This window comes from Pseudonaja textilis, chromosome 5 (assembly GCF_049901715.1).
Source record: "Pseudonaja textilis isolate UNSWEBS1 chromosome 5, rPseTex1.2, whole genome shotgun sequence".
Classification (NCBI taxonomy): domain Eukaryota; kingdom Metazoa; phylum Chordata; class Lepidosauria; order Squamata; family Elapidae; genus Pseudonaja; species Pseudonaja textilis.
In genome coordinates this window covers 25463286-25535374 of record NC_141994.1, presented here as the reverse complement: position 1 = coordinate 25535374, position 72089 = coordinate 25463286, and the positions used below count along the sequence as shown (strand labels likewise).

At 39.8% G+C, this 72089-nt stretch overlaps 2 protein-coding genes across 2 annotated transcripts in view; one reads left to right on the top strand and one right to left on the bottom strand.

Moving 5' to 3' along the window:
* The window catches only part of SEMA3C (semaphorin 3C), a 148283-nt gene extending 133696 nt beyond the window's left edge, over nt 1-14587 (top strand). The window contains exons 14-18 of the mRNA XM_087934377.1: nt 321-362; nt 1782-1939; nt 5030-5097; nt 9455-9585; nt 11553-14587. Coding sequence (XP_087790503.1) covers nt 321-362; nt 1782-1939; nt 5030-5097; nt 9455-9585; nt 11553-11966 — 813 coding nt within the window. The 3' untranslated portion in view covers nt 11967-14587. The remainder of the gene's footprint in view (nt 1-320; nt 363-1781; nt 1940-5029; nt 5098-9454; nt 9586-11552) is intronic.
* Nucleotides 14588-35219: 20632 nt separating this feature from the next.
* Nucleotides 35220-60363, bottom strand: LOC113436617 (platelet glycoprotein 4-like). Its single transcript, XM_026701108.2, has 12 exons — nt 60244-60363; nt 51689-51849; nt 50912-51056; nt 48413-48589; nt 48067-48158; nt 47413-47459; nt 45523-45592; nt 42019-42206; nt 40291-40409; nt 39122-39195; nt 38207-38261; nt 35220-35420 (listed from the first exon to the last, which is right to left on the bottom strand). The coding sequence occupies exons 1-12, from the start codon at nt 60361-60363 to the stop codon at nt 35256-35258; spliced, it is 1413 nt and encodes a 470-aa protein (XP_026556893.2). The 3' UTR covers nt 35220-35255.
* Between the last annotated feature and the right edge of the window lie 11726 nt (nt 60364-72089).

Sequence of the window (72089 nt, the reverse complement as noted above, 5' to 3'; positions counted from 1 at the left end):
CACGTTAAATAGCAATAACAACATCACTTAGACTTATATATCACTTCATAGTGCTTTTACAGCCCTCTCTAAGCAGTTTACAGAATCAGCCTATTGCCCCCAACATTCTGCATTCTCATTTCACCAACCTTGGAAGGGATGGAAGGCTGAGTCAATCTTGAGCTGGTCAGGATTGAACTGCTGGCAGTCAGTAGAGCTAGCCTGAAATACTGCATTCTAACCACTGTACCACCCCGGCTCAGTTTATGGATTGGGAACTATTATGACTTGATTTAACCAAAGTTTTAGAATCTACACTATTCTTTCTTTTTGTTTTGCAGAACAACGCCCCGATAACAACAATGGCCATTTCATCTAAAAAGGTACTGAGAAAAAGAACCATTATAAAGCAGTTGCAATTTCGGGTTTATCCTTCCTTAAACGTATTTGATACAAATATTTCAATTTCAGACCATGAGTTGAATCCAGAAGCAAGAATCACCGTTAAGCAGTTACTGTTTGGGGTTTAAAATTCCTTAAATGTATTTGGTGCAAATATATCAATTAAAGCCTATGAGTTGAATCCTGAATGAGGGCACTGAACTTAAACCAAGTTATCAATATATGTCAACACTAACTTCTCTTGTTGATACAATATTGATTTAATTAACTCAGGCAGGGTGGTGACTTATTTTAGAAACACTATTTTGTTATCCCCCGCCCTCCCAAAAATCATAATTATCAAGCTATGAAGTAGATTGGAGTGGAAAGTAAAGAATATGTTTTATGCCAAATGATAAGATCTGTACAGAGACGGGTTTTGAAAAAGTATCGCTCATGTCTAATGCCACCCAACATTTTTTCTGCATCTGCTATGTTCCAATGGGGAGCGAGAGGGAGGGAGGGAGAGAGAGATGATGGATAGATGAATGGATGGAAGGATGGATGGAGAGAGAGAGATGATTAGATAGATAGATAGATAGATAGATAGATAGATAGATAGATAGATAGATAGATAGATAGATAGATAGATAGATAGATAGATAGATAGATAGATAGATAGATAGATAGATAGGGTGAGAGAGAGAGGAAGAGAGATGATAGACAGTCACATAGATGATGGATGGATGGATATATATAGAGAGAAAGAGATGATAGATAGATAGATAGATAGATAGATAGATAGATAGATAGATAGATAGATAGATAGAATGAAGGGAGGGAGGGAGGGAGGGAGGGAGAAGAGAGATGATAGATAGTCACATAGATAATGAATGAATGGATGGATAGAGAGAGATGATAGATAGATAGATAGATAGATAGATAGATAGATAGATAGGATGAAGGGAGGGAGGGTGAGAGAGAGAGGAAGAGAGATGATAGACAGTCACATAGATGATGGATGGATGGATATATATAGAAAGAGATGATAGATAGATAGATAGATAGATAGATAGATAGATAGATAGATAGATAGATAGACAGACGCCAGCAGGCAGGGAGGCAGGCAGATCAACATGATATTCTCTTGAAGGACTCTCCTGACAGATGAACCGCTAATCTCGAAGTTTTGAAAATTTTAAGATCATTCTCAAATATTTCCTAGAAGAGACGTGTCATACAATAATAACCAGAGAGTTCCCTGCAGTCATTTGGGCATGAGCGATCCAGTTCTTGGTTTTGTGATCCTTTGAAGGGGTCAAAGAGGAGGGGGGCTGTTCTCCATTTGCTGCGTTCAGGCTTGACATCTTCCTTCAGTTCCAGAAGCTGGAATCCTAACTTCTCCCTTGTTTTTCCAACAGCAACAGTTGTACGTCAGCTCCGATGAAGGCGTTACCCAGGTGTCCTTACACCGTTGCCACATCTACGGGACGGCTTGTGCTGACTGCTGCCTGGCCAGAGACCCTTATTGTGCCTGGGATGGCAACTCCTGTTCCAGGTTCTATCCAACAGGCAAAAGGTAAAGGAGGATCAGCCAACAGATTAGATTGGCAGAAAGAAATACCGTTGAATTAGATCAGTGGCAAAAACTCTGGGAAATACACTATAAATTGGCAATGGCAACTACATATATGGAAAACTTACACAAAACATTTTATAGATGGCACTTGCCACCTGCTAGATTAGCCAGAATGTTTTAAAACATGTTTACTAAATGTTGGGAATGTAATCAAACTCCAGGTACATATTATCACATGTGGTAGACGTGTACAAAAGCAAAAAAGAAAAAGAAAGTTTTGGATGAAAATGCATACATGGTTAGAAAAAAAATGTTAAAGCAGCATATATAGATTATAAACCAGAATTATTTATTGTTAGGCATGTTACCAGAGAAATATGAAAAAGTGAATGTGCATTTAATGTTACATGTTTTGACAAGCAGCAAGAATTGTGTTTGTGCAACACTGGAAAAATGAGGAAACACCCACAGAAGAAAAAATAATAATTTAAAAAAATATTAGACTGTCCAAAAATAGACAGATGAACATTGAAGACAAGAGAAAAAGAAGACACCAAATAGTTTTGAACTTGGGACTTGTTTTATCAATGATTGGATAATAGAGGTAGAAATTAGGAGTTTAATATTGTCAGGGAAGCAAATTCATTCAGACAGTACGCTGTTTACTAAACACTTATTGTATACAAAGAGACAGTCTATATATATAAAAGCGAAATACCACTCATGCATCATCACAATATGTGCAGAACCATAAAGCCTACAAACTTGAAATTTGGCCTGTATGTTCCTCTTGGCTTCTAGGTGCTCACTAAGAAAGGATTTTTCAAAATGTCCATCAGAGCATTAGTATTTCCTATATTATTATTATTATTATTATTATTATTATTATTATTATTATTATTATTATTATTATTATTATTATTCACGTGCTCTGATGCTAAGGAGTTCTACTTCCCCTCCCCACCTGAAAAGAAATCTCCTCCAAATGCAAAACACAAGCAGAGGAATTTCAGTTTCAGTTTCACAGCACCAGGCAGCTTTAGTACAGAACTGTTGAGCTAAGCCATGCCCAGGCTCCTTGCTGTGTCCTTCTTGCTCACGCAGCAAATACTGCTTCAGTTTCCAAACACACTGACAGGACGCTAGCCAGATGAATACCAATGGATGCTGGTAGGCAGAGGCAGAATTTTTTCCCCTTATTTTCATCCCCAAAAACTAAGCCCAACCACATAGTTTTGTGGAGAAGCACAGGTATCGAGCTAGTATATAAATAAAATTTAAAAAAAGATTGGCAGTAAGGAAATGCAGTTGGGGTGTTAACATTTTGCTCACGTGGTTGCAATGTAATAGGAACAACTTTCACTGCTTCTACATTTTTTGGAAAGAGTCAGATTGTTCATCTAAATGTTTTCCAGCAAGTCTTGAGAGATTTATTTTTTATTTTTTGAGAAAACAAGAGTTTGTTTCACTGTGTTCTTATTGTGAGTGTAATGCCGGGGATGCTTGCTGTTCTGAAATATGATACTTGCCTGCTGCAAGTTTCAGAATTTTGCCAAAATGTGATCTGAACATTGAAAAATGTCTGCAAATTTCTGAATATCTTCCCGGTCTTCACAATAGAGCCCACCATCTCCTTTCGAGTAATATTTGGGCTTGCTCTGGTGGGAAAAAAGGAAACGCATAGATAATGAAGTCTGGGTTTTACATGTTTAGGAAATTAATTCCTTTATCTCATTTATTTATATATATATATATCCTTTATCTCATTTATTTATTTATTTATATATATATATATATATATTTATTTGAGAAAAATTATCAGTAACCAGCCAAATCTCAGAGTCTAGACACCAGTAGTAACTCCTTTGTGCAGGCAATATTTTGTTGTCTCTTTTCTATGCCTACAAAGTTGGGTTCCCAAAACATGACTGCAAGACGTTTGATCATTGTGGTGAAAAACCCATCTGCATGTTTGCCAAATATTTTTCATGTCATGGTAATGATGTACCGAATTTCCAAGCTCTTTCCTTCTGAAATGGATCTTTTCATTGTTTTTCTTCGATTTCTGAATGACACCCAATAAAGCACTTGTTCTTCTCTGTGATCTCTTTCAACATTAGTGTTAAAAGAGTTTAAAAGAAATTGCTCCAGAGAAATGTGCTTAGTTTAGTTTATTGTCATTGCACCTCTACAGTGAAATCAAACACCATCTTCAGTGCACATCATGACCATGAAAATAAACACAAACACACACCCTTCACACTCCATACATTGAACTGACAGCCCGCGACACCGCACCAACACAGCACTATACAGTAGAATGTTTTTGATGTCACAATACAAGCTCCACTCTTTCTAAATCTCTGACGTGACTTCACGTTCAAATTTGCAAAGACTGGAGTTGCATCACAATCTGGGCCCTCATCTGAGCGACCTCAGCAGGATGGAAGGCTGAGTCAACCTTGAGCCGGTCAGGATCGAACTCCTGACAGTGGGCAGTGAGTTAGCCTTCAATACTGCATTCAGCAGGGATGTAGTACTAAGGATGCAGTGGCTCAGTGGCTAAGACGCTGAGCTTGTCGATCAGAAAGGAATCCCTAGCGCCACATAATGGAGTGAGCTCCCGTTACTTGTCCCAGCTTCTGCCAACCTAGCAGTTTCGAAAGCACATAAAAATGCAAGTAGAAAAATAGGGACCCCTTTGGTGGGAAGGTAATAGCATTCTGTGCACCTTTGAAGGTGTTTAGTCATGCTGGCCACATGACCACGGAGATGTTTTCAGACAGCGCTGGTTCTTCGGCTTTGTAATAGAGATGAGCACTGCCCCCTAGAGTCAGGAATGACTAGCATGTATGTGTGAGGGGAAACTTTACCTTTTACTTTTACTACATTCTAACCACTATGTACTATGGCTCTGATGATGTTACCTAGTTGGGTCATGAAACATCTGCAAGAAAACCACCAAGCTCAGAGAGCATCAGTGACCCCCACAGTTCAACCTTGAGTTACAAATACTCCCTACTATCCGTACTTGGCTATTTGGTGAAAATTTTGCAGCTACCTAACTTTCCTTTCCCTTAAATGTTATAGGCGGAGTCGAAGGCAAGACGTGAGACATGGAAACCCCATGACTCAATGCCGAGGATTTAACCTCAAAGGTAGGTCAAACTAAAAGATGGCTGGGTTATGGAAAGAAATGGCCGTTGTTTTTTTCTGAGTGAATCATAGTGGCCATTTCATATGCTAGTATTGTGGTCCGCTGGCAGCAGAGTCAAACAGCGAGGAGGTTGGGAGGAACCTGGGCCAGTCTTGGAGGCTGAGGAAGCTCGGACAAGGGCTCTGCATCAGAGGCAGAGATGGGGCCAGGGCAGGCTGGCAGTCATCAGCTGTGTTCAGGCTTGGACAGCAGTGAGGCAGGGGAGCTTCTGGAACCGGTTCCCACCCTCCGCATGCATAGAGCTGCCAAAAGGAAGGCACAATTAAGAACTCAGGGTTGACATGGGAGTAAGGCCACAGGTGGACAATGAATGGCCCCTCCCATCAGGATTAAAAGAGGAGCAAAAGGAAAGGGGGCTTTTGCAGGAAACAATTTGTTCATTCGTTCATTCATTCCAGCCTCGTGAAGATTTGTCTGTGTAACCTAGAGACTTTGTGCCCAGCCCTTCCACTGTATGTGGAAATAGTTACCGGGCAGCATTCCAAGATAGATAAGGTTTGAGCTAATAATATAATAATAATGCAAGACTGTTTGTCAGGCTGTTGGCTGAATGTGAATGTAATAAATTCACATTCATTTAATGAAAGAGGTTTTGCTGGGACGCAGAGTTTTTGGGGAAGCTTAGGACAGAACAGCTAGTAAAAACAGTTGAGTATTCATAAATGTATCCCATTTTAACCTTCCCTCCATTTTAATTATGATCTCGGGAAGCCTTGGTCAGAACACACCATTGTTATGTGAATGTGGCTTCCCCTTTTGACTTTGCATGTCAGAAGGTCACAAAAGAGGATCACGTGACCCAGGGATATGGCAACCGTCATAAATACATGCCAGTTGCCAAGTGTCTGAATTTGGATCATACGATAATGAGGATGCAATGGTCATAAGTTGTGAAAATTGGTCATAAGTCACTTTTTTCAGTGCCAGTGTAGCTTCGAGAAGTCAAACAAATGGTTGGAAGTCAAGGATTGCCTGTATTTTGGTTTTAATGTCCTATTTCTTACAAGGAAGGAAGGTTGACACAGCTTAAGCTTTTCCAAAATTCTGAAAAAGGTAGGATTTTTTTTTTTTGAAAATCAAAGCTCTAACATAGCCAAAACAAATACATTCAACAAATAAGAAGTTACTCACTTTTCCATTCTTTTATTTTTTTAAGGCTTAGACCTTTCCTTTCTTCTGCCTCCCCTTAACTGGAAAACAATAATCTGTCTCAAATTCCAGCACTTAAGATTATATATGGCTGTTCCATTTTAAATAGAATGAGCAGTCTTTCCAAAAATAGATAGACCGTACCAGGTTTCCCACAAACAGCTTTTCTCATGGTTAATTCGTTAAATTGCTTTTCGCTTTCCAGAATACCTTTCTATGAAAAGAAGATGAATTTATTTATGAATGTTTCATGGCTCATGCTGAGGACAGAATTTCATCTCTTGCCCTGAAACTTCAGATTGCTTTGGTGTTATTTCCTTCTTCTTTTTTCAAAAAGCAGCATGACAAATTCATGATCTGAAAATCTGCCTTATTTTGAGTATTTTCAACTCATTTTGGGCAGTCAGCTGGATGGAAAGCAACAGAGTAGAGTAGTGTAGTATAGCATAGAGTAGAGTACCGTGGAATAGAATAGAATAGAATAGAATAGAATAGAATAGAATAGAATAGAATAGAATGGGAGAGAGTAGAGTAGAGTAGAGCAGAGCAGAGCAGAACAGAACAGAACAGAACAGAACAGAACAGAACAGAACAGAACAGAATAGAATAGAATAGAATAGAATTCTTTAATAGCCAAGTGTGATTGGACACACAGGGAATTTGTCTTGGTGCAGATGCTCTCAGTGTACATAAAAGAAAAGATACATTTTTCAAGAGTCAAGAATCATAAGATACAACACTTAATAATAGTCATACGGTAGAAATAAGCAATCAAATCATACCAGGAAACAAATAATAAATTGTAAGGATACAAGGGACAAAGTTACAGTCTTACAGTAATAAATGGGAGGAGATGGATGAGAGGAACGATTGGAGGATTAATAGTAATAATAATAGTAATGCAGACTTAGTAAATAGTTTGACAGTGTTGAGGGAATTACATGTGCAGTGCTCTATAGCATCGTTTTGAGGGTAGGAGTTGAAACAGTTTATGTCCAGGATGTGAGGGGCCTGTAGGTATTTTCACAGCCCTCTTTTTGACTCCTGCAGTGTACAGGTCCTCAGCGAAAGGCAGGTTGGTAGTAATTGTTTTTTCTGCAGTCCTAATTATCCTCTGAAGTCTGTGTCTGTCCTGTTGGGTTACAGAACCAAACCAGAGAGTTATAGAGGTGCAGATGACAGATTCAATAGTTCCTCTGTAGAACTGAATCAGCAGCTCTTTGGGCAGTTTGAGCTTCCTGAGTTGGTACAGAAAAGACATTCTTTATTGTGCTTTTTTGATGATGTTTTTGATGTTAGGTATCCATTTTAGGAGTTGAGATATAAAATTTGAAAGTCTCCACTGTTGATACTGTGTTGTCTAGTATTGTAAGAGGTGGTAGTATGAGAGGGTTTCTCCTAAAGTCTACCACAATTTTTATGGTTTTGAGTGTGTTCAGTTCCAAATTGTTCTGATCACGCCACTGCACTGAATACTGTAGAGTAGGGTAGAGTAGAGTAGAGTAGAGTAGAGTAGCGTAGCGTAGCACAGCACAGCACAGCACAGCACAGCACAGAACAGAACAGAACAGAACAGAATAAGTTGGAAGGGACATCTAGTCCAACTCTTTGCTCAGGCAGGAAACCTGATATGAACCTCTATAAAAATACATATTTTTTTTTCCTTTGGTACCCTGGAAGATTCTTTGTGCATGTAATTGTGAATGTGTTCTTTTTTTCCAGCTACAAAATAATTAAATATGGAATTATTATTATTTTTAATCCTGCTGCATTTGAAGATTTTACAAAAAAACCACACCTTCCTCTTTAAAAAGAAAAACACTCTGGGATATATATATATATTGGCCAGTCATTCATTCTCTCAGACACACCCTGTGTCTCACAGGGCGGTTGCCATGAAGAAACAATAAAGATTAATCCCATGAAAGCTGCTTTGAACTTCTGGAAAAGAAAGACAGGATGACAATAGCAAATTGATATAAGCAATGTTAGAATTGTAAAAATCCAGCATTGGCATTTTAATTTTATATGGGACTGGAGGATAAAACATATGAAGCACAGTTGCAAGAATTGTGGGTATGTCTAGTTTAATGAAAAGAATGACCAGGAATGACATGACACCAGTCTTCCAATATCTCAGAGGCTGCCTCAAAGAAGAGGGAGTCAAGCTATTCTCCAAAGCACCAGAAGACAAAAGACGAAACAATGGGTGGAAATTTAAACAAGGAGTAAAGCAGACTAGAATTAAGGAGACACTTCCTGTCAGTGAGAACAATTAATCAGTGGAACAACTTGCCTTTAGAAGTTGTGGGTGCTCCATCACTGGAGGTTTTCAAGAAGAGATTGGACAACCAATCTTTGTCTGAAATAGCATGGGGTTTCCTACTTGAGCAAGGGATTCAATTAGAAGACCTCCAAGCTTCCATCCAACTCTATTATCCTGATATTTTTTTTTTAAAAAAAAAGACTTTCCTGTTCATTAGAACCTTGTAAAATCCACACCCTGAAAGATTACACACTTGGAAAAATCTTAGAAAAGGCAAAAGATCACAATCTTGGTGGGCTTAAAAGTAGACATTGACACAATGCACCAAACACTGCTATTATTGAAAAGGGAGGGAGTGAAAATCATTACATTGCTGAAAAAAATGGAGGCAGTCATAATATTGGCATTCCAAGACTTTGGAATCTAAAATAATGAATAGAATAGAAAAGAAAAGAAAAGAATAGAATAGAATAGGATAGGATAGAACGGAACAGAACAGAACAGAACAGAACAGAACAGAACAGAACAGAACAGAATAACAGAGTTGTAAGGAACCTTGTAGAGATCTTTCTTTATCCTCTTCCTCCTCCTCCTCCTCCTCCTCCATTATCTATTCATGGCACAAACGTCACCATCTGGGTATATTCTTATGATTACAGTACTATCAGATAACTCTAAGTGCATCTTGGATAGTTAAATGTAGCATCATAGAGTATGCCCTGCCCCAAGTAATACAACTTTTTCTAACTGGTGAGTTAAAATTTTCTTCATTTTTATTACGACCAAGTGCTATTCCAATCTTATGGGGTGGCATCTATTGTACCAAACATCAGTGGCCCAACTGTGGCTCTCAAAGTGTTCGTGATGTTGGTTTACCTTCCAGCTTATCGAAACGCCGCTGAAGTCATTCAGTATGGAGTCAAGAACAACACCACTTTCCTTGAGTGTACACCTAAATCTCCCCAAGCTTCTATTAAATGGCTTTTCCAAAAGGACAATGATCGAAGGAAAGAGGTGAGTGATCTTATTGAAAAGCAAGGAGAGGCAATGTATTATCACCAGGACTGGGTCAACAGATCATAAAGCTATTGTTATTTTTAGAAGGTACGTAATATAACAGAGCTAGCAGTGGGATTGGAATAACTTAACAAGTGCTCTTCCAGCTAGGTAGGCTGTCAAGCCTGAAATTGACATATTTGTAGCCATTTTAGTTAGGCTTAGTATATATTATTTTTCTTACTTTCTCTGGCAGTTATGGGGGAAGGGTTTCAGGTTCCTAAGAGGAAAGGAGTGGAGATAGAGAGACTTGTTTAGGCTAGGTGATTCTTCTTCCCGTGGGAAAATGAGCTGTCCATGCTCAGGCCCCTTGAGATGGAGATTTATGACATCAAGCAATGTTGAATTACTTCTATTGGAGAATGTGACTTTTGGCAGTTGTTTCTAACTTCTAATATTGTAGGGTAATTCTGGGTTATGTCAGATCCGGAATTACCACGGACTTTGCCAATTTGATGCTTTCCTAAATAAAAGAAATTGTCTTGGAAGATGGACTTTGTTCTTTTCTTTTTAAATGGATTTCATCACTTGGAAACCTGACAAGGCGTGATCATGTGACTGGGTGAATGACGTCACTCATCACACACAACCCCACCTCCCAGCCACTCACCTCAAAGGCAGAGGTAGGATTCAGCCGGTTGAGGATAATCCCACCACTGGATGGCCCCAACCCCACCCATTGTTCAGCTTGTTTTCAGGTCATTTTGGGGCTTTTTTCAGGCCATCTTTTGGGCCAAAAAAAAACCCCAAATGGCCCCAAACAGCCCAGAAAACTGCCCAGAAAACAGGCCAAAAAACAAGCAGGCACGGGGCCAGCCAGTGGTGGGATTTGCTGGTTCGCTGAACTGCACAGAATCCTAACTATCGGTTCATTCGAACCGGTGCGAACTGGCAGCAGCCCACTTCTGAACAGAGTGTTCCTTAACTCACCTAGAATGCTCACAATTGTGATACCAAAATTAAAATTCCTAACTGCTTCAAAGTGTATGAGTGAAATAAGAATATAATCCAATGGAATGAAGGATCGGTCATAATCCAGCCATTTCTTTATGGACAGTGTCTGTAGGAGATGACCAGGCTGAGTCTGAGGGAAAAGTTCATGTAGTGAAACAGAACGAATCATTTTTTAAAAAAAAAATTGTTTCTATGTAAGCAAAGATATACTTTTATACTACTGATTATCAGCATCTGAATAACATCCAGATCACACATGTGAAAGGGAGCACTGCTTTCATTAATTTAAAGTTCTTTTGTTTGTTTGTATCTTAGGCTAATAATTTATGGTAACAGTTGAATGACAAATTAAATACTTTTTCAAACTGTATCAGAGAAGGGCCATCAGTGCAGGAACTGTAAAGCCTACAAACTTGAAATTGGGCATGTATCTTCCTCTTGGCTTCTAGGTGCTCGCTAAGAAAGGATTTTTTGAAATCACCATCAGAGCATTAGTATTTCTTATATTATTATTAACACTCTTTGATTCTAAAGAGTTCTACTCCCCCTCCCCACCTGAAAAAAAGAAATATCTTCCAAATGCAAAACACAAGCAGAGGAGAGGAGTTTCAGTTTCACAGCACCAAGCAGCTTTAGTACAGAATAGTTGAGCTAAGCCACTCCCAGGCTCCTTACTGTCTCCTTGCTCATACAGCAAATACTGTTTCAGTTTCTAAACAGCCCTCAACTCTCTCTCACACACTGACAGGATGCTAGCCAGATGAATACCAATGGATGCTGGTAGGCAGAGGCAGAATTTTCCACCCTTGTTTTCCTCCCCCAAAACTAAGCCCAACCACATAGTTTCGTAGCAAAGCACGGCTATCCAGCTAGTAATAAGATATATTAACCAAATGACGTATGAATTAAAAAAAACATTAACATTAAAAGTCTCTTAAACTTTTTAAACTTATATTTTGGACGGTCCCTAGGTGAAACTCAGTGAAAGAATCCTAGCCACTCAACAAGGGCTTCTAATCCGTTCGGTGCAGGAAGCCGACTGTGGGACGTACCACTGTATTGCCACGGAAAATGGCTTCAAGCAAACCATAGCCAAGGTGAGCTTCAAGGTTTTGGATTCAGACACCGTGGCCTTCATGATGGACAAGTGGTCTCCGTGGACTTGGGCCAGTTCGCTCCACGCTTTGCAGTTCCACCCCAAGGACCTGGCTGGAACTTTCAGCCACTCTGAACTCCAGATGATCAATCAATATTGCAAAGACACGCGGCAATTGGGCCAACAGGCGGATGGTTCCTCCAAGATGAGAGGGGACTATGGCAAATTAAAGGCTCTTCTCAACAGCCGGAAAAGCAGGAACCGTAGGAACCAGTGGCCCGGATCCTAAAGGGCCCAGCTCTGTCCACAAACTTCTTCTTCATCACCACGGCCATCTTGTACACTCCCACAAGGAATTCATTTTTTTTCATCAGGTGGTTTTTTTTCCCTGCTGAGATTTGAGGGAAACAGCGACCAAGCCCACGCAGCAAAAGTTCAGGACACTCCAAACTCTCTAAGCTGGAATCAGACAACTTAAAGACCAAGTCCAAAGAGATGTCCATCGTGAAGTCACCTGTTGATCCCTCTTTGATCTATAAGCCTTCAGAGAGAGGGGTGTTGTGCCATGTTTCATGGCCATCTTTGTTGTTTCTAAAGGACGAAGCCCTTGAACGTCCAGCTTGGAATCATGGAAGGTTGGAAGGGAAGAGTGGGTTAGGACAAAGAGTGACTTGGAGTGGTCTCCATCTACATATACGGTTGTGTGTGTGTCTATGTGTGATTCTCTGTTTACGGTACGTTGCGTTGACGAAGGAGCACGGATTCCAAAGTCAATTTCCCATATTAATGTCCCAGAAAGGATCAGGCTGATTAGGAATTATGGGGTTGGGAGTACATCACAATTAAAGGAGCCTCAGATTGGGGAAGGCTAATCTCACCATTGTTCAGGCATTTACCGTGTTTGGTTAGCGGAGATCAAAATTAATTCCATTTCCATTGCATATTTGTATAAAATGGAAATTAAAAAATGATGCCTACACCTAGTCCAAAACTACAGGTAGCCCTCAACTTACAACAATTTATTTAGTGACCGTTCAAAGTTACAACAGCACTGAAAAAAGTGGCTTATGGCGGTTTTTCACTGTTATGACCTTTGCAGCTTTCTTGTAGCCATCTGATCAAAATTCAGATACTTGGCAACTGACCCATATCCCCTTTTGTGATCTTCTGACAAGCAAATCAACGGGGAAGCCCGATTCACTTAACAACCGGGTTGCTAAATTATGCACTGCAGTGATTCACTTAACAATGGCAGCAAGAAAAGCCGTAAAAGGGGGCAAAGCTCACTGAACAAACGTCTCATTTAACAGCATCAGTAGTGGGCTTCCTTTGCGGTCATAAGTCGAGGCCTCCCTGTATTAAATCTGGGGATCAAGTGAAGTAGAAAAATAGGATGAGGATAAATATTTTCTGGAAGTTACAATCATTTATTTTATGAAACATCTCACCTGTAAATACCACAGTACACCCAGAACCCACAAGACATAGACATTATATCATTATATCAACAATTATATGTTGATAGATTTACAGTAGTAATTGGATCTAATTAGGAATTTGGAAATGTCCTAAACTGAACCTTAAAAAAAGTTAATGAAAGTCCCACTTGCAACCCTCATGAGATATACAGTGTAGCCTACATAATGGTGGGAAATCTATCAGTACAGTACAGATACATATCCAAACAAATACAGATGGCTGCATGCCATCGTATCGACATCCTGTGTACTCATATAATCCATTCATGACATATGTTCATAAAGCGTGAATAAAACATAGACCTGTATCTTCAGTGGTACCAACAGTGAAGTCTTCTCCCTTCACTTTGTTTTCTACTTTTTGCACTGAGAAGGTAGGTGAGAAAGGGCATTTATCTCAATTAGTTTTGGAATCTTTTGCTTGTTTGGGAACATCATGGTAGATCCCAAGCAGATTATCCAATTTTCCATGCTCCATGGGAAGAGTGAAGTTCAAGGGGAAAAACACATTGAAGCACAATTGGGACGTCTATCACCAGTTCCCTCCAGTGTTGGTAGCAACGAAAACTCTGTACTTTTCAACTCTTATCATGTTCTGATTTAGCTCATGTTCAGTTTAATTCAATTCAGCTTGTGACTTCTTTTGAAGACCACTCAACAATAGGGCTATTTCTAAGAATACATGCCTTTGATCAGCTTTTTTTTTAACCTAATTTATGTGTACAAACATTCCTTATTCATGGGTTTTTGACTTTTTAATAGGAGAATTGCATTGTAGGATTCAAAGGAGTACAAATAATGATGCTGGCCACATAAGGCAGAATATTCACTGGAGAAGCGTGAGTCAAACAGGAATGCAAATAATAATAATAATTAAATTAAGCCACTTGATTCCTTGTCTCTACTCTGGCCTGAAAAGTTCAGAATCAACCAGTTTTCTCCCCCTGAGGCTGACTCAAGAAGCAGCTATGCCAAGCAGCCTCTGATATCCCTTTGGTCATGTGTGAATTGTACCTAAGCCATGTGGCTTTTTCAAGAACGTTTCATGTAAACTGAGAAGCAGCTAGCCAATCTGTGGTTGATCCCACCCTGGGTCAGTGTATGCTTTCTCCAGGACAGATGTTCCACTTCCCACACAAATAACTCCCAGTTCTCATATGTACTGCATCACAAATTTTGCAATTTGCATTCACAAGCATACTTCAAGATGAACGCTTGTGTGACTCTTCCTTAAAACACCCCACCTCATTTCTCCTAACATTCACAGTGTTTTCAACCTCTGCTCGAGTAAAACCAGCCTGTGTAAGCATAAGTCAACTTTGCCTCCATTTTTAAATCTTTCTTGCAATGACTTCTAGTTATGGGAGGCAGTGTTTCTACTCTTCTAACCCTTCCCCTGGTCCTAAAGAAATGAATAAAGCTGCCAACTCTTCATCTGTTTTCTGTCGTGCTTCTCCAGTGATGTTTAATGAAGTGTCCACACAATTGCTCAACACTCAGCCCAGTGTAGAGATATTTCTGTAAGCAAAATCTGTAGGGAGAGCGGACTGCATCGTAGCACGACGTATTTAATTTCAAGGCACAGCAGTTGCCCCTCTTCAAAGGTACTCCTGGTAAATTTTATTCAAGTCTGACCTTCAAAAAAAGAAGATTGATCACCAACTGGAATCCATAATTGCTGTCCTCCAGCTCTTCTTGACTGATCCTACAATTGGAAGTCATGCTGGAAATGGATTAAAGATCCTGATAAGGGTGTTTATTACAAAATCTAGGGGAGATGTTTGAGGTGGGGGAGGAAATTCCAGCAACTGTAAGCTCTACTAAAACCCAACTCAAGATTAATTCTTGGTGGCCTCTTGCTCTGGATGGTTTAACAAACTTAACACGTTCTGCATTTGGTTGGGAAGAAGCATTCACCACCTGTCTCTTGTTAGTATAATATATCAGTCTGGTATCAAGCTGTTTCTTTCTGATCTTGCCAGAGCTAGCTTTCACAGTTACTTAACAGAAAATTGCTTTCCATATACCATAAATTCTTTCTCCAAAGCAGGTACAAGTAAAGAAGCCAATAATTAGGTATAATGAGAGAAAGAGAGAATGAATTATGTTTCGTCCAGTCATGAAATTAGAACAGCCTTCCCCAGATGTTCTGGCTTTCAACTCCATGGAATTCTTCAACAGTCATTGGGATGCAAGAACTCAAATCCAACATGCCTTGTGGCTACTTTTGACTAATTTCAAATTGGCATTGGCAAGGAAGGTTATAGAATAGCTGTCCAAATGGGGCTTCTATGGTATTATGGGACCACCATTAAGAAATTATAATACTAATCTAGTCTTCATAGACTAAAGCTACCTCTTGGGTTCTTATTTGATCTTCTCCTATAAATTATTTCTGAGCATGGCAATTTCAGCTCTGTCATTCATTCTCTCTCTCTCTCTCTCTCTCTCCTGTCTATCTATCTATCTAATCTATCTAATCTATCATCTATTATTATTTATCTATATATTATCTATCATCTATCGTGTGTCTGTGTGTTTGTCTGTCTTCTATCTATATCTACCTATCTTCCATCTAGCTACTATCTAGCTACCATGTATCTATTATCTATATATCTACTGTCTTCTATCTATCTATCTATCTATCTATCTATCTATCTATCATCTATCTATCTATCTACCATCTATATAGCTATATAGCTATCTAGATAGCTATCTATCTACCATCTACTATCTTTTATCTATCTATTATCCACTGTATCATCTAGCTAGCTATCATATATCTAGTTATCATCATCTATCACTTTCTGTTCACTCACCTTTCTCTAAATCACAAAAATGTATCAATCCCAGCCTCAGTGTCGAGTTTTCTAAGAGTGGGTACCCACAGTTCGGAGGGGAAAATATCTCTATGACTAGAATCTGACCACTTCCCCAGTTAAACATTAAGAGAAAGAAATGCACTGATGTCAGACTTTAATATTTAAAAATGAAAGCTGGAATTGTTTTATTTAAAAAAAACTTCTGAAATTCTGAAATTGGAAATGATGAGAGTGATTTATAGAAGATGGACTAGACAAGTATTCTTGAATTTGGATCCAACCTCTAAGTTCATTGGGAAATCCTTCCATAGCCTTCATACATCAGCCCAGGTTTCTAGGTGTGATGTTCTCCATATATATTGGTCTTCAGCTCCATTAACTCCAACCAGCAGATTCTCCAATTAGAATGATGAGCAACATCTGGAGAACCTCATTTTGTCAAAACCCAGAATTTGTTAAAAATTCTGCCCATTTAAAAACCATCCTCATCTTGATACCCCAAAGATTTATGTTTATAATATCAGTTGTTGGGTTGGTTTGTATTTAATATCTTCCTATTTTGAGGATACCGAATAATGTACATAATTCTTTAAAAAAAAAATAGGAAGAAACATCTTTTAGACCTGCATTTGACAAATGTAAAGAAGGTCAACTCTCTCTATTTTTCCATCCGTGTGTACTAAATCTATTTTGTGACCGTGTTTGTCATTTGTAAAGTTGGATTAATTTTTCGTCAACAATGCTTTATTTGGGATTGTCAGTCCTGTAGATACATGTATTTCATCTTTTTTTGTTTAATCATCTCTCTTATGCCAGATATGAATGTGTAAGGATATAGCATGATGAAGCCATGAAGGTGAATATGTGGTAGATTTTGAATTAAAAATAAAATAACAACACAGTAGTATTTAATTGGATACCCCAAACTATTATTTGCCTGAAAAAAAATAATAAAGAGTATTGAAACCATTTTTTCATTTCGGTTGATTGGATAATTTTGTATGCGTTATCTACTGCAGTCAATCTGTAAAGATGTGAACCCAAGGGTGATTTTTCAAAAGGAAACTGGACTCTGTTTTTCCATGAAGACATTTTGCTTCTCATCCATGAAGCTTCTTCAATCAGAATAGAGCTAGAAGGGACCTTGGAGGTCTTCTAGTCTAGCCGTCTGCTCAAAAAGGAGGTCCTATACCAGACAAATGGCTGTCCAGTCCCTTCTTAAAAATCTCCAGTGATGAAGCACCTACAACTTCTAAAGGCAACTTCTGTTCCACTGGTTAATAATTCTTCCTATTAGGAAGTTTCTCCTTAATTCCAGGTTGCTTCTCTCCTTGCTTAGTTTCCATCCATTGCTTCTAGTCCTGCCTTCAGGGGCTTTGGAAAATAAGTTGACCTGTGGCTGTTTGTGGCAGTTCTGAAGAAGCTTCCTGGATGAAAAGTGAAACGACTTCAAGGACAAAACAAGTCTGGTTGTCTTTTGAAAAAAAAAACACCCTTGGGACAACCATGACTGAGAATCTCCATAGACATAAAGATGCAAACATTTTTCATCTTCAATTACTTAGAATAAACCCAGCCCCATCCCAGTCCAGAAGAATGGCATGTAAGTCAAGCTAAAATAGCAATCTGAAACACATACTGCAGAAAACAGAACCTCCTTTCATGAAACATTGTCTTGAAGGATGATAAATATTTAAAAAGGGGAAGAAATTGTAGAGCCAAACTCTTTGGCCTCTTCATACGCCATCTGTGTTCTGTGTAAAATCCATCAAATTCCAAAGGGAATTCTCAGCCAGATCAAGATCTATGGGATAAATAATAGTCAGACTTACCTAAGATACAAAAGATGGCAAGACTTTGGAAAAAGTGCAGAGAATAGCAGCAAAGAGGATTAGGGGCCTGGAGACCAAAACATACAATGAACGGTTGCAGGAATTGGGTATGTCTAGTCTAGTGAAAAGAAGGACTAGGGGTGACATGATAGCAGTCTTCCAATATTTGAGGGGCTGCCACAAAAAAGAGGAAGTCAAACTATTCTCCAAAGCACCAGAAGGCAGAACAAGAAACAATGGGTGGAAACTCATCAAAAAGAGATCCAACTTAGAACTAAGGAAAATTTTCCTAGCATTGAAAACAATTAACCAATGGAACAGTTTGCTTTCAGAAGTTGTGGCTGTTCCATCACTGGAGGCTTTTAAGAAGAGACTGGACAGTTACCTGTCTGAAATGATATTCTATTCTATGTTTCTACGAAATTTAAAGAAGAGAGGAAGATAGCATCCTTACCTAGTCTGATTGAATATGCAGTTCAAACAGGTGGGCAATTCATTGTATTTCACTGAGTGATTGATATCAGCACATCCCTGGAATGAAGCCTGCTGAAGCACATTACAATTTAGAGAATCAGAAGTGGCGCTCCCTCTTCAAATGTGCTTTGATTGCCAGACTTGTCTATCAACCAGAAGACAATCCAGAGCCAACCCAGAGAGAGAGAGAGAGAGAGAGAGAGAGAGAGAGAGAGAGAGAGAGAGAGAGGTATCAAAAGCAAAATTCCTGTTGGAGGTTTTGTTTTAGCAAAGGGCCTTCTTTGAAGATGTGCTCCTTGAGCATAAACAGAGATGATGGATCATTCAATTCCAGAATATCCAACGCAGGCGAGTAAAGAATAGTAAAGAGAGTAAAGAAGCTCACTGTAACAGCATTGCCAAAAAGGCATTAAGAGATGAAAATCTAATCTTACAAAGCTTCTCCTCTGGAAATATTGAATTGCTAACTAGGGCATACAAAACCTTTGCTAGACCAACACTTGAATACAGCTCATCTGTCTGGAATCCACACTGTATATCGGACATTAATACAATTGAGCGAGTCCAGAAGTATTTCACAAGAAGAGTACTACACTCCTCTGCTCGCAACAGAATACCCTACATCACCAGGCTTGAGATTTTGGGCTTGGACAACCTTGAACTACACTGCCTATGGTTGGACTTAAGCATAGTAGACAAAATTATCTTCTACAATGTTCTACCAGTCAACAACTACTTCAGCTTCAATCGCAACAATACAAGAGCACACAATAGATACAAACTCAATGTAAACCGCTCCAAACTTGATTGCAGAAAGTATGACTTCAGCAACAGGGTGGTCAATGCCTGGAATGCATTACCTGACTCTGTTGTTACATCCTCTAACTAACCCTCACTCCTTTAACCTCAAACTATTCACTATTGACCTCACCTCCTTCCTAAGAGGTCTGTAAGGGGTGTGCATCAGTGCACCATTATGCCTCCCGTCCCTGTCCTATTGTCCCCATTTAATTGTACCTATTTTCTCTATTCTTACTCATGTTTATATTTATACCTATTATTTTGTAAGCAATTGACAAATCAAACAAATAAATAAATAAACAAACAAACAAACAAACAATGTTCACAGTAACTATTGCATTGGATGCCAAATGTAGAATTTACAAAGCTATCAATGAATGATAACATACAGATATTTATCAGACTTGGCTATCATAGCCCAATAGATGTACTTGGAAACTGCTCACCTGTTGTTGTTTTTTAAAGCCAGCTAGGAATTTCAGCCAAATAACAATTCCCAAAAGCAGAAAAGATTCCACCCTGGCAAGCTTGAATACCCTTCCAACAACCGTATTTGATCCAATTCAAACAATGAGTATGTCTGTAATGGAAACCCTGATGCATTCGTCCATATTTTACATATATTGACTTATTGTAAAAATGCCCCCATTGCAGATCATAATTCTCTATCCTGTCCAGATTCCAAGTGATCTGGGTTCATTTTATCTACAGTCATTTCTATCTAAGCAATGCCAGTTTATTTCTCTGAATAAATGGGTGACTTGCTTTTTTCTATGTATATAGAAAAGATGTCATGCATCTGTTTTAGAATTCTAGATCTATATATATAAAAGTGAACTACCCCTCACACATCAACATAAAATCTCTAGCACCGTAAAGCCTACAAACTTGAAATTTGGCATGTATGTTCCTCTTGGCTTCTAGGTTCTCACTAACAAAGGATTTTTTGAAATGACCATCAGAGCATTAGTATTTCTGCCCTTCCCCGGCCTCCTCTACAACCTTTGGAGCCAAACTTCCACTCCCTGTCAGCTGTTCCTCCTCTCCCTCAGAGTCTGACTCTAACAAGGGCATGACAAATAGGTTGTCCCTTTCTTCTTTGTGGCAGCTCCACAAATATTGGAAGACTGCTATCCTGTCACCCCCAGTCCTTCATTTCATTAGACTAGATCATACCCAATTCCCGCAACCTTTCTTCATCCATTTTAGCCTCCAGTCCCCTGATCATCTTTGTTGATCAGGTGAGAAAAGGACACAGTAAGGGATCTGTAAAGATCCTTCATTCACCTAATTCTTACCCTGCCCCTTGGTAGCTCATGGGTCCAATGGCTACAATTGCCAGCAATTCAGCGTTACAAAAAATTAAACCAGTATTATTTGAAGAAGCCAGGATGAGGAAAGAGAAGGCCAAGGAGCCAAGATGGAGCCAAGATCAAAGAGAAGCAGGGTCTTTTTTGGCAGTTTGCTCTCTTGATTTTTTTGTTGACACTGTTGGAAGTTATAACCCACCCCTCTCCTAGAATAATGAAATATTTTAGGATATACTAAAAAGGCAGAATATTTCCCCTAAAACAGAAGTAGAAACTCAGAAAGGCAAAAGTTCAGCTCCCACACCTTTGTCAACGGGCCATTAAACTCCACGCCTGTCTATTTTACATAACGAAGATCTACCTCCTTCAGGCAGAACCATAATAGGAATTGCCTGAAGCCCTTTCATTACATCATCATCCAGCAAGGCTCAACCAAGCCTGGGACTCAGGACAGCCTACAGAGTTGCCCCTGCGTAGCCCCATGGGAGTCTGACAACCAATCAGAACACAAGCTCAAATTCAAATCCCAACAGAGGGCATAAAACTCAGAGATTCTCAGCATTTCTTCCCTTTTTTTTTCTTCACCCAAGGCATGTGATCCTGTCCACCATTAAGCCATCTTTCCAAACAGCCTCCATGTTTCCAGTGTCTTTCTTCCCCACTTGGAACTGAACCCAGAAGGATATTTCTTCCAACAATACCTTCTGGGAAACAGGCCAAGCAGCGACATGTACCAAACAAAGCTCAGCTTCAGCGGGCATTAACCATGCCTGATTATTTATTTACAAAGGCAACAGGGGAGAAAGTGACAACTTGCCTACGCCCAAGGAAAGTCAATACAAGGCACATTCCTTTAATCTCTGTGTATACCCTTCTGAGCTTGTCAACACTGAGAAAGCAATCCCTCTTTTGCAAAAGGAACGGGAAAGCTTGAAAATGTAGGCGCTTCTTTAGAATAGAATGCCAATATGTTCCTTTTGTGTTTGAAGCAGAAACCACATCACAATAACATAATGTACCTTTTGTATGATTGCTTTTAAATGGAAGGACAAAGTACACAAGAAGAAGCGTGAGTCTCAGTTCCAGCTGTAACTGCTACTGTAAATTAGGGAGGGGAAATTGTTCCAATTCTTCTATATCATTCCCCCTTGTTTTTTGTTTTTTTTATTTGTAAGGGAAAAACAGATGGAATTAGTTCAAATATTCCAAGGATCTAATTTTAAACTGGGCATTCTCCTACCATCCTTACCACCCCATCTGAAGTGTTCTGTTGTCTCAGAAGAAACAACTCTGCCATTGTGACTTACTCTGAATTGTGGCATTTGGCCCCAAGTATTTATAAAAGAAAAAGAAGTAGTAGTAAGTATACTCAATAAAATAGTGAGAGTGTTCAGTGGGAACAGGGTGTTCGCAAGGTGTGTTCAAAAAGAGCAATCAAAATTCTTCCCTCCTTTTTTTAATGTGCATCACACAGTTTTGGTCATATGCACAGCCTGCATCTGGACTTTTTTTGACCATATCCTGAAAGCATTCTCAAATAGGAAAAGACAGAGAGATTTTACCTTGAATGGAAAAGTTTTAGGACATTTTATTACTGTTACTTTAGTGCTAAAAATCCTAACACTGAAGTATTTTTTCTCATTCAGCAAGTGTGAATCTTATCAAATGATAGACACAATATCTTGTGTCATAGGTAATTATCTCTGCTCAGATGACTACAAGATAGATGGATGGATGGATGGATAGATTAGATAGAGATAATACAATAATAGATAGCTGGAAGAATAGATATTGGAAGGAAGGAAGGGTGGATAATAGAAGATTGGATGGATAGCTAGTCAGATAGATACATATAATATAAGAATGGATGGTTTGAATAAAAATGCAAGGATACAAGATAGATAGATAGATAGATAGATAGATAGATAGATAGATAGATAGATAGATAGATAGATAGATAGAGATTAGATAGAGATATTTCAAGAAAAGATAGCTGGAAGAATAGATGAAGGAAGGAAGGAAGGAAGGGAGATAGAAGTTTGGATGGATAGATAGGTAGATAGATACAGATAATACAAGAATAGATGGATGGAATAAAAATGCAAGGATGCAAGATAGATAGATGATGGATGGATGGATGGATGGATGGATGGATGGATGGATAGATGGATGAGGGAGGGAGGGAGGGAGGGAGATGGAGGGGGTGAGAGAGAAAGAGAGAAAGATGGATGGATATATAAAGATGGAAGGATGGATGGATAATATATGACAAATGAGTAAAATGGTCTATTAATTAATACATTTTCAGTGAAGTGACTTTTATATAATAGAAGATATCCACAGGTAATATCAAAGATGTTCTGAAGATCATATGGAATCTATAAGATACTACATATCAGCACTTACATTTGCCTACTCAGAAAGTACCACATTACTTCACAAAGCTGGCTTCCACGTTTCAAACTTATGTAAACCAAACAAATATTTGGGTCATGGACAAAGGTTTCCCCATCAGAATGGTGCAAAGCAGTGAGTTTGATAACAGGAACTGGAGTTCCAGATAGCTGGAAAGATGGTCTACACAAGACTGTATTTACAAATATTCTTAGTAGGTGCCTGGAAAACTAACAATCTGGGTCTACTAGCTCTTTTATTGAGAGTTAATATTAAAGTTATACCAGAATTACCTCACAATCACTGCTGTATTTCCCCCCTTCTATAGGAATAGAATAGAATAGAATAGAATAGAATAGAATAGAATAGAATAGAATAGAATAGAATAGAATAGAATAGAATAGAATAGAATTCTTTATTGAGCAAGTGTGATTGGACACACAAGGAATTTGTCTTTGGTGCATAAGCTCTCGGTGTACATAAAGGAAAAAAATACATTCATCAAGAATCATAAGATACAACACTTAGTGATAATCATAGGTTACTAATAAGCAATCAAATCATACTAGGAAACAAATAAAACAATATAAATTGTAAAGATTCAAGCAACGCTGTTGAAGTCATCTGTGGAAAGAGATAGGTACTAGGAAGGATGAGAGGAATAATAGTACTACAGTCTTAGTAAATAAGTGTTATGGGAATTAGTGGATTAGCACAGAAACCAAGAGCTGTGAGAAACCAAGATTAACAAAGAAAGAAGACTTGATTTTTTTCCACATGACATTGATTCAGTGGACAATCAGATTTGTCCTACTTGATTTCTCTTCAGATGCATGCCATTTGTAAGCCTCTTGCCAGTTTCTCCCACCCATTTTGGACCAAGAGACCACCGCTAATCTTAAAGGTTTCTCACAGACTACCATCTGTTCCCCACCCATAATTAGCTCCCATATTAGCAGCTGCTCAGCCTTGGAAATGGTGTGGGTAAGGTTTAATGAGTCCCACCATGCAGCTGTTGCCCTTAAGAAATGGACCAATGCCAGCCTTTGGGCTTGACCATCAAAAAGATTCAACAGTGAAGGACATGAAGGACTCAAGATGCTCACGTAGATTGATCTCAGACATTGGATTTTGCCAGAAACCATGTTTAACAAATGGCAACAGCTGGGTTCTCACAACTCACTTACCCAAAACTAAACAAGCCACATTATGTTTGAGGCACTGCATTAACAAATAACACATTATTTGGGCCTTGGATTTCATCAAAAGGCAACATTCCTCAAGGGGAAGGCCTTCCCATTTGTTTAGATCTCGGTGTCTATACTAACCCACATTATTATATGTTATAGGGGTTCCAGTCCATCTTTGGATGGTGCGATCTAACTCACTAACAGCACATGATCCGATTTGGTTCCTCTGCCACACAGTTAAAACAGTTGTGAGAAGTAATGGTGGTACGATTCTACATTTTTAGCATCAGATGAATGAGTTAATGCGTCTATGTTAGATGTTTTTTACTGTAAGACTAGGTTGGAATACATGTTAGAATGTATTTTGCATTGCAACAGGTACAGAATCATTCAGCCAGTACATAGTAAAAACAATAGACTAATATACCACTTCACAGTGTTTTAAAGCCCTCTCTAAGCAGTTTAAAGAATCAGCATATTGCCTCCAACAATCTGGAACCTCATTGTACGGATGTTGGATGGCTGAATCAGTCTTGAGCTGGTCATGATTGAATTCCAGGCTGTGGGCAGAATTAGCCTGGTGGAATTAAAAAAAATTACTACTCTTTCTGTGGGCATGGCTTAGTGGGCATGGCAGGGGAAGGATACTGCAAAATCGCCATTCTCTCCCCACCCCACTAACCTACTTTCCAGCTCCCTTCTCCTGTACAGGGCAACAAAAGAAGATCAGCTGGGACTCAATGGGAGGCAGAGAATAGATGGGGGCGGGGCCAGTCAGATGTGGGATTTGCCAGTTTTCCGAACTACTCAAAACTTCTGCTACCAGTTCTCCAGAACTGGTCAGAACTGCGTGAATACCCACCTCTGATTTCCACCCATTTTGAGGGGGGTGGAAAAAGTGTGTATTATAAAAGAGATGGGTATTAGATTCCTGAAGGAGGAGGATCAATATGTGCCCAGTTATTATTGTTGTGGACTTTTTGGGTCCTAGACCTGCTTACATTCATGAAGATTAACAACCTCCAATAATGTCCATGCCTCCTAAATAATTGATATCTATTTTATATTTGAACTTTGCTTGGTGAAAAACTATGAAGAAGTGTCCACCAACCTTTGAAGAATTCTTTTCCTAATCCATTGCCCCCAATTAATGATTCCATGAAGTTAGAATGGTACTTTTGCTGATATCTACACTAACGTGTGTGTTTCACCTACACATTTCCTATCCTTTTTTAAATAGGTTTTTATTATATTTCCACCATTACAACTCAAATCATAATCATAGTTTCAACAGCATTTTGACATCTACAGGTACTATTGTCTTATAAGTCTTAATACATTAAATATATATTTATCAATAACTAATATCCTTATCAATAGTTAATTCTATTTTATATTCTTATATACTTTACATATTTACAAATTGTTTTCTTAAAGTCTCTTATGTATTGACCTTCACATCTTGTTTCTTATTTTTATTCGCTATCCATTCATACCATTTATGCCAAATTGAAAAATACTCGGAGTCTTCTTTCTCTTTCATTTTTAATATGAGCATGTTCATTTCAGCACTTTCTACTATTTTTTGTTGGACTAGATCCTCACTGGGGCTGTTGGGACTTTTCTCATGTTTTTGTGAAAGCTATCCTGGCAGCTGTTAAAATATGTAATATTAAGTATTTTATTTTTGGGGAGTATTGATCTTTAATAACTCCTAGTAGGAAAATTTCTGGTCTGAGTTCAGTTTAGAGATAGCCTGTAATCTCCTGTAGCCAATTTTTAATTTTGGTCTTGTATGTCTTGGTCTTGGGGCATAACCACCACATATGATAAAAGGTACCAATCAACTTGTTGGCATTTCCAACACTTTGGACTTGAATTAGGGTATATTTTATCCAACATTTTCTATCCTATTAGGATGTACATTTCCCATCTGTGTGAGGATTTAAAAACAAATACTGAGAAGTTTAGTTTTGGACTGGCTTATAGAACACCAATGTGCTTCGAACTAATTCAAATGCCACCTGATTCTACTGATGTTCCAAATCTAATGCTAGATCCAAGGAATCTGGACTTTCTATTACTGCTGGAAGTCAGCCAGAGGGCTGACTTCAATTGGACACAGAACAATGAATTTCCCCCCCACCAAAAAAAATAGTTGCACCTTTTAAAGCAATGGCATAAATTCTCCACCCTTCCAGGTTCATTTCATTGCCAGCATTGTTGTTAGCTTGAAAAGCTAATCCAGGAAAAAATCCATTCACCTTGCTGGTTTGTATTTTCCTGTCAGCAACACAACTCATTCTTTCAAAAAGAATTAATCTGCCTGATAGTGTGAGTGAGTGGAGAAAGCAAATGTACATTGAGCAGAACAGGGTTTCCTAAAGCAAATTCTGAAACCAGCCAGCAAAATTTTTGGACATTGTACAAGTCATGTCAGGAGTAAGATTTCAAACTGATGCCAAGAATTGTCAGGGTGTGTTGTGTGTTTGTGTTTATATGTGTGTGAGAGTGAGTGAGTAAGTGAGCACAAGCACCACTTGGTCAAAAAACACAACATTACTTATGATTAGCAGATCTGATCCTTGTTGACAACATATCCATATAACATTGACACCCATCTCTTGCACTGTGTACATTATACTTGGAGGAGAAGGAGGGTGAAGAGGAGTTTAATTACTGGAAATAAAGATGGACATAATGTTTGTATTTAAACAAAGTGCTTTACAACCCTCTCTAAGCCTATTACCCCCAACAATCTGGGTCCTTATTTTACCAACCCTGGAAGGAAAAAAGGCTGAGTCAACCTTGAGACAGTGAGGACTGAACTGCCAAACTGCAGGCAGCTGGCAGACAGCAGAAGTAGCCTGCAGTACTACATTCTAACCACTGTGCCACCGCGGCTTTTGGATAGAAGGGATTGAACTACCAATAATCTTTTCTGCCATCCTCACCACTCTCTTTACTGCCATCCTGTCGAAAGCAATAATGCTTCCAACCCAAACAGGAATGCAATATACTAGGATGCTCTGGATCATCCCTCTATAGAAAGTGGTGAGGACAGGGGAATTAAGGGAGATGTACTTTTCTCATGTGACTCAGAAAATGTAGGTGCTGCTGTGCCCATTTTATGAGTGTCTCAATGTTGAGTGACCAAGCTAGCCTACCTGTTAGATGAACACCCAGAAACATATAAATTAGTAGATCCAAGATTCATACATTGAAAGAGGACAGAAAGAATATATGAAGTTTAAAATAATTGAACAGATATAATGTAGTATGTTGACATGATTACAACAGCCCTAAACAAACATTGCTTTAAATTCCCAAGATAAAGATGAATTCCAATCAGCTCAACAGCTTTAGATGTTGCCATGGTGGCACAGTGGTTAGTAGTACTACAGGCTATTTTTGCTGATTGCTGACTGCGTGCAATTTGTCAGTTCGATCTCACCAGGCTCAAGATTGACTCAGACTTCCATCCTTTCGAGGTGGGTAAAATGAGGAGCCAAATTGTTGGGGGCAAGAGGCTGACTCAGTAAACCATTTAGAAGAGAGGGGTGTAAAGCAATGTGAAGCGGTATATAAGTCTAAGTGCTATTGCTATTTAGATGAAACTGCTTATTCAAAGAGAGAGAAACTTCCTTATTCGAAGAGCAAGCACATGTATTTGAAACACATCTGCTATCTTCAGCCTTCCTATTCTTAATTTGGCAAGTACAGATAAAAGTTTATGGTATTTATTTACTAACTTCATAGACCGTTGCACCAAGAAGCCGGCTGAATCTTCCAGCTTCCCAGACTTCAGCCCCCGGTCAACTTAATTCATGTAGCAAAGGGCAAAATAAATAAATAAATAAATAAAAATTCAAAAGCACCCCTTACTTCACACACTGACGGTAGATTTCACTTTTACATGATATGAGAGGGAGCTTCACAGGGTAGATCTTGATAATCCAATGTGAACATTTCAAAAGAGGGCACTGAGTTTTACACTTTTGCAGAAAGGTGTGGTAGAAGAAACAAGCAGAAGTAACTCAGCTGTCTAAACATACCACCCCTTAGGGAAAATAGAGTAAATACTGCTTGCAAGCTATAAAAGGTGGGAAAAAAAGACATTTTTTCTCTTTAATGCATTATTTTAGACAGATTGTCAATGAGTTTCTTTCTTTCTTTCTTTCTTTCTTTCTTTCTTTCTTTCTTTCTTTCTTTCTTTCTTTCTTTCTTTCTTTCTTTCTTTCTGTGTAAAATGAGGACCCAAATTGTTGGGGGCAATATGCTGACTTTGTAAACCACTTAGAGTGGCCTGTAAAGCACTGTAAGTATATAAGTCTAAGTGCTATTATTATTGCAATCTTCCTTCCTTCCTTCCTTCCTTCCTTCCTTCCTTCCTTCCTTCCTTCCTTCCTTCCTTCCTTCCTTCCTTCCTTCCTTCCTTCCTTCCTTTCTTTCTTTCTTTCTTTCTTTCTTTCTTTCTTTCTGTATAATTTGCTACAGGAAGATTCCCCGAGCTGCTTTCTGTTAGTGCTATCTGAATCTTTCTAAGCAGAGCTTTCTGAGCCTGGTGGAAAGCAGAGATGAACTGAAAACTCCAGATGTTAAAACACAGCAGAATCACATTTTTCTTTCCAGATGATTTGCAGAGTTGTCCTTAGAGGAGAACAAAGCCTACGGAGAAAAATACGAATAGATTGATCTATGAGCAGCAGGCAACAATATTCTCCTCTTAGACAGCAATACATCCATCAAGTCACAATGCAAGAATTTTGGATAAAAGAGAGGCCTTGGAGTCCTAGTGGACAATCACTTAAACGTGAGTCAACAGTGTGTGATGGCAGCCAAAAAAGCTAATACAATCCTTGGTTGTATAAACAGAGGCACGGAATCAAAATCACATGAGTATTAGTACCATTTTATAAAACTTTACTAAGACCATGCCTGGAATACTGCATCCAGTATTAGTTACCACATTATAAACAAAGATGTTGAGACTTTGGAAAAAGTGCAGAGAAGAGCAACTAAGATGATTAAGGGCCTGGAAAATAAAATATATAAAGAATGGTTGCAGAATTTGGGTATGGCTAGTCTAGTGAAGAGAAGGACTAGGGGTGACGTGATAGCACTATTCCAGTATATCAGTGTCTGCCCCAAAGAAGAGAGAGTTAACCAATTCTTCAAAGGACCTGAAGACAAGACAAGAAGCAATGGATGGAAACTAATCAAGGAGAGAAGCAACCTGGAATTAAGGAGAAATTTCCTGACAGTGAGAACAATTAACCAACAGAACACTTGCCTACCAAAGTTAAGGGTACTGGAGCTTTTTAAATAGAGACTGGAAAGCCACTTGTCTGGAATGGTATAGTATCTCCTGCTTGGGCAGAAGGGTGGATTAGGAGATCTCCAAGGTCCCTTCCAACTGTATTCTATTATATTCTATCCCATAAACATCTCATGATGGCTTGGCTTCCATCTTCTCCATACTCAACCAGTTGTCCTGTTCAGACATTAGGCAAGATAGAGTTGGCCATAGTGAAGTCTCAAGAAGACTCACTGTTAACTAAAAAGATACTCCTTTGGTCTTTTTAGCTGCCAGAAAAAGGGAGTGGAGGGAAAACAAGCCATTCCTTAAATGCCTAGATAATCACCCTGGCAGCCCAAAGTTGTCGGAGGGTAAGAAGGTTATTGGAGAACATGATGGATAACTCTTGGAGATGGATGGTGTTCCATGGGAGAAGGTACATCCAGGGGTGGGGGGAAGACCAGGGTCAAGGGGGAAATGTATGGTGTAACTTAGTATTGGCTGCACCAACGCCAACATGGCCACTTCTAATAAATCCATTTTCTTTTCTCTGAGATGCGGCTAGAGACTTTTAATTTGAATGAGGGTGGATTTGTTGGAGCCCTGCCACTCACATTTGAGTGATGCTTCTATTAGGAATTTTGAAGCAATATCTTTAGGTTGAAATAAATCCAGGTCAAGTAGTTTCAGACTCTCTTGAAAAGTTTTTTTTTTTCCCCAATGATGCGTAGTGGTGAACACAGTGGCTGGACGTTTGTTTGTTTTTTCCCCTTCCTATTCCTCCACCCTTAGTTTAGTTGGCTTAACACACTCACAGATGCGGTTTGCTAGAGAGCAATTCTTGGGGGTTAAAAGTTTATGCTGCCATGCAGATGTGTTCATGGCTCAGGAATCAAATGACCACACCAGGGCTTAAAACAATACGCAAAACATGCAGTTGAGTTTGGACTCCTACAATTCCAGATGCAAAAAACTGGCATGTGACACTTGAATATAAGCCAGCAGTGTGCAGCCAAAAAAGCTAACACGATCCTAGGTTGTATAAACAGAGGCATAGAATCAAGATCATGTGACCTATTAATACCACTTTATAAAACCCAAGTAAGGCCATACCTGGAATACCGCAATCAATTTGGGTCACCATAGTACAAAAAAAGATGTTGAGACTTTGGAAAAAGTTCAGAGAAGAGCAGCTAAGATGATCAAAGGCCTGGAAACTAAAACATACGAAGAATGGCTGCAAGATTTGGGTTTGGCTAGTCTAAAGATAAGAAGAATTAGAGAGACATGATAGTAGTATTCCAGTATTTGAGGGGCTGCCTCAAAGAAGAGGAAGTCACGCTATTTTTCAAAGCACCTGAGGGCAGGACAAGAAGCCATGGATGGAAACTTAAACAAGGAGAGAAGCAACTTACAACTAAGGAGAAACTTCCTAACAGTGAGGACAATTAACCGGTGGAACAGTGGAAATCGTGTGGGCTCCATCACTGGAGGTCTTAAAGAAGAGTTTAGACAGTCACTTATCTGAAATGGCATAGGTTCTTCTGCTTGAGCATGGGGCTGGACTAGAAGACCTCCAAGGTTCCTTCTGTCTCTCTTCTCTTAAGCTACATTCCTGAGTAGACAAAACTATATGCTGCTCTCTAAAGAGAGAGAGGGTTTTTTTTTCTATTAGAGAGTTATTGGAATCTTAGCAAATGTTACCAAGTGACATTGAAACATCTCTTGGACATCTAGATATCTGGACCAGAGGCCCCAAACATTTGGCCACCGGGGACTGGTTCCATGGAGGGTTTTTTTCCCCGTGGACTGGAGGGGCTGTGGTTTCATCTGCTGCCTGCATCCTGTGGATGGGGCTTCACTTGTAACCGTGGCCCAGTTTCTGCCGTGTGGTGGACTGGTGCGGTTCCACAGAATAGGGGTTGGGGACCCCTAGTCTCAACCAAAACCTGGCCATCTAGACCAAGCAAGGTTTTTCAAGCTAGGTTGGACTGGATGGGGTTCCATGTGAAACCACTGACATGGTTAACTTTCCACCACTAGTTGTCTCTCTGTCTCTGTCTCTGTCTCTGTCTCTGTCTCTCAGTGTGTGTGTGTGTCTGTCTGTCCGTCTCTCTGTGTGTGTCTCTCTCTCCCTCTCTCTCTAGTGTCTCTCTCTGTGTGTGTGTGTGTATCTGTCTCTCTCTGTCTCTCTGTGTGTCTCTGTGCTTCTGTCTCTAGTTCTCTGCGTGTGTGTGTGTATATCTCTGTCTCTCTGTCTCTGTGTGTATGTGTCTGTGTTTCTGTGTGTCTCTCTCTGTCTCTCTTTCTCTCTTTCTCTGTGTGTGCATGTCTCTGTCTCTGTCTGTTTGTCTGCCTCTGTGACTCTGCCCCTCTCACTGTGTGTGTGTGTCTCTCTGTGTGTCTCTGTGTGTATGTCTTTCTCCCTATGTCTCTCTCTCTGTGTCTCTCATGTCTCTCTGTCTTTCTCTCTGTGTCTCTGTATTTCTCCGTACTGTCTCTCTCTCTGTGGGCCTGTCTCTCTCTGTCTCTCTATCTTTGTGTGTGTGTGTGTGTGTGTGTGTGTGTGTGTCCACCCATCTGTCTTTCTCTCTTTCTCTTTGTGTTTCTGTGTTGCTTTCTGTCTCTATTTCTCTATGTGTGTGTGTGTCTGTGCTTCTGTGTCTTTCTTTTCTCTGTCTCTGTCTGTCCGTCTGTCTCTGCCTCTCTCTCTCTCTCTCTCTCTGTGCATGTCTTTCTCTCTGTGTATATCTCTCTCTGTGTCTCTCATCTCTTTCTCTCTGATTCTGCCTCTGTGTGTGTGTGTGTGTCTCTGTGTGTCTGTGTGTATGTCTTTCTCCCTATGTCTCTCTCTCTGTCTCTCATGCGTCTCTGTCTCTCTCTGTGTGTGTCTGTCTGTCTCTGTCTCTCTCTGTCTCTCCATCTTTGTGTGTGTGTGTGTGTGTGTCCATCCATCTGTCTTTCTCTCTCTCTATCTTTGTGTCTCTGTGTTTCTTTCTGTTTCTATTTCTCTATGTGTGTGTGTGTGTGCTTCTGTGTCTCTCTTTTCTCTCTGTCTCTGTCTGTCTGTCTGTCTGTCTCTGCCTCTGCCTCTTTCTCTCTCTCTCTGTGTATGTCTTTCTCTCTGTCTATGTCTCTCTCTGTGTCTCTGTCTCTCTCTCTGTCTCTCTGTGTGTATGTGTACCTCAACCAGAAGAAGCAACAAAGTACAGCCTAATCCACAGCAATTATACTGAAATCAGAAAAAAAAGTACAGAATGAAGAAGTGAGCAATATTTGTAGAAACTAAAAGTATCTCCACAGAATGTTAATTTAGAAATACTCATTCCTTTAACATACTATTCAATCTAACCATCTAAGCCATCTATTGCTCTGTCTTCTCCGTTTTAGAACAAGGTGTTATTTCAATACGTGTTTATAAAATGTGCTTAGATTTTTAATACTGTATCACATAAGTGCATTGGAGCATTAAAAGCAGATAAAGGAAACAAAAAGCAAGACAATCTATGGATATTAATGACCTTTTCAAAGGTTCACGTTGCAATTATGACTGTTGCAGCATCCCCATGATTACGGGATTAAATTATTTAACTTTTCTTCAGAATTAAATAGAATGAGTGAAAAGGGAAGGAAGAATATCCATCTTTGTATTTGTTTTACAGGGATAACTTTTGGTCTTGAGGGTAAGTACTTGTTATTAAAATTCTCCATTGTGTGGTTGTATGGTAAGGGCTACCTACTATAATTTGGACTTTTGCTTTCTGGTAAAGATATTATTCACTTTCGTTGAAAAGGCAGCATTGCCACCAGCTGGGAAATATCTGAACTGCACCAGATCTTGCCACCCATCAGTCCAGTCCGATAGCTCAACAAAACAGCTGAATCCAGTTCTTTTTTAAAAATAAAAATCCAAAATATCTATTTTCATTTGAAGAATATGCCTTCCGATGATGAGGCACGGAGGTGAATTGCTTTCGATCCTCAACTGAAGAATCTGATAAGGTTTTCCAGGCTCTTTCTCCAAATGTATGAAGTGGAAACATGAGGGTTTAAATATCAAAAGTCACTTGGTTATAAACAAAATTTCTAAATAATGGGTACAGGTCATCCTTGACTTACAGCAATTCATTTGGTGACCATTTGAAGTTATAAAGGCACTGAAAAAGTGACTTATAAACATTTTTCACACTTATAACCATTACAATATTCTCACGATCATGTGATTTGCATTCCGATGCTTGGAAACTGACTCCCATTTATGATTGTTGCAGGTCACATGATCCCATTTTGTGACCTTTGGATAAGCAAAGTGAATGGGGAAAACAGGAATTATGAGCCTCGGTGGTGTAGTGGTTAGAGTGCGGTACTGCAGGCTACTTCTGCTGACTGCTGGTTGCCTGCAGTTTGGCAGTTTGAATCTCACCAGGCTGTAGGTTGACGCAGCCTCCCATCCTTCTGAGGTGGGTAAAATGAGGATCCAGATTGTTGGGAGCAATAGGCTGACTCTGTAAACTGCTTAGAGAGGGCTGTAAAGCACTGTGAAGTAGTATATAAGTCTAAATGCTATTGCTATTTTCCTCCTTCCTTCCTTCCTTCCTTCCTTCCTTCCTTCCTTCCTTCCTTCCTTCCTTCCTTCCTTCCTTCCTTCCTTCCTTCCTTCCTTCCTTCCTTCCTTCCTTCCTTCCTTCCTTCCTTCCTTCCCCTCTTGTTCCCTTTCTCATTCTCCTTCCTGGTGGCACAGTGGTTAGAATATCATATTGCAGGCTGACTCCGCCCAATGCCAAGAATTTGATTCTCATCAGGCTCAAGTCTTCCATCCTTCCGAGGTGGGTAAAATGAGGGCCCAGATTGTTGGAGGCAAGTGGCTGACTCTGTAAACTGCTTAGAGAGGCCTGTGAAGCAATATGTAGTGGTACATAAGTCTAAGGGCTATTGCTATTTTCCTTCCTTCCTTCCTTCCTTCCTTCCTTCCTTCCTTCCTTCCTTCCTTCCTTCCTTCCTTCCTTCCTTCCTTCCTTCCTTCCTTCCTCTCTTATTCTCTTTCTTAATCTCCTTTCCGATGGTGCAGTGATTAGAATGCAATATTGCAAGGTATCTCTGCCTGCAGACAGAAGTTCAATCCTGACTGACTCCAGATTGACTCAGCCTTCTATCCTTCCGAGGTGGATAAAATGAGGAGCCAGATTGTTGGGGGCAAGAGGCTGACTCTGTAAACTGTTTTGAGAGAGGTTATGCCCTATGAACTGATGTATAAGTCTAAGTGCTATTGCTATTGCTATTCACTTAACAACCTCGTTTTAATTTAACCACAGCAGTAATTCACCTAAACAAACATGGCAGGAATGGGGCCAAGCTCCCTTAACAAATTTCTCAACATAAATGTTGGGCTCAATTGTGGTCATAAGTTGAGGACTACCTGCCAACTGCAACAGCATCAGAGGTGGTATTCGGCAGGTTCTGACTAATTCTGGAGAACCGGTAGCAGAAATTTTGAGTAGTTCAGAGAACCAGCAAATCCCACCTTTGACTGGCCCCGCCCCCATCTCTTCTCTGCCTCCCATTGAGTCTAAGCTGATTGGCTGGGTCTCCTTTGGTTGCCCTGCCCAGGAGAATGGACCTGGAAAGCAGGTTAGTGGGGTGGGGAGGGAATGGGGATTTTACAGTATCCTTCCCCTGCCATGCCCACCAAGATACACCCACCAAGCCATGCCATGCGCACCAAGGCACGCCCACAAAACCGGTAGTAAAAACAAATCAAATCCCACCACTGAACGGCATCCACTGGAGATGTTTCAGATGTTTAATGTTTAGGATATGATTGGAAACCTGGGCAATTCACGGATTTCATCCATTTATTGTTCTGGGGTGGGTTTTTTTTTTAATTGATTCTCACTATTTTTTTTAATGTTGAATGCCACCCAGAATCTGAAAGAAAAGAATTAACTTATCTGAATTTCAAATTCTGCTTTATCTATTACTTATTTGGAACTCTTTTTTCTGCATGCGCAAAAGGCAATGAAGAATCCCAGGAACATCACAGAACCAAGGGTTATGAGCACTATTTGGATGATGTTCAGCAACTTGATCTTGTCGGTCACTTTTGATCGGAAAAGCTCTGCATTCTCATCCCCAATTATAGCCGTCTAGAGAAAGGGGGAAAACAAATTATGTCAGCGTTCCAACTAACCAACTCCAACCCAATTAACTCTGAGACAGTCAAGTTCTCAAAGTTCCATTTTATTAGAGTTGTCATATTGACACATCTGGGAAAATCAGAATCTGAGAGATCCTTTTTTTTCTTCCCAAAAGACAAATCAAAGATCCATCCCCTGCACCCATCAGTACATCACATGGCTCAATCACATATTCATACCAACTGGAGACATCCCTCCAAACACTCCCCTCCAAGTGCAGGGAAACATGTCCTTAACTCTCTGAGAAAATAATGTTGTGTCTAATCTATAGCATAAGTGCACAATCGTACCTACCGTCCCTGTCCTATTGTCCCCATTTATTCATATCTATTTCCTGTATTCTTACTCATGTTTATACCTATACCTATTATCTTGTAAGTGATTGACAAATCAAATAAATAAACAAACAAACAAATAAATAAATAAAATAAATCTTCTACCTGTCTATGAAATCCCCCCGCCCAAATTCCCAGGTACTGAATGTGGCAGCCTCGAAGCTATCTTGCAATGCATGCATAATTTTGCATAAAATGGAGTGTCCAACTGCAACAGGAAGGAAGACCGTTGGAAGTAATGAATTAATTCTATGATGGAAAAACATCTGATAGCAGAGAATTAAAGAGAGAGAGAAAGAAAAAAACCCAACAAAACAAGGAACTGAGATCTGAACCTTAAATATGGTTTAATTAAAAGAAAGGACTATGAACACCATTAGTTCCCATGTGTTTAAGAGAGAGTCTCTTTTTTCAGGCCAAAAATTGCAATTCAGTCACTTTTAAAATATTTGCAGGGAGGGCTGTAAAGGTGAGGAGAAAAACTTCTACGGTCATGGGTTTTCAAGAGATATGCTCTTTCCCTGGTTAACAATAAGAGGAAAACCCTAACCAGAATGGTTATTGTATTTTAAGTATTGCAACTTCATCCCTGTAGTTAATAATGTAACAAGAAGGCAAGAAGCCCTAGTAAGACTACACCTAGAGTACTGCATCCAGTTTTGGTCACCACACTATAAAAAAGATGTTGAGACTGTAGAAAAAGTACAGAGAAGAGCAACCAAGATAATTAGGAGATGGTTGGAGGCTAAAACATATGAAGAACAGTTGCAAGAACTGGGACTGGCTAGTCTAGTGAAGAGAAGGGCCAGGGGAGACAGGAGAGCATTGCTCCTATATTTGAGGGGCTGCCCCAGAGAGGATGAGGAGGTCAAGCTATTTTCCAAAGCACCCAAAGGCCAGACAAGGAATAATGGATAGAAACTGATCAAGGAGAGATTCAACCTGGAAATAAGGAGTAATTTTCTGACAGTGAGAAAAACCAACCAATGGAACAGAAATTGCCTTCGGAGGTTGTGGGAGCTTCATCCCCGGAAGCTTTCAAGGAGAGATTGGACTGCCATTTGTCAGTAGGGTCTCTTGCCTGGGCAGGGGGTTGGACTAGATCACCTATAAGGTCCCTTCCAACTCTGTTAATCTGTATCTGTCTGTATCTGTAAGACAGCCAAGCAACCTGTCTTGATGGCCAAGGTGACTTTGTGTCATCCAGAAAGAAAAGAACCATCCAGAATTTAATCTGTGTTACAGAGGGGAGACAGGAGATAGATTTCTGGATTAAACCAACCTATAATAAATCCTTTCTGCAGTTCCAAGAAGATTCCACAACCATTTGCACTCTGATTCAGGTGATGCTGGAGGGCACAGATAAACCCCCAAGTGGACTGAAGGGCTCTCAGAGAGAGTGCTGATGACCAGATGACTGTAATGGAACGTAAACCCTTCCATACCCCTCCCCACCATTCTGCCAGAACTAAAACCTTCTATATCCCTCTTCCATCCAGTCAAAACTGATGAAGCTTCTTGGATGAGAAGCGAAATGTGTTCTTCTTTCTCAAGAAGAAAGAAAGCTGCCTTTTGAAAAGGCACTTTTGAGACATTCAGAATTTCCTTGCTTCCTTCCACAGTATAACTGTGTTGAGAAGTTTACAGGAGGTGAAGAAGTGAAACTGGGGAAGGAGAGAACGAGTGACTTGGTTCCTTCTGGTTTCATTTCAGAGGAAACCTAGAACAGGTAAGGACAGGACCTATGGATCTTCTCCCAGATCAGAGAATTGAGGCAAGCTTTTAATCCCTCCGTGATGAGTAGATGATCATATAGAAGCAGACTTTTCTGTGCGAATCCCCCGCCCACTCTTTTTAAAGTTGATTCCATCAGGGGTGATTCTACATGGGTCAAAGATTGGTCAAACCAGGGATGGCCTGCTACTGGTTCACCCCAATTCAGGCGAACTAATAGCTAATTTTATGGCCAGTTCGGTGAACCGGTAAATCCCACCCCTGGATGGCCCCACCCATCTCACCCCACTGCTCCCAGGAGTTCCCACATGGCCCATTTTGGATGCCAGGTAAGTGCAGGGCCTGTGTGGAGGCTTGGGGAGGGCAAAAAACAGGCCCCCGGGAGGCTCCAAAAGACCAGAAATGGGCCCATTTCCAGCCTCCATAGAGCCTCCGGAGCCCGGGAAGGCCATTTTTACTCTCCCGGAGGCTCGATGAAAGCCTCTGGAGCCCGGGGTGGATGAAAACACCCCCCTGCCATGGTGCAGGAGACTGACTAGGCCACACTCACCATGGCCACATCCACCAAGCAACCGGGCAGAGAACCCTTTGCTAAAAATTTTGAAGCCCACCACTGGGTCAAACGAAAAGAAAGGATGGCAACAATTGAGAAAGAAACCTACTAACCTCATTCATCCACAAAACAGGAAATAAATATTCTTGCTTGAGGTTTTTTAGTGCTCTGCAGGAAACAAAAATAAGAAAACAGCATTAGAAGATTAGTTTAGGCCTGCTGTCTTCTGAGAATGCCCCCCCTTCCCAAAAAAATGGCTACAGCCAATTGGTATTTTTCTTGGAGCCCAATCAAAATTGCCTTGTGGAGAAAAGTCTGTCTTACTTGGTTCTTCCTCCAACTGTAACCAGATTGGAAATGTCCACATTCATTTAGATGTAGATAGAGGGATGTCAATGGCTAAGATGCTGATTTTGTCAGTCAGAAAGGTCAAAAGCTCGGCGGTTTGAATCCCTAGAGCCTCATAATGGAGTGAGCTCCCATTCCTTGTCCCAGCTTCTGCCAACCTAGCAGTTTCTAAAGCATGTAAAAATGCAAGTAGAAAAATAGGGAGCACTTTGGTGGGAAGGGAACAGCAGCATTCCATGCACCCTCAGCATTTAGTCATGCCAGCCACATGACCACAGAGACGTCTTCAGACAGTGCTGGCTCTTTGGCTTTGTAACGGAGATGAGCACTGCTGCCTAGAGCTGGAAACGGCTAGCATATATGTGCGAGGGGAACCTTTACCTTTACCTTTTATACTGTAGATGGAATATCTCAGACAATGGTTGATATCTTATTTTTTTCCCCATTGATTTTAAAGCCTACAAGCAACAGTTGTCCATCTGTCCTATCAGAATTCTTTTAGAAGAGGCTTTCAGGAGACTTGAAGGCCATAGTTGACCTATACAACCTGTATATATAAAGGGGGCAGAGCTTCAGTGAGGAAATCAGGCCTGCCATTTTGCAGATTTTTGCAGTTCTCCCAATAAACATACATGCAGAATAAACAATCCACTTTTTTTCCAATAACAGTCAAGACTTACATGATCTTTGAGTTAGGTTTCACCTTTAAATTTATCTGCAACCTTTTGGCATAGTGCAAGGTAAATCCTGTGATCTAAAAGAAAAGAAATACATGAATATTGTGGGTGGGGAATATTTAAATGTTAGCAACAATAAATAGAAAAAGAATGCACTCAGATGCTGAGTTTGGAAAGGTTTTACCAACATTGGACAAGGCTGTTATTCAATAGCCAGGAAGCCATAGCTGTTTTGACCTCGGCTTCCCCCAAAAGCACTAAGCAGACTCTTTGTTCCAGCAAAACTCCTTTTATTAAATGAAGGTGAATTTCTTGCATTCACTTTCAGCCAAAGACCTGGCAAACAGTCTTTCAAGGGTGTCATTAGGAGCACAGACCTTATCTAGCTTGGAGAGCTACCAAGTAAATATTTCCAAATGCAGCACTGACAAGGAAGGACTCGGCACAGAGTCTCTGTGATGCACAGACAGATCTTCACACAGCTGCAATGAACGAATTGTATCCTGCAAAAGCCCCCTCCCCTTTTGCTCCTCTTTTAATCCCTATGGAAGGGGCCATTCACCATCCATCTGTGGCCTTACTCCCACCCTGAGTTCGTAATTGTTCTCTTCTTTTGGCAGCTCTGCACATGCGCAGGCTAGGAACTGGCTTCAGTTGCTCCCTTGCCTCACAGCTGTCCGAGCCTGAAGGCAGCTGATGACTGCCAGCCTGTCCTGGCCCCATCTCTGCCTCTAATGCAGAGCCCTTGTCCAAGCCTTCCTCAGCATCCAGGACTGACCCAGGTCCATCCCCAACCTCCTCACTGTCCAAGTCTGCTGCCAGCTCCGCTAGCCAGCGTGGGGCCACAACAATAGCTACCGTACTTGTTTCAATGATTTCATTGCAATTCATTTAAACTGGATATTAATCAATTTTGAAATTGATGTTTGCTTTTAAGGTTGCTGCTACACTATTTTTAATGTGTTTAAAATAAGCACACTTAGCAAAATAACAACCCTGAACCCTTCTTGAAGTAGAGGCTGATGGGACCCAGAAAATCTTCATCCCATCTGTGGACCAAATGAACTAGGAGAAAACTTTCCTCTTCGGTGAACAAACTCCAAAATTAACTTCAAGGGTCAAATTCTATGGCAGAGAAGGCCTGGATACGAATTTAATTTGGAGTCACTTACTGGTTCTACATCCAGAAAGATTCTGTGTTCTTCCTCAACTGGCTTCAATCCCTCAACATGGTGAAAAAGTTCTTCACTCACATGCAGGAAATGGGGCAACGTGATATAGACTGGTTTACCTATAGAAATAAAAGGGAAAATAAAGACAGTTGACAAGTTGGATCATGAAGTTCCATTCTAGTAACAAAGATCATAGAGATGATCTCTGGAACAGCAGCAAACCATTGTTGAACTTATTCACCAAGTACAAACGTAGTAAGCTTGGCACATTGGACACCATCCAAATCAAAACTTTAAACTGCATTACTCACATGCAGGGAATGATTGCAATGGACTTTCCTACATAACCATGGCTATGTCAGAATAACTGAAAGGGAAGGGGAAAGGAATAAAAGTTGTGTGCTGGCCATGGGTTAACGAGGGCCAGGTAACACAAATAGGAGTGATAACCATCTGGATTTTTGGACCACCATGGAGCAAAAGATAACCTAGCCTATCAGAGATAAAACAGTTCCTAATGGATACATTTTTCTCCATTGTATCAGCTCTAATGGTCCATATGTGGCCATGTTGGGTGTGGATATAAACAGAAGATTTCAGAAGACAGCTGACTGAGCATACAATCCAAAAAGCCCAAAGTTTTGATTTTGATGCAGCCAACAGTCATGAACAGTACAGCCAAGATAGGACCCAGTGTTGCAGTCTGTCAAGATCCATCTGGATCTTGAGCCTATCTTCTAGGATGTTAGCTATTTTTGACAGCTTAGTGTCATGCCCCTGTTGGAGTCTGACTCTGAGGAAGAGATGGAACAGCTGACAGGGAGTGGGAGTGTGGCTCAGGTGGTTGTGGAGGAAACTGGGGAAGGGTACAGGCCAGATGGGCATTCAGAGGAAGACCCAGGTCCGTCCCCTCTTCCTTCTAGGACATGCAGGGAGGAATGGATAAGGGAGAAACATGAGTGGCATGGTCTATGGGAGAGGAAGGGGTCCTGATCCCCTTTATGGGCTTCAGCTGGGAGGACTGGATAAAAAGACAAACTCCCGATGGCAAAGGTGCTAGAAGCAAAGTGTGCATTCTTGTCGGAGCTTATCTGTGTTTTGGCTTCCTCCCAACTGTGGCTGCTGCATTATCTGGTAGACTGCTGTAGTAATTCCGTCAGTGTGATGTGTTGAGTTTTTTATTTCAAATTAACTTTACTTTGGGTGCGGACTGCATTTACTCCCTCCGTAAACTGTTTTCTTTAAGAGTTTGATATCCTGCCGAGGTTAATTAGACATTGGGGCCATGTTGGAGGCATTAAAGGGAATTTTTTCTATTTTCGTGAGTTGGTTATTTTTGTGTCATGCCTTGGGTCATCACACTTAGTATCATCTGCAAATTTGGTAAGTTCCCCTTCTATTTACTAATCTAAGTCATTTATGAAGATATTGAAGAGTACTGGGCCTAAGACAGAACCTAGTGGCACCTCACTGCTTACTTCCCTCCATGTAGGCATAGACGGCATAGACCCATTAAGGACTACTTGTTGAGTACGGTTTGTCAGCCGGTTATGAATCCATCTAGTGCTGGTGCTATTTATTCCACTTTTTTCTAGCTTACCAAGAAGTAGGTTGTGGTGGTTTACTTTGTGGAATGCCTTACTGAAGTCAAAGTATAAGATTCCAGCTTCTGATACAATTTCAATTTGAATTAACCCTATCCAAGCCCTCCTCTTTCTCCCCTGTTACCTTCTTTGCAGGAGCTGAGATCCAGAATTCCAGTTAATGTGCAGTTCTGACTCAATTCCATGTCAATGCAGAAGCACATATTGTCAGGATTGGTAGTGGGTGGTTCAAAAGTCGACAGAGGGACAGAAAAGCGATAAACTAGAATTTCTTTCGCTGTCTTCTCACTCTCAAATGTTACAAAAATTGACCTGTATTGTAAAAATAATATGAATCATGATCATACGCCATGATGAAAAAAGAACCACCAATCTTGTCTATGAAAATTCTCAGCCATCCAGGCCATGATTGTCCCAAAGGTGTTTTGTTCAAAAAGTCAACCGGACTTTGTTTCTCCTTGAAATGTTTTGCTTCTCATCCTAGAAGCTTCTTCAGTTCTGTACAACTCTAGAACTGAAGTCTTTTTGGATGAAAGGCGAAAGATCTTCAAAGAAAAACAAAGTCCAGTTCCCTTTGGAAAAAGCTCCTTCGGGACTTCCACCAATCTTATAGTCATCAATCACATTCCTTCAAGAATTTGTTGATCATCTACATATCTTGGATCTCATTCCCTGATCAAAATGAGGGCTTTTCAATCAGATTACTCTCCACCATGACCCTTGGGTGAGGCAGGAGTGATTGGCACCTCACCAAGGCAGAAAAAAAAATTGGCATCCTTGTTTTGTCCCAAAGGGGCTTTTTCAAGAGGCAAATGGATTTTCTGGTTTTTCTTTGAATAGCTGAAGAAGCTTCTTGGATGAGAAGTGAAACGTCTTCAAAGCAAAATCTTGAAAATAAGCTTTGGGACAACCATAACCTGAATGACTGAGAATCTCCATAGACATCATTATTTTGGGAGGCAGAAGTTCTAAAAAGCCATATTAAAAACAAAGCAATTAAATCTGTCTTCTTAGATGACCTTGAAGTCTAGAGATTTCCAAAGAACCACAATCGGTTTCCAAAATAAGAGAGATAGCAATGAAGTGGTAAATGCCCCTGACTGTTAACTGTTTGAAGCAGTGGTGGGATTCAAAAGTTTTTATTACCGGTTCTGTGGGTGTGGCTTGGTTGGTGTGGGAAGGGAAGGATACTGCAAAATGTCCATTCCCTTCCCATCCCACTAACCTGCTTTCCAGCTCCGTTCTCCTGTGCAGGGCAACCAAAGAAGACCCAGCTGATCAGCTGGGACTCAATGGGAGGCAGAGAATAGGTGGGGTTGGTGGGGCCAGTCAGAGGTGGGATTTGCCAGTTCTCCAAACAACTCAAATTCTCCAGAACTGGTCAGAACCTGCTGAAGACCACCTCTGGTTTGAAGGTAAACTGGATTTTGAGTTATAATTTTAATAGGTAAGCTGCCCCTCCCTGTAGTTAAACTAGGCAGTCCAGCTCAACTAACTCAGAAATCCTGTGTCAAGATTGAACCATTTTGGTCCTTTCAAAAGTTAATGCATCTCAACTTGCCAGTGAAGAGGGGGGAGGGAAGGGGAAAATGGAATGCCGAGAACATATGTGGAGATCATGACAGCCTGTAAAGTAAACCATCAAGGTCACCACTGCAGGTACTGGAGAAAGAGACGGAGTGTTCCCATCACAAACTGGTGTCTCATAATTGGACAATGGGATCCCCCAGGGATGCGGAGTTGGGGAAGCTATTGTTTAACTGGGCAAGCAATGGTGTGGGAGAACCAGAGTTGGTTTTGTTTCTTCAGTACCCAATAAGGTGTATCCAATAAAGTTTTACTTTTGGGGAGTCAAAGCTCCCGATAAGTTTTCTTGGATTTGGGTTCACTTACAAGTAGTTGCACGGTTGACATTCTGAAGTTGAATGTTGCTGACATTTCAAAATTCTATTACAGGTGATCCTCGATTTATAACCAGGGGTACGATTCAGCCGGTACAGACAAGTTCGGAAGAACCAGTAGTTCTGAAAATCAGTTGGCCCTGCCCATTTGCCCCTGCACTTGCCTGTCTTATATTTCCTTTGTTTGAAGCCCAGCTGATCGGCATGGCAGTGCAGATTGCCACATCCCAGTTGTTCTTAAACACTTACAGTGCAGTAGAAGGTAAGTTTTCAAACTATTTTCAAATGCACCACGTGCACGCAGTGCTCACCGAACTGGTTGTTACACTGGTTGAAGCCCACCACTGTTTAGAACCATTCGTTAGCAACCGTTTCAAGTTACAATAATACTAAAAAAAAGTGACTTATGACTGGCCTTCACACTTTATGACCATTGCAGCATTCTCCATAGTCACGTGATCAAAAACTTTGGGCGTGTATTTATGAGGGTTGCAGCATCCTGGAAATTGGGTAATTGCCAGGGGTGGGATTCAAATTTTTTAACAACTGGTTCTGTGGGCGTGGCTTAGTTTGGTGGTCCTGGCTTGGCAGTCATGTGACCAGCTGAGTGTGGTCAACTCAACATCACTCACATCGAGGCACCATCTCCTTGCCTGGCCTGTCATGACTGTGGGGATGCTGCAAAAGTCGTAAGTGTGAAAAACGGTCATAGTCATAAGTCATAAGTCACTTTTTTCAGTGCCATTGTAACTTTGAATGGTCACTCCAATTCAAGCAGAAGTACCAGCAAAGGAGGGGAAAAAAACTCCAGAGACATTCCTGAGACAAGAAGTCCAGTCCTACCAAAAAGGTAATAAGGGTCAACGAAGAGGCAGTTTCTGTAAGCAACACCAGAATGTTTCCTTCCTGCCTTCCTTACAGGATTAGGCCAGTAATTTCTTCTAACAACCAGTTCTACGAACTGCTTAGAATGTTAACAACCGGTTCTAGCGAATAGGTGCGAATCTGTAGAATCCCACCCCTGGTAATTGCTATTTGCACCCTTACAAGCAGGCTCCAACAAATAAAGTCAATGGGGAAGCCAGATTTTCTCTTTTTGATCACATGACTCACTCAACAAATGCAATGTTTGGCTCAACAACCATGGCAAAATATAAACGGTTGTAAAATCGGGGCCAATTCATGTAACCACCACCTTAGCCTGAGGCAGTGATGGCGAAGCTTTTTGTTGTGGTGTGAAAGCTTGCATGTGTGCGCCCCCCCCCTGTGCAGGCATGTGCAACTCCCGCACCCCATCCCTTTACCTGCCCGGTCATGCATGTCTCCCAACTGATTTATGGCCCATTTGAGGCCATTTTCACCCTCCAGGAGGCTCTGGAACCTCAGGAGGCTGAAAACAGGCCCATTTCAGCACTTCTGGTATTTCCGGAAGGCCTGTTTTTCGGCCTCCCAAGGCTGCAGAGGCTTCCCTCGAGCCTCCGGGAGAGTGAAAATGACTTCAAATGGGCCAAAAATCAGTTGGAAGGTGCACACATGCACAGCGCAGGTCAGTTTGGCTGGGGCTTGCATGCCCGCACAAATAGTTCTGTGTGCCATCCGTGGCACGCTTGCCATAGGTTCGCCATCATGGGCCTGAGGGATTCTAGCCCCAGCTATGGCCATAGGGAAAAAACTACATGTATTTTGGAATGAAAGGAATGATGTTCTCCTTTTTCAAGACCATTTACCTGCAAATATCTGAGGAAAAGAAATACAGCTCTTCACTCTTGTTGATAAAAGGGTGGAATGATGCTCCATCTGTGTGAGTTACAATCAAAACATCTCATGAATTGTGAGCCTCACAACACATACAAGAATCCTGCATCTGAATTCTTTGCATCTTTGCAACTGCGGTTGGGTTGGCTTGATTCCCTGTACATCCTACTCAACTGTTGTTTGGATTATGAGAGGCCAAGGCAGGACATTCAGAATTAAAGAAATGAAGAATATTTTTTCCTTCTTTACCACATACAGGTCAACACTTTCCTGGACTTTACACACCTAGGACCTGAAGGCAAATTTGGACTTATAAAGAACTTCAAGCTGGAAGCCTACTTATCAAGCATTAAGCCATGGCAGCCCAGCCAGGATTATAAAGTTTCTTCTAACATTAGCAATTAACATTGATGGAGCAAGATCAAAATAGTGCCTTTTTTAAAAAATGTGGGGCGGTAGAAAGCACAATAATTGTCAAAACAACACACTAACACACTCTTTATGTGCATGATTGCATTCCCACTCATGCTAGTAATACTATTATTAAATTTTCAGATGCTGCAACAGTGGTGGGATTCATCTCTTGGGGGGGGCGGTGAGTCTGCCTTCTAAGATGAGGTGGACCAGTTGTTTTCATGGTGTAAAGACAATATCTTGGTCCTCAACACCAATAAGACCAAGTATAATCCAAGTATAATGGATTATAGAAAGAACAAATCAGACCTCCAGCCCTTGCTTATCAATGGAGACCGTGTGGAGCAAGTGGCCAGGTTTAAGTTTCTGGGTGTTACCCTAAAAGAGGACCTGACCTGGGTGCATACATTGCAGCCCTGGTCAAAGAGGGCCCAGCAGAGATTATATTACCTGAGGCTTCTCAGGAAACAACAACAGAATGGAAAACTGCTGGTGACCTTCTACCACTGCAGCATTTTAACATACTGCACCTCTGTATGGTTTGCCAGTTGCACAGTGGCAGACAGGAAAGCACTTCTGAGGGTTAACGTCATTGCCCAGAGGATCATGGGTTGCCCTCTCCCCTCTTTGGAAGAGCTTTAAAGCTCCTGCTGCCTTAAGAAAGTTCAAAACATTCTCAAAGATCCATCTCATCCTGGGAACCTTTTTTTGAACTATTACCATCTGGCAGATGGTAGAGGATAATGATAAAAACAAGGACAAATAGGCTGAAAAACAGCTTCTATCTCAGGGCAGTAGCTCTGTTGAATTATACTGTATAGTGCAGTGTTGGTGTGGTGTCGGGGGGTTTCAATTCAATGTGTGGAGTGTGAAGGATGTGTGTTTGTGTTTATTTTCATGGTCATGATGTGCACTGAAGATGGTGTTTGATTTCATTGAATGAGGTGCAATGACAATAAAGTAAACTAACTAAAAACTAGCTAAATTAACAGGGAACAAGCTTAACATTCTTCAGATAGATGCTCTGTCTTTAAATTTTGGCATTGTAATCATTGTTCTTGGTCCCCATTTAGAAAACCTTGTTAGGTGTACTTAGTGCATCTGCTGGAAGCCACAATGAGAGCAAATGAAGACATTTGAATGGTGAAGACACACAAATCCCATCAGACTCCAACGGCTTACACAAAACATAGCCTTTGTCCCCTTTCTAAATCTTGAAGTTTCTTAATAATTTAGCCAGCTAAGTATTACTTATGTGAAGACTCGTAGCTAACTTTCTTCTCATCCTATTCTAGCTAACTTTCTTCTCATCCTATTCTTTTCTTTGGGATCTTATCTTACCAAGTAGGCTTCAGTTCCAACCTTGAATATTTTAATACATGTCAAAATGTGTGCTGTGTGTTCAACCCAGACATCAATGTTCAATATTGTTCCATTGACACACTTACCGGTGCCATTCACCATACCACAATAACTTTCCCAGTAGTCAACGGTCCTTTAAAAAAAGAAGAGAAATAGAATATACAGCTCAGAGGATGCTACACAGTTTTCTTAACTAAACATTAGTCTTCTGAATCTAAGGAAAGTGCAGGAATTCAAGGGCAGGGCACACAATCTGTTCTCAATGTCTTTTATAATCATATTCTGTACAAGAAGGAGTTGGAAAAAAGTAAGCATTTAGGTTAGGATAGGAGGGATGTATAAGGAATGTGTAAAGGAATAAACAGCCTCCTGAAAAAGACAATACCAGGATAGTATTTGTATAGCATACATAAATCTGATTAACTAAACTCACACAACTCTCTTAAGTGGATTGGAGGCTAAAATATATACAGAATGGTTGCAGGAATTGGATTCGTCTAGTTTAATGAAAGTGACATGACTAGAAGTGACATGACATCCAATATTTGAGGGGTTCAACCTATTCTCCAAAATACCACAAGGACAGGACAAGAAGCAACAGATGGAAACCAATCAAGGAGAGAAGCAACCTGAATTAAGGAGAAATTTCACAAAACAGAACATCTTGCTACACTGAACTGTTAGAAAGTTTGAAAAAAAGTAAATAAATATGGTTGTATTTCCCCGAATGTGGTATATACCTGTTGTTTTTATAACTCTGTATAATTCCCACTTTGTTTATATCATCTTTCCCGCTGTAAATTTGGTAAGGGCCATCAAATGTTTTGTTGAGCTTGAAAGAGAGAAAGAGAGAGAACAGGAAATTATTTATTTCACCTTGTTCGTCAAGATGAACCTTTTAGTGTTTAAAAATCTGCTGTCCAACATCTAAATGAAGTCTAACGGTCTTAATTTTCTGTTTTTTTCTGTTTTTCTGTATCTAAAATAAAAATCTGTTGACTTTTGACAAGATGATAAGATAGAAATTATTGTTCTAATTTTGCTTTTCTTAAGAGTCATTAATTTTCCCTTTGAGTTTGCACTTACAGGATAGAATACCCCAACGATCTTATCAATGTTTGGAAATGGAATTAATTTCAGGAAAGGATCTTCATAGCCCCAAAGTATTTCTTTCACTGTTCTAGTTTGAAGAAGTTTTGATTTTGATAGTTGTATTAATATATTCAGGGCTGGAGCCGCATTCGGATACAAAACAGGTGCAGTCTACGGGAAATGCAAATATGTTAACAAACTTTTGAAACTGGGATGAAAATGGATGACAACGTTTCAAAGCAGTCTTGCATTCATTCTTATAAGTGATCAAATCACAGGACATTTTCTAGTTTCAATCTACCTATATATCTATCTCTCTCTATATATATGTATATATATCTTTATCTATCTATCTATCTATCTATCTATCTATCTATCTATCTATCTATCTATCTATCTATCTATCTATCTATCTTCTATCTATCTCTATCTATCCCAAATCAATAGATTAGACATAGACATAGACATAGACATAAAAGCAAAATATCATGCCTCATCACAGAACCATAAAGCCTACAAACTTGAAAGTTGGCATGTATCTTCCTCTTGGCTTCTAGGTGCTCACTAAGAAAGGATTTTTTGAAATGACCATCAAAGCATTAGTTTTTTCAGGTGGGGGAGCGAGAATAGAACTCCTTAGCATCAGTGTGTGTTAATATTATTAACACTCTAATGCTAAGGAGTTCTACTCCCACTCCCTAACTGAAAAGAAATCTGTTCCAACTGCAGTTGAGCTAAGCCACACCCAGGCTCCTTGCTGTCTCCTTGCTCACACAGCAAATACTCTTTCCATTTCCAAACAGCCCTCAACTCTCTCTCACACTGATAGGACACTAGCCAGATGAATATTGATGGATGCTGGTAAGCAGAGGCAGATTTTCCCCCCTTATTTTACTCCCCAAAAACTTGCTTGATCACATAGCTTTGTAGCGAAGCACAGGTACCCTGCTAGTGCTTAATATTTGCTAAGTAATTTGATTTATGTCAAATTCAATAGACAAGCATCACAGTTCAGCAATCAGTATTTTTGTGTATCTTCACCATAATTCCTGACTGATTACTTGCATAGGACATGGAAGATAAAATTAGTTTTAAAAGCTTCTGGGAATAAAATAATAATTTTTGGTTAAAATGCGGCAAGAGAACGCCAATAATAACAAAAGCCAAGTTAGGTATAATACCAGAAAGTTATGATAAAGAGACTCTATACTTAATGCTACATGTATTGACAGCAGGGAGAATTGTATTTGCACAATATTGGAAAAATGAGAACACCCCACCAAATGAAAACATAATTCGGAAAATATTGGACTGGGCAGACATGGATAGATTGACATTGAAAATAAAAGATAAAGGAGGTACAGAGTATTATTATGGGATAGGTTTCATCAGTGGTTAGAGATAAGAGGCAGAAGTTAGATGAAGAAAGATTATCGTTATATGTAAGTAAAATATGAATGTTGCCTACAATTATACACATGGTAGTACAATTAATGTGATCATAAGCAAGCTAATATAATTATAAATATGGTTGTAATTATTACATGTATTATCATTATTACTATCAATATATCTCTTACGGTTTTTTCCTCTCTTCTGTAAATGCCCAGACAATGCACTGTCTTGACAATGTTTATATATAAACTTGTCGATAACCCAGCATTGCCTGGGTATTTATTTATCCCATTCCTGTATTAGACAGGAAAATCGGGACTCACACTGTTGTACTGTCTCTCATGCACCTCAATTCTTCTATTCCTCCACAAGAAGAGCCCCCTTGTGGAGTACTGTGAAGCCATTTCCATGGCAAGTCCATAGTGCTGTACAGTAGAAGCCATTTTAAGGCACCCACCCACACTGAGGGGTGTTAAGGGTGTCTTACCTCCACAGTATTTGTTTCCAGAGGGTAAGTCATCTGTGTACCAAGTTTGGTTGAAATTGCTCAAGGCATTCCAGGAGTTATGCTGGAACATACACACACACACACACACACACACACACACACACACACACACCTGCTTTTATAGAAGAAGAAGAAGAAGAAGAAGAAGAAGAAGAAGAAGAAGAAGAAGAAGAAGAAGAAGAAGAAGAAGAAGAAGAAGAAGAAGGAAGGAAGGAAGAAGACAGAAGAAGATAAGAAACTTGACTTTTTAAAAAATAATGAAAACCTAATATCACTTTGACTGCTAGATAATATTTCCACCATTTTGATGAAAAGTTAAGATGAAGAAATAATACCATAACAATTAGACAGATATAGATTTCCAAATTTTGCTGATCTACCTATCCTAGTCCTTTATTACCAACTTAATTACCAACAGGTAGTAAAATTTCTGGATCGCCCAATTCATTCATCCCCAACACCAAAAAAACCCACAAAAGAATAAGAGAGAAGATCATGTCAGAATATGGAGAGCACCCACATTTGTACTACAATACTGTAGTACTGAGTACTACAATACTGAGATGAATCTTAGGAGAGAGCTCGCTTACCACAACAGCCAGGTTGACAGTGGTGATGTTGTCACTTTCCAACCCGCTGGACATATTAGGTTGAAAAAGAAAGATATTTTCCAGGAAGTAAGACAGGGTGGCATCATCATGTTTCATAACGTTTACTTTGTGCGTATATCGCGTCCTTGAGGAAAAAGAAGTTCCCCTTCAGTTGTGAGATGCTGACCAAATCAGAAATAAGAAGTGCTCTCTTTGCTGGGAGCCAAGTGGATATTTCCCCATCTATTTACTTCCTTTCCTTTCCTTTCCTTTCCTTTCCTTTCCTTTCCTTTCCTTTCCTTTCCTTTCCTTTCCTTCCCCTTCCCATCTATTTACTTTTTCCCTTCCCTTTCCCCTCTACTTTCTTCCTTCCTTCCCTTCCCTATCTATTTACTTCCTTTCTCTTCCTGTAGTGAGAAATGTATTAAGTCAGCTTTGCCCCATTTTACAACTGCTGTTGTTCAGTGAGTTACACAGTAGTTAAATGAACCTGTTTTCCCCATTGGGGTAGGGGGTTGGATTTGATGACCTACAAGGTCCTTTCCAACTCTGTTAATCTGAAAGGCAGATTTTGCCTGAGCTTTTAGAAAATCTTCATCAGTAGTTCAAGCAATTCCTGAAAGAAGAGGTTAACTTTTTCCATAAATGCGTTCAAAGAATTATGGATGTTCTACCTTGGTTCCTTGCATGCAAAGAAGAGGAGGTTGAACTCAATCTCCTGTTCCATCTCTGCTCTCTAATCCTATGTCTTCCAAACATCCTCATGCCTGTACGTACCTGTAAGTGTAAGGACCTTTCTCCTTAAGGATTGGAGCAGACCCATTCTTCATCACCTCCTCTGGATTCTGTACATCAAAGAACCAAATCTGTCTGTAGATGGGACTCTCTGGAACAATCCAATTCTTAAAGGCAGTTGTACCATGTTCAATGACAACTTCCTTCAAGGAATAAGAGCAAGATACAGAAAGATGTCTCACTTAGACTTATATACCATTTCACAATACTGCATTCTAACCCTGTTGCTATGAATCATTAATCTTCCAAATCAGTCATAACTGCTAACTTTTTTCTAATAGTTTGATGCAGTTCACCTGGCCCACAGACTTTGCAACTTTAGCATAAAAATAAAAACCTGCTGATGGTTATCGAGAAAAGCTATCTCTGCACTTGCTAAAACTCAACCATGACTTGATGGCACAGAATTAATAATTGATCAATGACAAATGCCATTGTTCTGTCTTTTACTTACAACATCATAGCCTGAGATATTATTATCTCTCTCTAATCACTTTTTGCAAAGGTAAATATTCTTTAATCAGAGATAATGCCCTTCCATATGTTGTTTTATGAGAGGTTTATGAGAGTTCAGTCTTTATAAGGTAGATAATCAGATGTGATTATCTGCAAGGCTATAATAATCCAAAGAAAATCATGTTAGTTGATGATTTATGAGCTGCTTGGTTTGTCTTGGGCTGATTGGCCAAATAGTCAGCAAGAAGTTTTAAAAGGTCTCATTACCCAAAAGTGAAGGTGACTTTAATAATTATTCAGAAATCAGCAAGCTAAGAATCTTTCCATGTTTTTTTTTTCATAACAAACAAGAACCAGACATATGGAATAATTGGTTAGAATCCAACTCTACACCAAGCTATAAATCAAAAAGCACAATTTATGAAATACTGGCGCAGCTAGTCCTCAACTTATGATCACAATTGAGCCCAAAATTTCTGTTGTTAAGTGAGACATTTGCTCAGTGGATTTTGCCTCATTTTATGATCTAACTTACCACAAAAGTGAATCACTCTGACCTTGAGGATGTCATAACGGTTGTAAAGTGTGAAAAACAGGCCGTAAATCAGTTTTTTTCCAGTGCTGCTGTAACTTTGAACAGATATTACCTGAGCTGTTGTAAATTGAGGAATACTGGCATAGCATTTTCTCATGGATGTAGATATTTGATTTATAAACCCCAGTTCCAAGAATGCTAACTCCAGTTGGAGTAACGAGAAGATCCAACATTTTTCACGGGTGTGCAGAAGTAAAGGGTGAGAAACAATAGCACAGCGCAACAGAGCTTCGGAGATTAAAGGGGTTCTTCAAAGGTGCAGTTAAGTCATCATGGTGATTAGAAATACAATATCTGGAAGTTTTGAAGAGAAGATTGGATATCCATTTGTCAGAAACGGTATAGGGCAGAGGCGGCAAACCTTTTTTGGCTCCTGTGCTGATAATTGCGTGCATGCTTGTGTGTGCGCCCTCATGTGCCAGCACCCAGAAGGCAATGTGTGCTGGGCCTCCACCCACTCACTGCACCTGCATGCATGATTCCCCTTGCCATGCACCATGCACCTGTGAGTGCAATCATCCCGCCATGCGCAGGGGTGGGATTCAAATTTTTAACAACCAGTTCTGAGGGCATGGCTTAGGCAGTGGGCATGGCTTGGTGGTCATGTGACTGGGTGGGCGTGGCTTGGTGGTCATGTTATTGGCTTGGTGTGTGGCCAACTCAACATCAATCACATCGAGGCACATCTCCTCGTCTGGCCTCTCATGACTGTGGAGATGCTGCAACAGTCGTAAGTGTGAAAAGGGGTCATAAGTCACTTTTTTCAGTGCCATTGTAACTTTGAATGGTCACTCCACACAAGCAAAGTACCAGCAAAGGAGTGGGAAAAAAACTCCAGAGAGGTTCCTGAGACAGGAAGGCTAGGTTATCTTTTGCTCCATGGTGGTCCAAAAATCCAGATGGTTACCACTCCTATTTGTGTTACCTGGCCCTCGTTAACCCATGGCCAGCATCCAGAGATAAGAACTAATTTACAAGATTCTCCAAACACGAACTAAGATGTCCACCAGTTGAGCTTCAGAGCTTCTTTGCTGTCTGCAAAGAACGCTTTTCCAAACCTGGCTTTTATCCTCTTGAGGGAGGGGCCATTACCTTGCAGCCTTACTTCTGAGTTGCCTGTGCTGCTGTAATTGTTCTTTCCTCCGAGCAATTCTATGTGCACATGCACTTGGCACAGGCTCCTCGGGAACCTTCTCATTGCTGCTGCCAGCCCCACAATCTCTGAAGGTAGCAGTGATGGTCCTGGCCCCTCATCAAAGACATCACTCTCCTCAACCATCTGCACCTGCTAACCACAACAGCATGTGTCTCCCACGCACCCCCTGCCTCCCCTGCATATACACACCAAATACCCAACGATCAGCTATTGGGTGGCGGCAGTGGGGCTCTTCCACTGAGCTCTCGCATGCCAGGGAAAATGGCTCTGCATGCCACTTCTGCCACACATGGCATAGGTTCCCCATCATGGGTATAGGGTTTCCTGCCTAAGCAGAGGGTTGGACTAGAAGACCTCCAAGGTTCCTTCCAAATCTGTTTTTCTATTCTATCTGTACACACTCCAGATGTTTCTACTGACCAAAAAGTGCCTTTATTGTTTTTGCTGAGAAATGTAGATGTTATTGATCAAAACAGTGTCTGTAACTTGGCCAGAAAATTGATTTGTAGATTTAATGTCGTCAAGGCTCTCATGTCAGGCAACATTTAAGTGCTGATAAAAATTAATGAAATATCACCATGAACTTTGTAAATTTCAAGAAGTTTCATCTGCAGATAGCCAATGCTGGGTGAGCATGTTCCTCAGATATATGAACCTCAGAACAGAACTATCAGAGCTGAAGAAGCTTCTTGGGTGAGAAACGAAACTTCTTCAAAAGAAAAAATGAGAAAGTGCAGTTGCCTCCTGAAAAATGTACCTTTGGGACAAGCATGACATGGAGGACTGAGAATCTCTACAGCTTTTTAGCTATACAATTTGGGATGAACACTCTTTAAAGGGTGTGGGAGCAGGAGTGGATTTCCAGAGGAAAAAATTGCAGACTACTGGAATCATTTGCACCACTCAGGTGACCCTGAGGACATAGATATACCTCCAAGTGGCCTCAACAACCCTCTAAAAGGATGCAAATGACCAGCTGTCTGCAAGGAATAGAAATCCTTCCACTTCCCCAGCATTCAGTCAAAACCAAAAAAGCTTTTTGGATGAGAAGCGAAATGTCTTCAAAAGAAAAAAACAAGAAAATCCAGTTGCCTCCTGAAAAAGCACCTTTGGGACTCAGAACACAGATTCACAGATTTGAATACAAGGGCATGCACATTGTTATTTCCACAGGCATGGAAATAACTGGTGAGAACTTCCAATCTAGAAAGGTGATCGTTACTCATAAGACACAGTTGGAAGGTAACTGATATAATTCGGAAGATAAAGAAAATAAAGATAAATTGTTATCGCAGAAAATCATGCTTGGCTGTCAAGATTTACTGAACTCTGCTGTCTGCATGCTTACTCCTTCTTCTTTGGCAATTTCAGATTTTTCTTTCTGAAGAATTATGCAAGAAAATGCCAGGAAAACATGAGTGACCCTTTACCCCCATTCCCTTGGTACAATGATGCTGTTATAGAAAAGAACTGGCTTTCTTTTCTTTCTCTCTCTTTCTCTCTTCCTGTTTTCTGTCTCTCTTGTTTAGCAGAAAGAAAGAGAGAAAGAAAGAAAGAAAGAAAGAAAGAAAGAAAGAAAGAAAGAAAGAAAGAAAGAAAGAAAGAAAGAAAGAAAGAAAGAAAGTTAGTTAGTTCCCAGCTCAGTTGCATTCAGGGCAACGTTGAAACTATAAAACCCTCACATGCAACACAGATGATACAGGTAGTAGACTATACAGAGAGGAGGAGGAGGAGGAAAAGGAGGAGGAGGAGGAGAAGAAGAAGAGGAGGAGGAGGAGGAGGAAAAGAAGAGGAGGAGGAGGACTTGTGTATTAGTATTGCATTCTGTTATTGCTGCACTAAACAAGAGAGACAGAGAACAGGATGAGAGAAAGAAAAGAAAGTGGCGGGGGGGAACCCCACTATTCTCTTTTTGAAGCTTAGCTGCAAAAGTAAGGAGAAGAATGTGTTGATATTTACAAGTCCTATCCTTGCCTGGCTTCTGAAACTCAAATGAATTGTTCCTTCAAATGGAGTAGATGTCTTCTGAGAAGCCAAGATATTGGCAAGCAAGTGAAAGTGAAAAATTTCCTAGAAAATGATGAAGTCATGCCACTAGACATGTTGATATTTGCCATCCAGAGCATATCTTACATGTGCTTCAAATCAAGGAGCTGAAAAAGGGTTCCTCACCATCACTGAAAGCTGAACTGGCAAGCAATGCAATTTGATAACACAAGAGCTGAGACTCGAGTTCAGAACTCAATGCTTTAGGTGTGGATTCAAGATGATTCAAGATTTTCTCAGGAACCGGGGGCAGAAGGAATCCCAAAAGTGATTGAGATTGGACAAGAGATTAAAAATGACTGCTTAAATAATGATGATGACATTATCTATCAGTGGTTGTTGCAAGAAAAGTTTGGAAAAGCCCTAGGCTCCAGTCGGACATCTCCAGCTCTTTGAAATCTAGAAAACTACTTAGTTATTTCAAAGTGCTCCAGAACAAATTGCGGTAACAACAAATATGTTGGAATACATATCAGAATGCATTTTGTATTGCAACAACTATAGAATTATCCGGCCAGTAGATGTCAGTGTTTAATGTGCATCTCTGGTTATTGTAGTCTATGGCAGTGGTCGCCAACCTGTGGGCCAGGGACTACTGGTGGTCCGCAAGAAAATTTTGGTGGTCTGCAGAGAAATGTCACTCCCAAAGCACTCCCCAAAGCAATTAATCCAGGCTGCGTAGGAACACAAGGCTGCGCTGCCCACATGACTCGCAGGAACATAAAGCTTGCGTCGCTTGCATTGCGAACAACACGAGGTAGTGAGGGGAGGGGGTAAAGGGCAGAAGGGTGGGGAAACTTGCCCCATGTGACTCACCTGGCCACCGGGCTGCTTCTTTCTGCTTCTGCTTTTGACTGCATGCAAGGAAAGCAGCAAAAGTATTTCTTTCTCTCCCCCAAACTCTGCCAGAAATGAGTTTTTGGGACCTTGCAAGGCATCCTGCTCCAAGAGGCTGTGCCAGAATGATAAGTCTCACAAAGACTCATTTCTGGCGAAGTTTGGGGGAGAGAAAGAAAGATTTCTGCTGCTTCTGCTGCTTTCCTTGCATGAAGCCAAAAGTTTCTCTCCCTCCCCCTCCCTCTCTCCCCCTGAGAACAGAACTGGAGACAGTATCCTGCGATCCCAATTAAAGAATGATCGATTGGTAGGAAAATGGGGTGGGGAATTTTCCTGCAGACTTTTTGGGGGATTTTTCCCAGGGTCTCTGGTCCACAGGATTTAAAATAATGAGTTTGGTGGTCCCTGGGGTCCGCCAAAAGGTTGCCGACCCAAGATCTATTGTTTCTTTATGTTCTGAGGAGAGTTTCCTGTTTTCTGTTACAGTAATATAGTTGGGCAGTAAAGCACATGGTGACTGTGCTTTTTATTTGTTCTGTGGTGCTTTATATAAAGCAGGATTTCTAACAAAATATCTTTGTGAAATCAGAAGCCTCATTGAAAAGAAATACATGTTAACAGCATGGATGCCATATGAGCAAGATGCTTGTAGGATAATACAACATCCTAGTGGTCTAACTCAGATCATGCAAGAGAAGGGCACCAACAAAATCAGAAATAATTTAGTTTATTTTTCAATGAAGCTCTAGACTGGCATCAATGCTGGAGCTCCCCATAAAATGTTATATCCTAAAAGATTATCAGCAGCTAAAGTTACTGTTTTATTACATGCTGGATTTTGGCCAAGAGAACAGGGAAGTCCTTGTAGCATTCTCTCAGCTGTATCTTAAAAAATACTATACATTTTAGAATGTTAAGGTTATGAAGGCATAGATATCATGTTGTGCTTAGAAATGTACAAATGTTCCAAGCTCAAATCAGCTGTTTGACAGCTAAAAATTAAACTCTTTATTGTCCTGAATCATGACATAAGCCTAAGATTGAAAATCAGGCTTGTCAGATGCTACATCTTTTCTATCCTGCTCTACGGAGTGGAGAGTTGGTCTCTGACAGAAAGTCCCCTGAAGAGACGAGAAGCATTTGAAATGTGGATTTGCAGGCTGTTACATATAAGCTATGAGGAAGTGATAAGCCTCCTGGAAAAGCCAAGAGAAATCATCGAAACCATAAAAAAGCTAAAGTTAGAATATTTTGAACATAGAGTAGAACAGAACAGAACAGACACACAGACAGAATAGAATAGAATAGAATAGAATAGAATAGAATAGAATAGAATAGAATAGAATAGAATAGAATAGAATAGAATAGAATTCTTTATTGGCCAAGTGTGATTGTACACACAAGGAATTTTTCTTGGTGCAAATGCTCTCAGTGTACATAAAAGAAAAAATACATTCGTCAAGTGTCAAGCATCATAAGGTACATCACTTAATGATAGTCGTAGGGTACAATAAGCAATCAAATCATACTAGGAAATAGAATAGAATTCTTTATTAGCCAAGTGTGGTTGGACACACAAGGAATTCCCCCTGGTGCTCTCAGTGCTCTCAGTGTACATAAAAGAAAAATACATTCGTCAAGAATCAAGAATCATCAGGTACACTTAATAATAGTCATTGGATACAATAAGCAATCAAATCATACCAGGAAACAGTCAAAATAAATCATTAGGATACAAGCAACAAAGTTACAGTCATACAGTCTTAAGTGGGAGGGGATGGGGGGGTTAAGGAGTGATGAGAAGATTAATAGCAATAGTAGTTGCAGACTTAGTAAATAGTTGGCCAGTGTTGAGGGAATTATTTGTTTAGCAGAGGGATGGCACTTGGGAAAAAACTGTCCTTGTGTCTAGTTGTTCTGGTGTGCAGGGCTCTATAGCATCATTTTGAGGGTAGGAGTTGAACCAGTTTATGTCCTGGATGTGAGGGGTCTGTGGATATTTTCACAGCCCACTTTTTGACTCATGCAGTATACAGGTTCTCCATGGAAGGCAGGTTGGTAGCCATTGTTTTTTCATGTGGTGCGACACCCGGAAAAATACAGCATCCTTCACTTCATTCTCCAGGGAAAGATTGAAGGCAAATAAATGTCCAGGCAGAAGAAGAACATCATGGCTTCAAAATCTAAGGGACTGGGTTGGACAAAACTCAACAGCACTTTTTTGTGTGGCTTTTGATAGGATTGCCAACACGATCGCCTATGTCCGATGACAGATATATGGCACAAGAAGAAGAATTGTCCTGGAGATTTATCTTGAGTGTTGGATGAAATTGCCATATTTCTTTCTATGTTATTCTGAGTGTCTTGATCAATTTCAATTGGTTGTTTACAACATAGAATAATAAGGTTGCATGAGACCTTGGGGGTCTTCTTGTCCAACCCCTTATTTGAACAGGGGAGCCTATATGCTGTTCAGGGCAAATCGTTGTTCAATTTCTTCTTAAAAGCCCCCAGTGATGGATCACCCACAACTTTTGGAGGTAAACCATTCCACTGATTAATTGTTCTCACTGTCTGGAAGTTTCTCCTTAATTCCAGGTTGCTTCTCTCCTGGATTAATTTCCATCCATGGCTTCTTCTCCTGCCTTCAGGTGCTTTGGAGAATAGCTTGACTCCCTCTTCTTTGGGGCAGCCGCTGAGAAATTGGAAGACTGCTATCCTATAGTGTCTAGTCCTTCCTTTCATTAAACCAGACATAATTCCTAATTCTACACTTCCTGGCTGCAAATAGACAATCAAAGGAACATCTGAACATCTCACACATTTGTTTACTTTTCATCCACACACATACCCCCCAAAATCCCTCTATTTGAAGAATGAAACAGCCAGAAAATCAGCAGATGTCTGTCCCACCGTTAATGTCACAGAAGCTGAGTAGCAGATATGAGGAGAAACCATCAAAGTTTAGATTAACAGAGTTGTCGGTCATCTAGTCCAATCCGCTGCCCAAACAGGAGACCTTACATCATTTCTGACAAATGGCAGTCCAATCTATTTTTCAAAGACTTAAGTTATGATGCTCCTACAACTTCCAAAGGCAAGCTGTTCAATTGGTTGATTGTTCTATCAGAAAATTTCTCCTTATTTCCAGGTTGAATCTCTCTCTGATCAGTTTCCATCCATTGTTCCTTGTCTGGCCTTCAGGTGCTTTGGAAAATAGCTTGACCCCCTTCCTCCTCTCTGTGGCAGCCCCTCAAATACTGGAAGTCTGCTCTCCTGTCTTCCCTGGTCCTTCTCTTCACTAAGCTAGCCAAGTCCAGTTCCTGCAACTGTTCTTGTTTTAGTCTTTAGTATTGCTGGTGGCAGTAATGGTTTACATCATAAGCAAAGGTTTAGAAAAAAGTGATAAAAACATGCAAAAATGTGGGAATTGGAGGCTGCTCTTACCTTTTTTACTAATTCCTCAATGAGGTTATTTCCAACTGGGATTAAAATTCCCCCGAGGATGGCCAACACTGCCCCAATGATCGTTCCCGTCAGCAAACCACAATTTCGATTACACCCCATGTTCCTTCACGGAGTCACGGGTCCTTGCAGCTGCTCTTTCTGTTCCTTTGACCTTTTAAACGTTTTTTTCTGATGTTCCTTCAAAATATATATCACAGAGATCTAAGCATGTTTCAAAAGAGGTTAAAGTACCAAGTTCAGCATAAACTGCTCAGTGGAAGTTCATTGAGAAAACATGTGGTGGGGCGGGGAGGAAAGCAATTAAAACTTAGAATAGCAAAGATGAAAAGTTGATATCATTGAAGTCTGACCAGACTGAGATTGACAAAGCAGTTCCCATTTAATATCAGAGTTAACTTTTCTTTTTCTTTATAGGAGATTCAGAAGTGAAGATCAGTAAGCAATCATTTCAGGCTGAATTGTCCATCTCTTTCTAAAATAAGTCTGCGTTTTGATCCAGAAGGTGTGTGGGTGGTGTGAGGACTAATCTGAAGTCACATTTTATTCAGTGTCATCATAACTTTGAATGGTAATTAAATAAATGCTTGTAAGTTAGAATAAAATTCTTTATCGGCCAAGTGTGGTTGGACACATAAGGAATTTGTCTTTGGTGCAAATGCTCTCAGTGTACATTTAAAAAAGATACATTCATCAAGAATCATCAGGTACAACACTTAATAATAGTCATAGGGTATAATAAGCAACCAAATCATACTAGGAAACAGTCAATATAAATCATTCGGATACAAGTGACAAAGTTACAGTCATACAGTCACAAGTGGGAGCGGATGAGTGATAAGGAGTGATGAGAAGATTAACAGTAACAGTAATAGTAGTGCAGACTTTGTAATAGTTGAACAGTGTTGAGATAAGAAGTTATATATGAAGTTAGTAGCAGTAACAGAATTGGAAAGGATCTCGGAGGTCTTCTAGTCTAACCCCCTGCACAAGCAGGAGACCCTATACCATTCTAGACAAATTGATGTCCAGTATCTTTCTAGAAACCTCTAGTGATGAAGCCCTCACAATTTCTGAAGGCAAGCCATTCCACTGGTTAATTGTCCTTACTATTAGGAAGTTTCTCCTTAGTTCTAGGTTGCTTCTCTCCTGGATTAATTCTTGCTCTGCCTTCAGGGGTTTTGGAGAATAGCTTGAACTCTCTTTTCTTTGTGGCAGCCCCTCAAATATTGAAAGATGCTACAATGTCACCCATAGTCCTTCTCTTTCTTGGACTAGGCATACCCAGTGCCTGCAACCATTCTTTTCTTGTATCTGCCTTCTGAAATGAGTGAAGGAAGAGCATTAAACTAACTCAGTTTAAAGTCCTGAGAATGTTGGATAGTGTAAAATGGTTTAAATATCCTGCTTATCTCAACATGCAAGAGAGGCTGCTCAGGAAAACACTTTGTCTTGTTGCCTTTCCAAACCAGAATTCAATGTCCAACTATTTACCAAGTCTGCATTATTATTACTATTAATCTTCTCATCACTTATTGCCCATCCCCTCCCACTTGTGACTGTATGACTGTAACTTTGTCGCTTGTATCCTTGCAATTTATATTGACTGTTTCCTAGTATGATTTGATTGCTTATTGTACCCTATGACCATTATTAAGTGTTGTACCCAATGATTCTTGACTCTTGACGAATGTCTCTTTTCTTTTATGTACACTGAGAGCATTTGCACCAAAACAAATTGCTTGTGTGTCCAATCACACTTGGCCAATAAAGAATTCTATTCTATTCTGTTCATTTTCTTTTCTATTCTATTCTATTCTATTCTATTCTATTCTACTCTATTCTATTCTTAGAATTCTCTGGGAGGGTGGAGCTGGTCGCGATGGTACGGTATGCGATCCTGGAGGTCTGAGATCGCTGCCAATATATTTGCTCCTGGATGGCCCAATAAGATCTAAACCATCCTGAAGAGGTGGTGAATGTAAAGAGCGCATCCTGTCTATTTCAGGCATATTGCAAAGTCCCTGGTAGATCCAGGAGAAGCTCTTTTTGCCAGTGGCAAAGTGGCAGCCATTAAAGCTGCTAAAGTTGGGACAGCTCCGAAATGAAAGAGAATGGAAAGAGAGAGTGTGCTGGTTTGGTGAGAACTTTTTCTTTATTTTAAGACTTGAAAGGACACCCTAAGGGAAAGAAAGAATCTGTAAAAGTTTTGACAGAAGTGATTAAGCGGCGATTTTAAACAGGAATGTCAAAGTAATTTTTTTTCTCTCATTGCTGGATTTGCTACACATGATTTTATATTTGAAACTGGACTGGGTTTTTTTTTTCTTTCTCTTCTTTCACCTATTTTTTTTCTCCTTTTTGACTTTATAATATTTTAGGCTAGAGACTCCTTTTTAGTCATTTTTTAAAATATCATTTTTTCCTTTTTAATTAATTTTTATATTTTGTTTGGAAAAGGAGGGGGAAAGTGAAAGCAAAAGAAACTTTGTAACACTGCCAATTAGAGGCTTGGAAATATTCTATTTCTTTTTCTTGACCAGTTAAAGGTGAGAAAGAACTGAGACTTCTTTTCAAGAACATTCTTATTTGATAAGATAGAGGGAAGAACATGGGAGAGTATTATTACAGGTGCTCTTCTGGGTTTCTATCAACAGCTGGAGTCTGGTGTTGAAGCTTATAGAAAAAAAGGTGATAAGACTCTGAAGAAGAGAGTTATAAATGTTAACAAAAGCCTTGGATAATCAAACAAGGTGCAGTGTGCTCTTTTTAGTTTTTCTAAGCTGTGCTACCTCTGGCAAGAGAGAAAACATTGAAATATAAAGACAAGGAGATTGTGGTCCTGAAACAGGTACCCAGAAGAGTGAGAGAGATGAGAAGATAATACCGATTTCTGACCAAAAAGCTACTTTAAAAAGAGGTGAATTATAGATGGCTGATTCCAGAACGTTTAATGTTCACATGGCAAGAACAGAGACATAGAATTGACTCAATTGAGAAAGCTGAATCATTTTACACAGAATTTTTTGGAGGGAAAGAGGAAGAGGCAGAAAAAGAAATCTCACTAATTGAATTTCAAGAGGACTCCCAAATGACGACTGAAAAAGAAGAAGGTGCACTAGGTGAAAAGGTGGAAGCCAAAGAACAACGTGAACCAAGATCTACGAGAGCTGCTAAACCTAACTACAAAATATAACCATGGAAGAGAAAAAACTGATTACAATTAATATAAATGGACTTAACTCAGCTGTTAAAAGAAGGAAAACTTTCCATAAATTAGAGAAATTAAAATTTTAATATAATCTGCCTACAAGTAGGACATATCAAAAAGCAATATGAACAATTGTTGATACAGCCAAAATTAGGGAAAATATTTACTTCTTTCACACAATGCAAGAAAAGAGGAGTGGTTTTATACATTAGCGAAATTGATCTATACTGATGATGATGGAAGAATACTAATGGTGGAAATAATGGACAATAATATGAAAACACCCCTGATTGCAATCTATGCCCCGAATGACAATCAAAAAGAATTTTATAAAAAAATTACATATGAAAATAATTGAACTGGACTATGCTAATACTGTTATGATGGGAGATTTTAATGGAATTGTAAACAATAAATTGGACTATACAGCACAGAAAACAACAAAGCAAAACAGAAAGACTCTCCCTAAATCTTTTTTTAAAATGGTAGATGAAATAAACTTAAAAGATACATGGAGAGAAAGAAATGCTAAAACTAAACAATATACCTTCTACTCAAATAGACACTTATCATGGTCCAGAATAGATATGATATGGATGTCAACAGAATTGTTAACTAATATTCAAGAAATAAATATTGAAACAAGTACTTGAGCAGATCACAATCCAATGACAATTAAATGGAAAGGACAAAGAAGAAGATCTAGATGGATGTTAAATAATACTATATTAAAGGAAAAAGACCACACAGTGGATGGAGAAAGAAGTGGCTTTCTTTTTTAGAGAAAACAAAAAAGAAGATACATCAATCCAGAATGTATGGGACACAATGAAGGCATATGCCAGAGGCTTGCTAATAGACTATACAAGGAGAAGAAATACCATGAAAAGACTAGCCTCTAAGGCATTAGGGGATGAGTATAAAGGACTTGAAAAAGAGCTACAGAAAATGCCACAGAAAAAGGACACTGTTAAAAATGGATATAATTAATCATAAAATAGGTCTAATAGAAAAAGAATTAGCACAGAAAATCAGAGGTGCTAAACAGAACTACTTTGAAGATGCAAATAAATCAGGTAGATGGTTAGCATATAAATTGAGAAAGGAGACAGAATCAAGGAAAATATTGTAATTAATAGATGACCAAGGCCAAATTTGCTATGGTAGTAAAGAGAAGAAGGAAATCATATGAGACTATTATGGGAAACTATACACACAAGAGAATGATGAGGAAAGAGTTAAACAGTATTTGCAGAATGCTAATTTACCCCAGATACCTAAAGATTGAAACAATGTTAGAAAGCAATATAACGATGATGGAGTTAACTGAAGGACTCAAGAAGCAGAATAATGGAAAGGCACCAGGCCCAGATGGACTTCCGGCAGGATTTTATAAAACATTACAAGAACCATTGAACCTTCCATTGCTAGAAGTTATGTCAAAGAAGAAGATACCTAAATCGTGGTCAGAAGCTTATATTACACTTGTCCCAAAAGAGGAGGTCGATCCATTACAAATCAAGAACTATAGACCTATTTCCTTACTAAATGCAAATTATAAAATTTTTGCTTCAATATTGGCAGAAAGACTTCACAAAAACGTAAACAATTTTATCCATCCTGATCAAAATGGATTTCTGCCAAAGAGACAAATTAAAGATAATATGAGAGTAATCTTGGACACTTTGGAATACTACGAGGCACATCCTGAAAAACAAATGGCTTTGATATTTCTAGATGCACAGAAGGCATTTGATAATGTGAATTGGTGATTTATGTTATTACAGCTGGAACAGATGGGCTTTGCTAAAAAACTTATTTAAGCAATAGAAGCTGTATATCATAAGCAAACGGCAAAGGTAATGATAGAGGGAGAACTGACAGACTCTGCTGATATAAGAAAAGGAACAAGACAAGGGTGCCCACTATCACCTCTGTTGTTTGTGTTAACCTTGGAAGTGCTAAATAGAAATATTAGAGAAGAAAAGGATATAAAAGGGATGAAAATTAAAAAGGAAGAATTTAAGTTGCAAGCATTTGCAGATGATTTGGTTTTTATTTTAGAAGACCCACTAGAAACAACATCAAAATTGATAGAAAAGATAGAGACATATGGAAAAGTGGCAGGTTTGAAAATAAATAAAGATAAGACAAAGATCTTGACAAAGAATATGCTATCAAGACAAAAGGAAGAACTGGCAGATCTATTGAAAATTCAGGTCATGAATAAGATCAAGTACTTGGGGATATATTTGACAGCAAGATGCAGTACACTAAAAGAGAATAATTATATCAAACTTAAGCAGCAGATAGCGCTAGATTTGGCAAAATGGGAAAATTTACAACTGTCATTAATAGGGAGAATATCAACAATCAAGATGAATATATTACCCAGAATTTTATATTTGTTCCAAAAAATTCCAATTAGGCTTGGAAAAGATTACTTTGAAGATTTAAATAAAATTGTGTTGAAATATATATGGCAACGTAAGAAAGCGAGAATAAAGTTAAAATTTTTGCAAGATGCTAGAATAAGAGGAGGATTTGGTTTACCTAATTGGGAGTTGTATTACCAAGCTACAAATTTGATGTGGGTTAAGGAATGGATAACATTAAGAAATACTAGATTGTTGACATTAGAAGGACATGATCTGTTGTTGGGGGTGGCATGCTTTTTTATGGTATAAAGGAACTAAAACACAGGGGTATTTTAGAAGACATTATATATGGGAGTCTCTGTGGTTAAACTGGGAGAAGATTAAAAGACAATGTTATTTGAAAATTCCAATCTGACTATCGACTATTGAAGCATTTTCTTATCCTATAATATACAAAAAGGAATAAACAGTTAGATATGGTGAAATATTGAATGAAAAGGATGAACTTAAATCTATTCAAAAACTAGAGGAACAAGGTATAAAGATGAATTGGTTTTCATATGTGCAAATACATTCAAGGTATGATAAAGACTCTAAAACAAAAGGTTTCTATGATAAACTGACTGATTTAGATAAGATTTTGACAGGTACTGATGAAAAGGTGATTTAAAAAATTGTATGGATATTTATTAGAAATTAAACTAGAAGAAGAACAAGTTAAAGAAACAATGATTACTTGGGGGAAGAATTTTGGATATGGGATTGATCTAGAGAAATGGCAAAAATTGTGGTCTCAAAATTATAAAATGACAATGTCAACAGCATATAAAGAAAATTTGTATAAGATTTTTTACAGGTGGCATTTCCCCCTGACAAGAATAGCAAGAATGTTCAAGAACAAATCTGAAAAATGTTGGAAATGTCATCAGACACCTGGCTCATGTTACCATATGTGGTGGACATATGCGTATGCTAAAAAATATTGGACTAAAATCCACAAATGGTTGGAAAAAATGACAAAAAAAGCATATAGATTTGAAACCAGAGATATTTTTATTGGGAATTTTACCTGAAATATATAGTAAAGAATTGAAATGCCGGATTGTAAATGTATTAACAGCGGCTAGGATTGTATTTGCTAAAAGCCGGAAAAATGAGAAAATACTATCACAGGAAGAAATCGTTAAGAAAATATTGGAATGTGCTGAAATGGGTAGATTGACATTTGAAATCAGAGAACAAGATGATAAACAATTTTATAAAATTTGGGATCTATCAATGGTTAGACAATAAAACATAGTAATGAAATATGTAGATTCTTAGAAAATAATAAATATATAAAGATGTATTTTTTTCTTATTATATCTACAAAATGATTCTAGGATAGATATGAGATGATAATATGAACTGTCATAAAACAAATTAAGTAAAATATGATTATTTAGTAAAATATGAATAAATAAAAGTATAGTCAAATGATTAATAATGATATTAATGTATTTAATACTTGATTGAAAATACGAGAATATATACAATGTAATTGTAATTGAAGACTACGAAATGGAAGCACAAAACAATTTATAAACCAACCGGCACACTGTATGTATATATATGGAAGATGGCTTGATGTTTTTTATGTTTTATTTGTTTATGTTTGTTTTAAAAACCAATAAATATTTTTTTAAAAAAAGAATTCTCTTGGCTTCTTAATATCCCAAATGCTCTTGGATTTTTTTTTTATTTAAAAAACATGCAATTTAGTAAGGAAATATTGCTTCCCTCAGCACCAAAACTATTTCCTAATCTCAGGGAGACTCAATCCTAAGGAGAAAAAAAAAATCCTTCAGACAATAGAATATAAGTGTGAGGACTGGTCATAAATCACTTTTTTTTTCAGTCCCATTGTAACTTCAAACAATTGTTAAATGAATCGACATAAGCTGATTATCTCCTGTAATCAAAAATGTTCCTGGACACCCAAATCTCTAAGTGAAAATCAGATCAAGTCCAAAGAGAAGTCCATTGTGAAGTAATATGATGTCTCCTCTGGACAACTCCTTTGATGCTTCCTCAGAGGTAGGTTTGAAAGAGACTGAGATCATTCTTGGCACGTCAGGAATTATTGACCTTGAAGTTCCAGCAAAAGAGGCTTTGTCTGGGGACACTTGCAAGCCAGTGAAGAAGAGGAGGAGCTGCTTGCTGTGATAGATCTCAGACCATGCAGGGCAAAGAAACGGAGGTCTGCCAGGTTGCTGGGGGAAAGGTCTTGTCCTTCTTGATGGGCTGCACTGGGAGTTATTTAGCACAGCAAGTAGAAGGAGGGTCTGTGTATGGTGTCAACTAAAAAGATACTCCTTTGGTCTTTTTAGTTGCCAGTAGAAAGAGAGTGGGGGAATATAGTGCATTCTTCAAATGCTTCAGATAATTGCCTTGGCAGCCCAAAGTGCAAAAATATTACTGGAGAGCATATTGATGACTCTTGGCTATGGATGTGTCCCATTGGAGAATATACATCCAGGGGGTGGGGGGAAGACCAGGGTCAGGGGGGAAATGAATGATGTATTTTAGTGTCAGCTGCACCCAGCTAACATCAACATGGCCACTGCTAATAAAACAGCTAATGTCTGCAATTACTTCTCCTGCCCACATCCTGAGTCATCACACCTGCTGCTTCCTGCAATGCCTCCCTCTGCCTGCTGTGCTAAATATATCTCCCGGTGCAGCCTATCAAGAGGGTTGGGGCCTTTTCCCCAGCAATTATACAGTTATAAAGCCAGCTAAAGAGAATTGCTTGGGGAAGACAAATAAAAAAAACCCATAAACCACAATGACCTGGGGCAGCACAAGTAACCTATTGGCCCCACCTTCCTTTCACTCTCCAAGCTGTCAGAGTGTTGAGCCATGTTTCAAAGTCATCTTTGTTTTTAAAACAGATGACGAAGCATTGAATGTCCAGCTTGGAATCATGCAAAGTGGAAGGGAAGAGTGGGTTAAGACAAAGAATGAACTAGAGTTATAGGCACACACCTACTGTACCTCCAAAACTAGAGCCATATAATCAAATAAGAGAGCAAATTGTCACAAAAGTAAATGTATATGGGAAGTAACTTATAAAGCCTACAGACAACTTATTAATAGGACCTTCATGTAGATCTCTCAGTCATGTGGGGGTTTGGGTCTACGGCAACTCACCATGGCCAACTCACCATGGTCAACTCACCATGGCTAACTGGCCAACTTGATAAGGGACAACTCACCATGAGACAAGAGTTACAGTAATATCAAATAAATAGTGGAATAGAATAATTGAAGAAAGGATGCCAAAGGAGGAACAAAAGAAATGTGAATGACAAAAATTAAAATATATTTTTAACTATTTTAAATAAATTAAATTGTTGAATTGACCTGCAACGAATTGTCCCATGGCGAGTTGGCCATGGTGAGTTGCCCAAGCAAGTTGGCCATGGTGAGTTGCCTTGGCTAGTCAGCCATGGTGAATTGCCTTGGCGAGTTGGCTATGGCGAGTTACCTTGGCAAGTTGGCCATGGTGAATTGCCTTGGCGAGTTGGCAATGGCGAGTTGCCTTGGCAAGTTGGCCATGGTGAGTTGCCTTGGAAACTTGGTCAAGGTGAGTTGCCCTAGTGAGTTGACCATGGTGAGTTGCCCTGGTGACTTGGCCATGGCAAGTTGCCTTTGCAAGTTGGCCATGGTGAGTTGTCCCATTACACAAAGTGTAAACAAGTGTTGATCTTGGAAAACCATCTGTGTGTTTCCACAGAGCTGTTACACTTAGCTCCATTTTGTGTTGAAAGCTTAAAGAACCAGCTTTCCCAAAGATGTATCATGTTCTTTTTTCACATGTGGACTAGAGATCATGGAATATAGGACACAGAATCCAGAATAACAGATTTGGAAGGGACCTTGGAGGTCTTCTAGTCCAACTTCCTTCTTAAGCAGGAGACCCTATGCTATTCCAAAGAAATGGCTGTCCAATCTCTTCTGGAAAACTTCCAGTGTTGGAGCACCCACAACTTCCCAAGGCAACTCATTCCCAACTGATTGTTTGTTCTCACACTGTCAGGAAATTCCTCCTTCATTCTAGCTTGGATCTCTCTTTCATTAAGTTTCCAACTGTTACTTCTTGTCCTGCCCTCGGGTGCTTTGGAGAATGGATCAGTCCGGTCCAGAGGTACTATTCAGCACATTCTGACCACTTCTGGAGAACTGGTAGTGGAAATAGTTTAGAGAACCAGCAAATGCCACCTCTGACTGGAGATTTTACAGTATCCTTCCCCTGCCAGGCCCACCAAGCCACTCCCACAGAACTGGTAGTAAAACAAATTGAATCCCACCACTGGTTCGGTCCCTTTCCATCCAGGAGGAAAGAAGATGGTAAGAATATGCTAATAAAAATTAGAGATCACAACTCACTTTGGAAGAACAGGAAGCTTTACACAATATAACCCAAAGCAACCAATCAAATCACAAGCTGTTCCAATCCAATTCTGTTTTTATCATCTCCCAGTCAAATGTGCAAAGACAGCCCTGTAGGCAAGGAGTCATCAAAAAGTCATCAGCAGCAAACATGTTGTGCCCAGACACAAGAACATTAATATGTTTATTAATGCATATTACCAGAGAGCCCCAAAATAGAATACACCCTGTCCCTTCACAAATAAGGGTGTCCTGAATTCTTACTCAGCTGATTTTATGCTGGCTGCAAACTGTTGACTTGAAAGAATAAAACTATTTAACATTGATCCTCATTTCATGGGTATCACCTACGATTGTGTAATACAATCACTCCTATATGAAAACTAATATGATTATTAGTGTTCCCAATTATTGATTCACTATGTTATGCTGACTCCACTCTAAAGTTCCTAAACCATTTCTTCCCTGTAATGATCCCAATTTGTCAGTCTTGGAAGGATGGCAGGATCCTCTCTGCTGATCAGAAAAGAATTTCTGGGTATCAACTGATTTTTGGTTATCTAACTTCAAGCAACCCTTGGTGGTTTGTAGAGATTCTCCATCATCCAGGTCATTGTTATCCCAAAGGTGTTTTTTCAAGAGGCAACTGGACTTTCTTGTTTTTCTTTGAAGACATTTTGCTTCTCATCCAAGAAGCTTCTTCAGTTCTGACTGGATGGAGGGGAACCAAAGGATTTATACTCCTTGCAGACAGCTGGTCATTTGCATCCTTTTTGCAGTGTCATTGAGACCACCTGGAGGTACAACATTTTCATTATTCAGATGACCCCGAGAACACAGACAAACCTCCAAGTGGCCTCAATGACTTTATTCCCATTTTCACTGAGATGCACCATTGTCACCTGTTTGCCAACACCTAAAGTTTACATTCTCTCCAACTTCAGGTCAGATATAATTTTTTTTTTTTTTAAAGATGAATGAATAATGCAGGATCCGATCTTGGTCACCGGGACCAAAGATTTATTCTTCCAAGTTCTAGATGCTGGAGAGAGGAAGAAATCCCCTGAGGTGAGGACGGGCTCCAGCATGAGCCCAGAAGTTTGAAAGAATAAATCTTTGTTCCTGGTGACCGACTCAGAATGGTTCCTGCAGAATTATCCGGGCACACGTACATGTGCCTTCATTCATGAAATGAATTAATTTCGGTGATAGTGTTGTGGCCTGTTGGCCTCTGGCCACTCCAGCAGCTAAATCAGAGGAGGAGGAGGAGGAGGCAGTGTGGGAGTCAGGGTCACCATCAAGGCAACCTGAGAACTCTGAGGGCGGGGGGAGGGAATGGAGCTGGCAGAGAGAGAGAGGAGGCAGAGCCTGGGCCATCCATCAGCCCTTAGATGGATAGTCAACAGTCCCCAGGTCTGGAGGTGGCTGATGAGGAAGAAGAGGAATAACTGAGTCCAGTGCCTGATGCACGGATGCACAGAAGGCAAAGGAAAGGAGAGCAGTGGAAATCTATGGGCCGGTCTTTGGGACAGAAAAGCCACTGCTGCTAGCAAAGCCCCATCCTAACTCTGGGGATAAAAGGCAGGGGATGGAGATGAGTAGGTGTGGCAGAACTATTCATCTCCCAGACAGATGGACTTGTTACCCTGCTCTGTGTGTGTGTGTGTGTGTGTGTGTGTGTGTGTGTGTGTGTGTGAGAGAGAGAGAGAGAGACTGACTTTTTGACAGGGCTGCTGGTGCTCCTAATAAAGTAATCATTCATTTAATTACAGAGGGTTTGTCATGTTTGGGAGCCGGGTCAGAAC

Bases quoted from the DNA above. Each gene is read 5' to 3' on its own strand.
- LOC113436617 (XM_026701108.2), bottom strand. From the start codon at position 60,363: ATGGGGTGTAATCGAAATTGTGGTTTGCTGACGGGAACGATCATTGGG. The intron at 47,460-48,066 runs GTATATACCACA...CTTTTTTTAAAG, and splicing joins CAGAGTTATAAAAACAACAG to GACCGTTGACTACTGGGAAA. The intron at 38,262-39,121 runs GTAAGTCTTGAC...TGTTTCCTGCAG, and splicing joins AAACCTAACTCAAAGATCAT to AGCACTAAAAAACCTCAAGC.